Genomic DNA, 72,089 nt, shown 5'->3' on the forward strand with positions numbered 1-72,089 from the left:
GGCAAGCCTCTAGTAAGAGCAAAGTTGCAGTGGTGAGTCTACAGCAAGAACTCTGCTAGTCTACAGCATGGAAAGTCAGCCACAGTGACCCCTGTGGTGGGATGACTATTGTACAACATAACTGAACCAGAACTTGCAGCAGACTTGCAGAATGTTTGCAAAGAAAGTAGATCTGGAATCATGCAATGTGGACTTGCTGCAATTGTTCAACAAACCTGTGAAGCCTGGCAAGTCTGGCAAGCCATTTTCAAACTTGCAGCACACTTCCTTGCTATATGGGTTTAAAAGTCTTAAATGTTAAAATTAGATTTGGAGCAGAAGAAACTTTGACTAACGATTTTTGTTCAGCTTGAATATTTGGATGCAGGTTGTACTAAATAATGCAGGAATTTAATTAATCTTAGATCATGAATTGTATGACTCTCTGCTGACTGAAACATTCTGTTTGCATTATTTCAGGTAAATTCTACATTTGCAAATCACCCATTTAGCAAATCATTGTATGGATCATATTTTGCCCTATTCTTCTTTACCTTTGGAAATAATTATTTTCTATTTTCAGTGGTGTCATGTTTTCTGTTATACACATTGTTGCACACTTACATTTTATAAATATTGTTGTTTGCATTGTTTTTTCATTAAAAAACATTTAACCATTAAAAAAATATGAAACCTCCTACAAGTTTGACTTTACATATCAGTTTTAATGTAATCATACATTTTCTTGAGATTGTTACTACCAAAAGTAATTATTATGTTGTAAAATTATCTGATGGCGCAAACCTGGCATGGAGGAAACTCTTGAACTCATACTGTAGTGGTTTCAAGAACAAATATCAGCTTGCACTCTGCAGAAAACTATGATTTATGTATAAAATGGATGTTTGCCTCAGGACAAAAGACACAGTAACTATCTGATAAAAAGTCAGTGAGGTACAAAATCTTGTCATCTGAAATTATATGTTAGTGCTATGAAATGTCATACTACCTTCCCTATGTCCCTGCTTTCATATCTGACTTTATATTTCATTTACCAGTTGAAAGGCATATCTTCTTTAGTTCCTTGCAATCTAGATTAATTATTCAGATTAGAAGAAAAATTTAGATTTAAGGGGAACCTGTCAGGGTGTTTTTTTATCCTGAACAACCAAGGTTCTCATCATGTGCTGGACGCACTCTTTTTCATCTCTTAAAAGCAATGCTAATGGTTAGTACTGCAGTCATGTACTATTCTGCCTCAGAACTTAAAGTGTAACTCCACCTTTGTTAAGAAAAATATTTTCCTCTGATTGATCAATGTACATGCTGCAGAGTCCTACTTATTTCCTCTCTGAAGGAACAGCTCTTTGTTTTTATATGTCTTTTGGATACTGATTCTGAAGGGTATTGATTGTTTTATCAGCTGATTCACTTGCATGGTTCTAATGAGGAGAGTAGCAGGGTCTGCATTACTTTAAAAGTGATTAATCCTCTAGGAACATCTCACAAATACTGACATTTTTCTTGCAGAGGATGCCTAAAATCTGACATATACCTTAGTTCAGACCCGTGTTAATTGTGACATCAAATTTCAATTTAGTTTTAGTCATAGTCTTTTGACTAAAATGCCATTTTAGTTTTAGTCATATTTCAGTCATCTGAATTGTTTTAATTTTAGTTGTATTTTATTCTACTAAAATCTCCAGTGCATTTTAGTTGTCTAACATCTAATGGGTTTAGTTAAATTGTAATGCATTATTTAAGCATTTCTCTAGCATTGCCAATCTCATTATGTACTCCTGGAGTAAAAATCTAATAACATGTTATTATGTATGGTATTAAGGTTTGAACATGCACTACAGACACAGACTTAGCCATTGTGATATATAATGTCTTTGTTTATAAAACTTTGTTTTATTTATAAACAAAAATATTGCTTTTTGATTTTAAAATAATAAAAAAAAACTGTAAACTCTATTGGCTGTAATGCCACTGCACATATTACCGGAATATATTACCAGCATTTAATATTGAGAAAAAAAAATAAAAAAAGCCTTTTTCTTTTTTCTTTTTTTTTCTTTCGGCAGTTTAGTAGATGTCCCCTACTTATTCTTTTGTGGTAGCAGTGGCAGCTGGTGCTCAAAATTTTTAGGGGGGGCGCAAACAAACTGAAAAATTAAACTGTTAGTAATGCAGGGCTGTAAATAGCCATTTATCAAGTGATTATGTATCATTACTGCTGGATAAAAGTGAGGCTGCATATGATGTGCCCATCATATGAAGCCTCAGTGTTCCCATCATATGCAACATCACTGTGCCCGTCAATTGCAGCTTCACTGTGCCCGTCAATTGCAGCCTCACTGTGCCCATCAATTGCAGCCTCATTGTGCCCATCAATTGCAACCTCACTGTGCCCATCAATTGCAGCCTCACCATGCCCATCAATTGCAGCCTCACTGTGCTTGACAAATGCAGCCTCACTGTGCCCATCAATTGCAGCCTCACTGTGCCCATCAAATGCAGCCTCACTGTGCCTTTCAAATGCAGCCTCACTGTGCACATCAATTGCAGCCTCATTGTACAAGTCAATTGCAGCCTCACTGTGCCTGTCAAATGCAGTCTCACTGTACCCATCAATTGCAGCCTCACTGTGCCCATCAATTGCAGCCTCACTGTGCCCATCAATTGCAGCCTCACTGTGCCCATCAAATGCAGCCTCACTGTACCCATCAAATGCAATCTCACTGTGCACATCAATTGCAGCCTCACTGTGCAAGTCAATTTCAGCCTCACTGTGCCCGTCAAATTCAGCCTCACTGTGCCAATCAAATGCAGCCTCACTGTGCCAATCAAATGCAGCCTCACTGTGCCTGTCAATGGAAGCCTCACTGTGCCCGTCAAATGCAGCCTCACTGTGCCTATCATAAGCAGACCCACAATGCCCCAGCCATGTTCATTGCACAGACTTGCAGGGTAGTTGTCGTGCACCCTATTCATGGTGACATGCCATTTCATTTTTGCCATTGAACAGCACTGAGTGGCTGCATCTCTTTTCAGGTGGGGAGGTTGAGGGTGGTAAAACTTCAGCTCAACTGCCTGCTTGTACTGCCCCTCCCAGCTGTGCGAATGAGCCATTAAGGTCTTCTTTACAAGTATGGTCTCAGATCTGGGCATTCCTCTCTAGGGGTCCACATACTGACTGTCTGACTGACACCCTTTCCATCACTGATTACTTTATATCTCTTTTACCTGTTAAGCAGCTCCTCTGCAAATGCGGCCAGTGTAAATCCGCATAGGAGCCAAAATAGAAAAAATTGTCCCTCTAGTTACAGTCTCCTCGGCTCTCCCGATGAACTGATGCCCCCCCAGCCCAGGGCCCCCCCCTTATCAGCAGCCCTGGATAGAGCACTGGATGGATGGCCAGTTGGCCAACTACCTGTATGCAAGCTGGACAGTGATCACCCTGGGCACTCCACTGTCCAATCTGGGTGTTCTCTGGGCTAAGTAGCAGCAGGAGGGGAGGTGTACAGGATTGTCTGAAGGCCAGCCAGCTCACTCAGAGAGGCTCAGTCCTTGTGTTCCACCACCATGGGACCGGGAAAAGTTGACCAGCGAGACTGGAAGTGAAGCGGTTCAGCTAAAAGTACCGCCCAATGTTCTCCACGGCTCCGCCAATCACAAAGAATAATTGTATAGTGGGAGTGTTGGGGTGCACGGCTTTGCGCCCTGAGGAAATGCTAAAGGAAGCCAATCAAGCTTCCCAGCTGCAATCACATGATTGCAGAAACATCATGCTTCCCTTCTAGCTTTGAGGGGGCGGCACCCCTGCACCCCCTATTGACGGGCTGCCACTGTGTGGTAGTGCAATAGTGCAGTACATGTTTAAACTTTAATGTGCTATTATTATAGGCTGGGGGTGGAATTGTGTTGCCAATTTAGAAAAGGCCAGCAGAGGGTGCCAAAGAGATAGTGTGAATGGATGTAATGTGTGGAACTGAATAGGAAAGGGAAAGAATTGATGGGAGCCTGCATCTCTCAGCCAATAAAGCTTTTCAATAGAGTCAGGGGGCTGGGGTTTTTAACAGACAGGCGAAGCTCCAAGGAAAGCAGAAGTTCAGGTGGGTAAACCCTCACAATTTCAGTACATTTGTTGCCAAAAATTGGTACTAATTTTCATCATAGTTTTCATCATTTGACTTAATTCGAATTTGACTTTCCTTTAGTTTTTTCACTGAAATTATGCAGCTGATGAAAATGAAGAAAATATTTTCATCAATGAAATTAACACTGGTTCAGACTTCTGAGAAAAACAGTGAGCCAATCACACAAGCAGAAAACAAAATTTCTAGGGGCACTCCATTCACCATTTGTGTACAAAATGCCACCAAGTTGCCATATTGCATTGAATTTTACAGAAAATTACAGAGCCGCAGATTAAAAAGCAAAGGTAATGCTTATCGCAATTATATATTCTATATTCTTTTTTCCTTATTTGCCTTTTTTTTACCATGAATGTGGAGCTACCCTATAAAGCTGTACTTCGGGACCCAGGAAACGTTGAACTATCTGCCCCCATGCACATAAAAGAACCCAAAAAAACAATAGTTTTTTTTAATTTAACTTTTCTTTCTAAAGTTGTGCAATCTACCCTCTTTGTGATGTTATTCTAGTATGTCCAAGCACTTCTATAGAGGTATTGAAAATTAAATAGCGTTTACTCCTTTATCAAAGTTGAGAATGTTCACTCAAAGAGTGAAGATTCAATTCAATTATCCATGTAAAAAGCTAACCCTTGTTTATTTTTTTCATTTGGACATGATTGGATAATTGAAGTGAATCTTGTTTTTTTTTTATCTATATAACTTTCTTTATGAAAACTTACAATAAAAAATTACAAACAATATTAAATCATAAAGTATAACAAGGGGAGTATGAGAGAGACACCATGGGTTGATTTACTGAAACTGGGGAGTGTAAAATGTTAGTGCAGATGTTAATGATACTTCTAAATTCAGCTTGTTCAATTAAAGGGGTTGTAAAGGCGTGTGTTTTTTTCACTTTAATGCATCCTATGCATTAAGGTGAAAAAACACCTTGCAGTGTCCGGCCCCCCAGCCTCCCCGTTTTACTTACCTGAGCCCTGAATTTCCATGGGCGTGATCCTGCATCGCTCTCTCCACGACTTCTCGGCTCTTCATTGGATAGAATGATAGCAGCGCAGCCATTGGCTCCCGCCGCTGTCAATCACTCGGTGGCTATGGACGCCAAGTGTATGACACGGGAGGGTGCCCGCAAGATAACCTCCTCGGGAGAGAGCTCCGCAAAGGGGGTTATCTATTGCGGGGAGGAGCCATGTGAGCCGCTGTGGGACCCCAGAACAGGTGGATCGGGGCCACTCTGTGCAAAATGAACTGCACAGTGGAGGTAAGTATGACATGTTTATTATTTAAAAAAAAAAAACTGAACTTTTAGTGTCACTTTAAGCTCTGACAAAAAACTGGAAGCTGATTTGTTTCTATGCAGAGCTGCATATAATTTGACATACATTTTGACTCTCCAGTTAGTAAACTAACCCCAATATGTTCATAGATAAGCACATAACACAAAATAGATGAACACGTATAGTGTTCAAAGAAAACTTATATATATACTTATTAGCCAAATATAGCTCAATATTGAGTGTATGTCCTGAACATTTTTAGCAAGGTTGTGGTAGAACCCCAAATTAGAAATAAGTGATGGACTGATCTATTATGCGAAGGTTCTGATAGCCATACCCATCAGAAACAAATGTCATTGTGCTTATCCATGAAATTAGAAGAGGTAAGTGTTTTGTTAAAGAATTTCAATGGAAGTTACAGAGAGAAACAAGTAACTATTATTATTATTATTATTATTATTATTATAATACAGGATTTATATAGCGCCAACAGTTTACCCAGCACTTTACAACATTAGGGAGGACAGTACAAGTACAATACAATTAAATACAGGAGGAATCAGAGGGCCCTGCTCGTTAGAGCTTACAATCTAGGAGGGAGGGTCAAGTTATACAAAAGGGTAATAGCTGTGGGGGATGAGCTAATGGAGAAAATAGTGCAGTTGTTAGATGGAGGCAGGATAGGCTTCTCTGAAGAGGAAAGTTTTCAGGGATCGCCTAAAAGTAGATAAATTTGGAGACAGTCTGACAGATTGGGGTAGGGAATTCCAGAGGATGAGCGAGGCTCGGGAGAAGACCTGGAGGCGGATATGGGAGGAGGTGATGAGGGAGCTAGAGAGCAGGATGTCCTGGGAGGAACGGAGAGGGCAATTAGGTTGGTATTTTGAGACTAGGCTAGTGATGTAGCTGGGGGCAGAGTTGTGGATGGCTTTGTAACTTATTGTTAGTATTTTGAATTTAATTTGTTGGGCGAGTGGCAGCCAGTGGAGGGATTGGCAGAGAGGGGTAGCAGACACTGAGTGGTTTGTAAGGTGGATGAGTCTGGCAGCAGCATTCATGATGGACTGAAGGAGGGATAGTTTATTTAAAGGTAAGCCAATGAGGAGGGAGTTGCAGTAGTCGAGGCGAGAGATAACCAGGGAGTGAATCAGGAGCTTTGTGGTTTCATTGGTTAGAAAGGGACATAGTTTAGAGATGTTGCGGAGGTTGAGGCGGCAAGCTTTGGAAAGTGATTGGATGTGGGGCCGAAAGGAGAGTTCAGAATCCAGGATAACAGCTAGAACCCTGACATGTGGGGAGGGGTGGATGGTTGTGCCATTGCTCTTGACAGAGAAGTCAGGGGAAGAGGCACGTGGGAGAGGAAATATTATAAGCTCGATTTTGGCCAAGTTGAGTTTGCAGAAGTGGTGTGACATCCATACAGATATGTTGGTTAGTAAGTTAGTGATGCGTGAGGAGACTGATGGAGTGAGTTGAGGGGTGGAGAGATAGATTTGTGTGTCATCAGCGTAGAAATGATATTGAAAGCCGTGAGAGGCTATCAGCTGACCCAGGGAAGAGATGTAGATTGAAAATAAAAGAGGTCCAAGAACAGAACCTTGGGAGACCCCGACAGAGAAGGGAAGAGGAGTGGAGGAAGTAGAATTGTAAGTGACACTGAAGGTTCGTTGGGATAGGTAGGATGAGAGCCACTGAAGAGCACAGTCATGGAGACCGAGGGAGTAAAGTTTTTTGAGGAGGAGGGGGTGGTCAACCGTGTCAAAAGGCAGCTGAAAGATCCAGAAGTAGGAGTACAGAATAGTGTCCATTGGTTTTTGCAGTTAGTAGGTCATTTCTGAGTTTTTAAAGAGCAGTTTCTGTGGAGTGTTGAGGGCGAAATCCAGATTGAAGGGGATCAAGAAGGTTGGTTTTAATGAGGTGGTCTCACAGTTGGTTGTAAACCAGACATTCAAGGAGTTTAGAGGAAAAGGGAGCAAGGAGATAGGGCGTAGGTTGTTAAGATTGGTAGGGTCCAAGGACTGCTTTTTAAGTATTGGGGTGACCAGTGCATGTTTTAGAGCATTGGGGAAGATGCCAGAGGTGAGGGAGAGATTGAAGATGTGGGTTAGAGAGTGTAGGATGGAGTCAGAGGGCGACTGTAGCATATGAGAGGGAATAGGGTCCAGGGGACAGGTGGTTAGGTGGGCGATAGAAAGGAGTTTAGCAACTTCATCTGTAGTAGCAGATTTGAATAGGTGGAATGTCAGTTGTACCTGTTGACATGGGGTCTTTGCTGGGGGAGATACCTGTAGAGTGGAGATTTCATTGCGAATTGTATCAATCTTGTTTTTTAAGTGATTAGTGATCTCCTGGGCAGTGAGTGAGTCAGTGGGTGGAGGCAGTGGAGGAAAAAGTAGAGAGTTGAAGGTAGAGAAGAGTTTATGGGGACTAGATGAGAAGGTGTTAATAAGAGCTGTAAAATAGGTTTGTTTGGCAGTGTGGAGGAAAGAATAGTATTTTTGGAGGGCAGATTTGTATTGGTTGAAGTCTTTGAGAGACTTAGTCTTGTGCCACAGACGCTCAAGAGCGCGACTATGTTTTTTGAGAATTTTAGTGTCATCTGTTTGCCAGGGTTGTAGGGGTCAAGGCCTGATTCTGCGTGTAGTGAGGGAGCGAGCTTGTCCAGGGTGGAGGACAGGGATTTATTGTAGATAGACGTGGCTTGGTTGGGGCAGGACAGGGAAGAGATTTTGTCATAGAGGTGGTCAGTAGCAGAATAGAGGAGAGAGGAGTTGAAGTTGCGAAAATTTCTACGGGTGATGGTTAGGCAATTGGAGGGAAAGGTGGTGGAAGACAGGGGGAGAGAGAAACTAATAAGGTGGTGGTCGGAGAGAGGAAAAGGATTGTTTGAGAAGTTGCACGGAGTGCATAGGTAGGAGAATACAAGGTCATGGGAGTTGCCATCAGAGTGAGTAGAAGCCTGTACCCATTGTTTTAGGTCAAATGAAGAGGTTAGACTAAGAAGTTTAGAAGTAGCAGGAGTGTTTGTATTAGCAGGGATGTTGAAATCACCAAGAAGGATTGTGGGAATTTCTGAAGAGAGAAAGTAGGGTAGCCAGGCAGAAAACTCATCAAGGAAAGTCGATTATGGTCCAGGGGGCCGGAAGATCACAGCAATTCTTAGGGAAGTAGGAGAGAATAGACGTATACAGTGGGCTTCAAATGATGAGAGAGAAAAAGAGGGAGGAGAGTGAATAACCTGGAAGGTGCATTGGGGGGATAGGAGGAATCCCACTCCACCTCCCTTGCGTCCATTAAGCCTAGGGGAGTGAGTCCAGTGAAGGCCACCCTGGGATAGGGAAGCAGGAGAAGTAGTGTCATATTCGTGGAGCCAGGTTTCGGTGAGAGCAAGTAGATTGAAGGAATTAGTGACAAAGAGGTCATGAACAGCAGTGAGTTTGTTGCAGAAAGAGCGGGCGTTCCAGAAGGCGCAGGAGAGAGGGAGGCTGGCGATGGGAAAAAGAGGAATGGAGACTAAATTGCGTAGATTGCGACTACTGCCAGAGGGTGTAGGGTGATGGTGTTGGGTGTGTTGGGCAGAGTTAAATAAGGGAGGCCCAGGGTTTGGGGAAATATCTCCAGCGGTTAGGAGAAGCAGAAGAGTAAGGGAGGTAATATGAGAATATGATTTGTATGAGGGGACATGCTTCAGTATCCTGGGGGTTTTGTTAGCAAGTGGGTTTAGAGTTAGAAAGAGGTGATGTGTGCAGTAATAGGGGGTGGGGAGAAGTGAGGGTGATATGTACAGATTGTGGGGTGGAGCAGAGGGGTGAAGAAAAGAGAGTGTAAGGAGAGAGGCAGCAATTGTAAAAAGGAGGAGAGGTAAAGAGAGCATCTTTCAGAGAGGAAGGTGAGATCATTTAGAATTGAGGTCATCTGCAGTCTGTTGTAGTTTGCTTTGTGCAAATTGCTGAGGTGCAAGAGCAGAAGTGCCACTTATTTAAAGAACCCCACTTCTTTGGAAGAACCCCTGTATGTGCAGCCCCCTGTATGTGTTCCCCTATAAGGAAGACCTTGTTTACTGTGTGTTGGGTGTGGATAGAATCTGGCAATTAGTCAATTGAGAGGGGATATTAGGAACACAGCTAGCAGAGCATAACTTTCACACCACAATCAAACTGCAAGGGGACTAAAAGGACAAAATTGTAAAGATAAGGGAACCCATAATTTAGGTAAGACTTAATGGCTAAATAAACATTGAAATAATGTGAGCATGGCTACAGATGGAGTTGAAACAGCGGTGACAAACAGATCTACCAAATATGCATTTGAGCAGTCAGTCAATGTTCAGTTTAAAGGTATATGGAGGTATAAACGCAGGTTTACCAAATATGCATTTGAGCAGTAAGTCAATGTTCAGTTTAAAGGTATATGGAGGTATAAACGCAGATTTACCAAATATGCATTTGAGCAGTCAGTCAATGTTCAGTTTAAAGGTATATGGAGGTATAAACGCAGGTTTACCAAATATGCATTTTAGCAGTCAGTCAATGTTCAGTTTAAAGGTATATGGAGGTATAAACGCAGGTTTACCAAATATGCATTTGAGCAGCCAGTCAATGTTCAGTTTAAAGGTATATGGAGGTATAAACGCAGGTTTACCAAATATGCATTTGAGCAGTCAGTCAATGTTCAGTTTAAAGATATATGGAGGTATAAACACAGGTTTACCTGTGAAGAGAGAAGAAAATGTTCAGATGGATGGTGCAAGAGCAGAAGTGCCACTTATTTAGAGAACCCCACTTCTTTGGAAGAACCCCCTGTATGTGCAGCCCCCTGGGAGTGGAACTAGAGATAGGTGAAATAGAACCAGATATAAGAAGAACCAAAGAGGGAAAAAAAAGATAGGGGTAGAAGGTGGGGTGGGGAGGAGGAAGGTGTGTTGGGTAGGAGGAGAAAAGGGAATAGATGGGGGAGAGGAATGAACAGTGAAGGAAGGGGAAGATCGCAGGAATTGAATATGATACAATTTCACAAATGTGTATGGTATTGTAAAGCCATAGGAAAAAGATGAAGCAAGTTATGATAAATATTATCTATAGTGGGTTGAAAGTGTTCAGGTCTGCTTAGAATCATTTATGCTATGCAATCTACCATATTTTTCCATTCATTAACTGTTGGAAGTGTATGGGATTTATAGTGCACCGGAATGTGAAAATTCATTAAACAAGCATTTTTCTTGATCCTGGTAGACACTGATGTTGCATAAAAGAAGATTATTCCCCAGCTCTAAGGGATGAATGTCCCCTGTTATCTGTGTTTCACGCAGATTGATCTGACTCCAGAATGGTTGTATGGTCCACCAAATCTGAAAAACTGGTTGTATGGTCCACCAACTCTGAAAGACAATGTTAACTCTTCTTGGGAGGCTCCAAAAAATCTGATGGGGTCATTCCAATGTTTGATACCACCAGGACAGCAGCCTATAAGCTGATTCTTGCATCAATGAACTCACTATTCATTTATGCATCAATAGTTACATACAATAGTAACATAGTTAATCTGGTTGAAAAAAGTCCATCCAGTTCAACCAACAGAGAAAAAAAAAACCTCCATATACACAATCCTATACCCACAGTTGATCCAGAGGAAGACAAAAAAATATATAATATGATTCAATTTGCTCCAGTGGGGGGGGGATTCCTTCCTGATCTCCCAAGAGGCAATTGGATATTCCCTGGATCAACTTTAATATTAGCATACAGTTATAGAATGTGTATTTAGGAAAGAATTTAGGAGTTTAGGAGATATTCACCTTGCATGCAGCCGCTGATGTCAGCGGCGCATGCGCTTTGAAGGTTTGGCGGATGCTGCCGGAAAATCAGAGATCCTTGCCAGAAAGAGGACTCCCACGCGGATGTCATTGCGGCTTCGGCCACTCACAGCGCCAGAGCCACGAACCCGGAAGAAACACAGAGGTAACATGTCATCTCCCTTAGCGGTGACTGGGAGGTGATTCTTGCGCTTCGTTCTAAGGTAAGTATTTCATAATGAGCTAGGAGGCGGTGCATACTAACTGATTATGCCTTTGCCTTACAGATTTTTTTTTGCGGGTATACTGCTTTAAGCTTATGATCTACCAGAGCACCCAGATACTTCTCCATCATTAATTCCCCCAGTTGTACTCCCCCTAATATGTATGATTTTGTCAGGATCATTTAGTGCTCCTGTTCCTCATTCCAGCTTTCGGAGTTTTGGCTATGGCACTCTCCTTGTCTGTCTGTCCATCTGCAGGCTGATTGATGTGCTCAGTCTCTGGGTGGAAACTCAAACCTGTTATAAGCCAGCTAAACCCAAATTTGGATGCTTGTTATAGAGAGTAATACGTGTGTTGTTCCTGATCAAGCTCCCTGTCTGTCTGTCCTACTCTGCTTGTTTGGATTTCCCTGTGTATGACTTTGGACCGGTATTTTGACTATTCCCTGAACTCAGTCTGCCTTTTACCTAGACTGTCATAGATCCATGCTATCTATCTGCTAGCCGCAAGTATCTGTTTGCTTTGCTCAGTTCACATCTTCCCTTGCGTGGAGGCCAGGCACTATAGCATTGTGTATAAGTCCTGGGGGCAACCAAGTACCAGTTGCCTGCTTGCTTTATGAAAAGGTGCTGTTATAGGTGAAGAAACACAGTAGCCAGCTATAGTGTCTGACTACCTGCGTTGGAGGTAGACGTAATAGATTTGTACATACTTTTAACCCCCCAATAACTTTACCTTTATCAACATTAAACCTCATTTGACACATAGTTGCTAAATGAAACAGTGCATTGAGGTCGGATTGTAAGTTGGAGACATCCTGTAGTGATGTTATTCAATAGCACTACTATCAGCCCTTCCCTGCATGCCAAGGTTCCAGGTGTAACCCTGGACTCTGAACTATCCTTTCGGCCCCAGATCCAAACACTTTCCAAATCTTGACATCTCAACCTCTGCAACATCTCCAAAATATGCCCCTTCCTAATCAATGACACCACAAAACTCCTAGTTCACTCCCTGGTCATCTCCCGCCTCGACTACTGCAACTCCCTCCTCACAGGATTACCTTTACATAGGCTACCCCCCTTCAGTCCATCATGAATGCTGCTGTCAGACTCATCCAACTTACCAACTGTTCTGTGTCTGCTACCCCTCTCTGTCAATCCCTCCACTGGCTTCCACTCACCCAACAAATTAAATTCTAATAAAGACTTACAAAGCCCCCACCTACATCACGAACCTAGTCTCAAACACCAACCTACTCATTCCCTTTGTTGCTCTCTAATTTCCTCGTCACCTCCTCCCATGCTCGGCTCCAGGACTTTTCCCAAGCCTCTCCCATCCTCTGGAACACCCTACCCCAATTTGTCTGACTATCTCCTACTCTGCTTGCTTTTAGACAATCCCTGAAAACCCTTCTCTTCAAGGAAGTTTATCCGGCCCCCACCTAACAACTGTACTTTTACTTTCTCCATCAGATCATCTCCCACAGTTATTACCTTTTGTATCACTTGACCCTCCCTCCTAGATTATAAGTTCTAACGAGCAGGGCCCTCTGATTCCCCCTGTATTGAATTGTATTTTAACTGTACTGTCTGCCCTCATGTTGTAAAACGTTGCACAAACTGTATAAATCCTGTATAATAATAATAATAATAATAATAATAATAATAATAATGCATAGCTTGGTGTCATCTACACAGACAGAAATGTTACTTTTAATCCCAGACTCTAAATCATTTATAAATATATTAAAAAAGAAGGGCCCCAACATTGAACCTTGGGGTACACCACTGAAAACCATAGATCATTTAGACTATGAATCATTAACCACTAGTTTCTGAATATGGTCTTTTAGACAGTTTTCTATCCATTTACAAATTGATTTTTTTTAAGTCTGTAGACCTTACTTACACATTAGCCATATGTGGGGAACTATGTTAAATGCTTTTGCAAAATCCAAGTATACTGTATCCACAGCCACCTATTTTGTTGAAGGCTTTGCTTACCTCCTCATAAAAATAAATCAGCATTGCTTGACAATAGGGATGAGCCGAACACCCCCCGGTTCCATTCACACCAGAACCTGCGAACGGACCGAAAATTTGCACGAACATTAGAACCCCATTGACGTGTATGGGACTTGATCGTTGGAAATCAAAAGTGCTCATTTTAAAGGCTAATTTTCGTGGTATTGTCCTAAAAAGGGTTTGGGGACCCGTTTCCTGCCCAAGGGCCGTTATTTCGGGAGCAGTGATTTTAATGATGCTTAAAGTAAAAAAAAAGTGAAATATGCCTTTAAATATCGTACCTGGGGGGTGTCTATAGTATGCCTGTAAAGTGGCGCATGTTTCCCGTGCTTAGAACAGTCCCTGCACAAAATGACATTTTTAAAGGAAAAAAAGTCATTTAAAACTGTTTAGGCTTTAATGTAATGTCGGGGCCTGCCAATATGGATGAAAATCAGTAATACAAACGGCATGGGTACCCTCCAGTCCATTACCAGGCCCTTTGGGTCCTGTATGGCTATTAAGGGGAACCCCGCACCCAAATTAAAAAAAGGAAAGGCGTGGGGCCCCCAGGCCCTATATACTCTGAACAGCAGTATACAGGCGGTGCAAACAGGACAGGGACTATAGGTTTGTTGTTAAGTAGAATCTGTTTGTAATTTTGAACTGGTACATTTTTAAAGTGTAGCTCCAGCCAAAAAATCTGTTTTTAAGCTTTTTGGAAAACATAGGGAAGGGTTATCACCTCTGTGACATTTGTTTTGCTGTCTGTGTTCCTCATCAGAAAATGTCACCTCACTTTTTGTCCCAATGACAAATGTTTTTTGAAAATTTGAGGTTTTTAGTTAAACAAGGATTGGTGATAAAGCATCAGTGGAAAGGAGAAAAGTTTTTCCCATATTAACTCTTACAGGAGAGAATTTCCCTTCCTATGGGGTAGATTTCATCTCACTTCCTGTTGTCTCCTTGCGTTTGCAAGTAGGAGTCGTTTGTAAGTTGGATGTTTGAAAGTAGGGGCCTGCCCTATATACTCAGCAGAAATTTTGGACTTAGGTGTTGTTGTGGCCTCAACACTGTAAGCCCTCACAGGGCCCTGCTGTGAAATATTAGATCAAGAATTGTAATTACATGCCCCTGTTGAACAGGGGCAGAAAAATTGGGCCTTTGGTGATGGTGATGGTGGTGCTGGTGCCACAACACTGTAAGTCCTCACAGTTACTCTTGGTGGGCGTTGGAACGGGCCCTGCTGTGAAATATTAGATCAAGAATTGTAATTACATGCCCCTGTTGAACAGGGGCTGAAAAATTGGGCCTTTGGTGGTGGTGGTGGTGGTGCTGGTGCCACAACACTTTAAGTCCTCACAGTAATATTGGTGGGTGCAGAAACGTGCCCTGCTGTGAAATATTCAATCAAGAATTGTAATTACATGCCCCTGTTGAACAGGGCCAGAAAAATTGGACCTTTGGTGGTGGTGGTGGTGGTGTTGGTGCCACAACACTGTAAGTCCTCACAGTTAATCTTGGTGGGCGCAGAAACGGGCCCTGCTGTGAAATATTAGATCAAGAATTCTAATTACATGTCCCTGTTGAACAGGGGCTGAAAAATTGGGCCTTAGTCACTGGTGTTGGTGCCACAACACTGCAACCCCTCACAGATACTCTAGTTGGAGTGCAGGAACTAGCCCTGCTGCAAAGAATTGCATCAAAAATTGTAATTACATGCCCCTGTTAAACAGAGGCTTAAAAATTGGGCCTTAGGCACTGGTGGCCGGGGCCCAGAACCAAAAATGTTCTTACAAGCTATCAGCATGATCATTGAGGAGGAAGAGGATAATAACTCAGCATAACAGGATAGTCAATCAGCATCAGCATAGGCAGTCTTTGAAGGGATCTGACATTTTAAAAAAAATTATTCGGTTAAATCAGCATCAGGTGCTTGGTAGCTGGTGGTGATCCAAGACTGATTAATTTTTATGAAGGTCAGTCGATCGACCGAGTCGGTGGACAGACGCACCCTGTGATCGGTTACAAAGCCTCCAGCTGCACTGAATGTGCATTCCAAAAGAACGCTGGATGCAGGACAGGCCAGTAGCTCAATTGCATACTGTGTAAGCTCTGGCCAGTGATCCATCCTCAAGACCCAGTAACCCAGAGGATTTTCGGTGGGAAAGGTCTCCAAGTCAGATCTTGCCCCTAGGTATTCGTGCACCATGTAAAACAGATGCTGGCGATGGTTGCTGGAACCGATCATACCTTGGGGCTGCGGACTAAAAAATTGTCTGAACGCTGCCTGCGGTAGTGATAGGATCAGGAAAACACTACCAACCTTCTACAGGTAGCTTTAGCTGAACACTGTACAGAGGTCGCACTACACTAACTTGTAGTTTTAGCTGAACACTGTGAGGAGGACGCACTACACTAACTTGTAGCTTATTTAGCTGCCTGCGGGTAGTGATAGGATCAGGAAAACACCACCAACCTTCTACAGGTAGCTTTAGCTGAACACTGTGCAGAGGTCGCAAAAAACGAACTTGTAGCTTATTTAGCTGCCTGCAGTAGTGATAGGATCAGGAAAACACCACCAACCTTCTACAGGTAGCTTTAGCTGAACACTGTGCAGAGGTCGCACTACACTAACTTGTAGTTTTAGCTGAACACTGTGAGGAGGACGCACTACACTAACTTGTAGCTTTAGCTGAACACTGTTCAGAGGACACATTACACTAACTTGTAGCTTTAGCTGAACACTGTGCACTACACTAACTTGTAGCTTTAGCTGAACACTGTTCAGAGGATGCACTACACTAACTTGTAGCTTTAGCTGAACACTGTTCAGAGGACGCACTACACTAACTTGTAGTTTTAGCTGAACACTGTGAGGAGGACGCACTACACTAACTTGTAGCTTATTTACCTGCCTGCAGTAGTGATAGAATCAGGAAAACACCACCAACCTTCTACAGGTAGCTTTAGCTGAACACTGTGCAGAGGTCGCACTACACTAACTTGTAGTATTAGCTGAACACTGTGAGGAGGACACACTACACTAACTTGTAGCTTTAGCTCAACACTGTTCAGAGGACGCACTACACTAACATGTAGCTTTAGCTGAACACTGTGCACTACACTAACTTGTAGCTTTAGCTGAACCCTGTGAGAAGGATGCACTACACTAACGTGTAGCTTTAGCTGAACACTGTGCAGAGGTCGCACTACACTAACTTGTAGTTTTAGCGGAACACTGTGAGGAAGATGCACTACACTAACTTGTAGCTTATTTAGCTGCCTGCGGTAATGATAGGATCAGGAAAACACCACCAACCTTCTACAGGTAGCTTTAGCTGAACACTGTGCAGAGGTCGCAAAAAACTAACTTGTAGCTTATTTAGCTGCCTGCGGTAGTGATAGGATCAGGAAAACACCACCAACCTTCTACAGGTAGCTTTAGCTGAACACTGTGCATATCTCGCAAAAAACGAACTTGTAGCTTATTTAGCTGCCTGCGGTAGTGATAGGATCAGTAAAACACAACCAACCTTCTACAGGTAGCTTTAGCTGAACACTGTGCAGAGCTTGCAAAAAACTAACTTGTAGCTTATTGTCACGTACCTGGTAGGAGGAGCCCGGAATGCAGAGAACGGCCTCTCGTATGCCTCCGACTTAAGAACCCCTGAAGGTGTGAACAGGGACTCGAAAGTACAGAGGGGCACAAGTGCCTGACTGGAACACTGAAGTAGAAGGCAGGATCCTGTAGTCAGCAGGGAGGTGCACTGTAGTCCTGTAGCAGGTTGCAGACAGCAGGGAGGTGCACTGTAGTACTGTAGTAGGATCAGGAAAACACCACCAACCTTCTACAGGTAGCTTTAGCTGAACACTGTGCAGAGCTCGCAAAAAATGAACTTGTAGCTTATTTAGCTGCCTGCGGTAGTGATAAGATCAGGAAAACACTACCAACCTTCTACAGGTAGCTTTAGCTGAACACTGTACAGAGGTCGCACTACACTAACTTGTAGTTTTAGCTGAACACTGTGAGGAGGACGCACTACACTAACTTGTAGCTTATTTAGCTGCCTGCAGTAGTGATAGGATCAGGAAAACATCACCAACCTTCTACAGGTAGCTTTAGCTGAACACTGTGCAGAGGTCGCAAAAAACTAACTTGTAGCTTATTTAGCTGCCTGCGGTAGTGATAGGATCAGGAAAAAACCACCAACCTTCTACAGGTAGCTTTAGCTGAACACTGTGCAGAGGTCGCAAAAAACTAACTTGTAGCTTATTTAACTGCTGTCATGAGAGGATTTACCCATTGGTGGCGCTATCGGTCTCTTGGATCGCAGTACCAGTGTCCACCAGCGGGTGTCTTCCAACACCTGGGACCTGTAGTAAGAGGTCTCTCCTGCTGGTGGCACTGTTGCATCGTTGGGTCGTAGTACCGGTGTCCACCAGCGGGTGCACTCCAGCAGTGTGGAGCAAACAGCACACTCTGCGCTCAACTGTAACATGAGGTCAATTACCACAGACTTATAAATACCCGGCAAGCCCTCATAGGCTTGCCTTGGTATCTTTCTTCCTTGTGCCCTGACCTGTTATCCCATAAACCTGTATCTCCTGTATCTGAACCTGAGCCTGTATCCGATCCCATCCTGATCCTGTCCCTCCTGTGTTCTGATTCCCTTGTATCCATATCCCATCTATTATCTCCCTCTCCTATCCTGCCCTTGTTCAGTTGCTGATCCCCTGTGTATGACCCTGGCCTGGCTTACGTGTTTGATTTTGGTATTTCCCTTTGGCTGTATATATTATCTGTTGTCTGTGGGTTTCTGTTGGTTGGTTGAGCACTATTTGTATTTGGGGTGTTTGTTTATTTATATCACTTATCCTAAATAAACATTATTCTTATTTCACTTTACATGCGTTTTGGTTTCCTCTTTGCAGTCCACACAATCTGGTCACACCTGTTCATGACAGTATACCAAGGCCATCTCTGACCAGAAGTGGCTGCACAGGGGAACCATCTCGGTTCTGTTGCACATTGCTGGGATGAATTCAGATATAATTGTTTATTATGGTCTGCTGGCAACAGAGAGTTCTGAATATCTCCGCCAGACATTGGAAGGGTGGTCCAGTGATCAGCTGCTGGAGATTATCCGTTTAGCTCACTCTGTGGTCGATCAGGGCAGTATACAGTTTGAGGATGTTCAGCCTTTGATTGGAATGTGTACAGAGCTGGCTCTGCCTTGTATCCCAAAGGGCCATGATGACTTTTCTCCCCCCTTCAGCATTAACCAGGTTGCGTCCTTAGTATGGCTGTTGGAGGATGGCTCTGCATCCTTTTTTGAGCACTATTCGGTTTGTCCCAAACAGTTGTTGAAAGATTGTATAGATGAAATGCAGTCGCTGGTCAGACAGAGGAAATGTGAGCCCACATTTGTGCTACCTGTACTTCAGGCATGGTCAGACCTGTTATGCCCAGCTTCTGTCAGCTCTCCACAAACCAGACCTGCTACTAAACACCTGCCTGCTCAGATGTCCTTTCTCCCATCACCCCTGGCAACCTCAGCTGCAGTCCAATATACCCTGCTCCCCACCAAGTATCAATGCCCTGTTTCTACTTCCTGCACCTATCCTGCCTTTAACCCACCTGCCTCTTCTCTAATACCTGCAACTTCCCCATAAGAACTTCCTTTGGCCGCTGTTCCTCCTTCCTTGCCATATCTTAGCCCTTCCTTTCAGTATGGCTCACCTCCTGTCTACAGTCCTACAGCCACCTACAGATCTCCAGCAGTTAAGCCAAAGAAGAAACGGAAGTTCTTCCCCACTCACACAATCCTGCCAGTAACCCAACTTGCTTCCACACCAACCAACCTGTTCCAGCCTGCTTTCATGCCAGTTGAACTTGATGACCCACCTAAACCTGCCAACCCAGTGCCTGCTATCCAGCCCAAAGTCTCGTGCCTGCCTTCCAGCCTGATCTGCCTGCCTTCCAGTCTGATGTGCCTACCTTCCAGTCTGATGTGTCCACTTTCCAGTCTGATGTACCCGCTTTCCAGTCTGATGTCCCAATGCCTGCCTTCCAGCCCAAAGTCTCGGTGCCTGCCTTCCAGCCTGATGTGCCTATCTTCCAGTCTGATGTGCCTGCTTCCCAGTCTGATGTCTTGATGCCTGCCTTCCAGCCCAAAGTCTTGGTGCCTGCCTTCCAGTCTGATGTGCCTGCCTTCCAGTCTGATGTGCCTGCCTTCCAGTCTGATGTGCCTACCTTCCAGTCTGATGTGTCCACTTTCCAGTCTGATGTACCCTCTTTCCAGTCTGATGTCCCAATGCCTTCCTTCCAGCCCAAAGTCTCGGTGCCTGCCTTCCAGTCTGATGTGCCTGCTTCCCAGTCTGATGTCTTGATGCCTGTTTTCCAGCCCAAAGTCTCGGTGCCTGCCTTCCAGTCTGATGTGCCTGCCTTCCAGTCTGATGTGCCTACCTTCCAGTCTGATGTGCCTACCTTCCAGTCTGATGTGTCCACCCTTTCAGTCTGATGTACCCGCTTTCCAGTCTGATGTCTCGGTGCCTGCCTTCCAGCCCAAAGTCTCGGTGCCTGCCTTCCAGCCTGATGTGCCTACCTTCCAGCCTGATGTGTCTTCCTTCCAGTCTGATGTGCCCGCTTCCCAGTCTGATGTTTCGATGCCTGCCTTCCAGCCCAAAGTCTTGGTGCTTGCCTTCCAGTCTGATGTGCCTATCCTTCAGTCTGATGTGTCCACTTTCCAGTCTGATGTACCCGCTTTCCAGTCTGAAGTCGCGGTGCCTGCCTTCCAGCCTGATGTGCCTACCTTCCAATCAGATATGTCTGCTTTCCAGTCTGATGTCTTGATGCCTGCCTTCCAGCCTGAAGGCTCGGTGCCTGCCTTCCAGCCTGATATATCTACCTTCCAGTCTGATGTGCTCGCTTTCCAGCCTGAAGTCTCGATGCTTGCCTTTCAGTCTGATGTGCCCACTTGCCAGTCGGTGCCTGCTTTCCAGTCTGATGTGCCTGCCTTCCAGCCTGATGTCTCGGTGCCTGCCTTCCAGCCTGATGTCTTGGTGCCTGCCTTCCAGCCTGATGTCTCTGCCTTCCAGTCTGATATGCCCGCTTCTCAGTCTGATGTCTCAATGCCTGCCTTCCAGCTTGATGTCTCTGCCTTCCAGCTTGATGTCTCTGCCTTCCAGTCTGATGTGCCCACCTTCCAGTCTGATGTACCCACCCTCCAGTCTAATGTGCCTGCTTTCCAGTCTGATGTCCTGATGCCTGCCTTCCAGCCTGATGTCTCGGCGCCTGCCTCCCAGCTTGATGTCTTTGCCTCACAGTCTGATGTGCCCGCTGTCCAGTCTGTCCTGATGTCCGCCTTCCAGCCCGAAGTCTCGGTGCCCGCTTTCCAGTCTGATGCGCCTGCTATCCAGTCTGATGTGCCTGCCTTCCAGCCGGATGTCCCGATGCCTGCCTTCCAGCCGGATGTCCCGATGCCTGCCTTCCAGCCGGATGTCCCGATGCCTGCCTTCCAGCCAGATGTCTTGATGCCTGCCTTCCAGCCAGATGTCTCAGCCTTCCAGTCTGATGTACCCGTTCTCCAGTCTAATGTGCCTGCTTTCCAGTCTGATGCCTTGATGCCTGCCTTCCAGCCTGAAGTCTCAACTGATGTCTCGGTGTCTGCATTTCCACCTGATGTCTCGATGCCTGCCTTCCAGTCTGATGTGCCAGCTTCCCAGTCTGATGTGCCAGCTTCCCAGTTTGATGTGCCAGCTTTCTAGCCTGATGTCTTGAAGCTTGCCTTCCAGCCTGATGTGCCAGCTTCCCAGTTTGATGTGCCAGCTTCCCAGTTTGATGTGCCAGCTTCCCAGTCTGATGTGCCTGCTTTCCAGCCTATTGTCCCAGTGCCTGCCTTCCAGCTTGATGTCTCAGTGCCAGCTTCCCAGACTGATGTGCCAGCTTCCCAGACTGATGTTCCAGCTTCCCAGACTGATGTGCCCGTGCCCGCTGCCCAGCTCGAAGTGCCCGCTGCCCAGCTCGAAGTGCCCGCTGCCCAGCTTGGTATATTCCTGCCCGCTGTCTGCCCGGATGTGCCCGCTGTCTGCCCGGATGTGCCCGCTGTCTTCTCAGATGTAACCGCTGTCCAGTTTGATGTACCCGATGCCCAGCCTGATGTGCCCTCATCTGTTGTTCGGTTTGAGGCCATGAACTTTGGACAATTTCACCTTGTTGGAGCGTCCGGTGGTCTCTTGGATCGCAGTACCAGTGTCCACCAGCGGGTGTCTTCCAACACCTGGGACCTGTAGTAAGAGGTCTCTCCTGCTGGTGGCACTGTTGAGTCCTTGGGCCGTAGTACCGGTGTCCACCAGCGGGTGCACTCCGGCAGTGTGGAGCAAACAGCACACTCTGCACTCAGCTGTAACATGAGGTCAATTACCACAGCCTTATAAATACCCAGCAAGCCCTCATAGGCTTGCCTTGGTATCTTTCTTCCTTGTGCCCTGACCTGTTATCCCGTATCTTGTAAACCTGTATCTCCTGTATCTGAACCTGAGCCTGCTCCTGAGCCTATATCCGATCCCATCCTGATCCTGTCCCTCCTGTGTTCCGATTCCCTTGTATCCATATCCCATCTATTATCTCCCTCTCCTATCCTGCCCTTGTTCAGTTGCTGATCCCCTGTGTATGACCCTGGCCTGGCTTACGTGTTTGATTTTGGTATTTCCCTTTGGCTGTATATATTATCTGTTGTCTGTGGGTTTCTGTTGGTTGGTTGAGCACTATTTGTATTTGGGGTGTTTGTTTATTTATATCACTTATCCTAAATAAACATTATTCCTATTTCACTTTAAATGCGTTTTGGTTTCCTCTTTGCAGTCCACACAATCTGGTCACACCTGTTCATGACAGCTGCCTGCTGTAGTGATAGGATCAGGAAAACACCACCAACCTTCTACAGGTAGCTTTAGCTGAACACTGTGCAGAGGTCGCACTACACTAACTTGTAGTTTAGCGGAACACTGTGAGGAGGACGCACTACACTAACTTGTAGCTTATTTAGCTGCCTGTGGTAGTGATAGGATCAGGAAAACACCACCAACCTTCTACAGGTAGCTTTAGCTGAACACTGTACAGAGGTCGCAAAAAACTAACTTGTAGCTTATTTAGCTGCCTGCGCTAGTGATAGGATCAGGAAAACACCACCAACCTTCTACAGGTAGCTTCAGCTGAACACTGTGCAGAGGTCGCACTACACTAACTTGTGGCTTTAGCTGAACACTGTTCAGAGGATGCACTACACTAACTTGTAGCTTTAGCTGAACACTCTGTTCTACACTAACTTGTAGCTTTAGCTGAACACTGTGCAGAGGTCGCACTACACTAACTTGTAGTTTTAGCTGAACACTGTGAGGAGCACACACTACACTAACTTGTAGCTTATTTAGCTGAACACTGTGCAGAGGTCGCACTACACTAACTTTAGTTTTAGCTGAACACTGAGGAGGGCGCACTACACTAACTTGTAGCTTTAGATGAACACTGTGCAGAGGTCGCACTACACTAACTTGTAGTTTTAGCTGTACACTGTGAGGAGGACGCATTACACTAACTTGTAGCTTTAGCTGAACACTGTGCACTACACTAACTTGTAGCTTTAGCTGAACGCTGTTCAGAGGACGCACTAAACTAACTTGTAGCTTTAGCTGAACACTGTGCAGAGGTCTCACTAAACTAACTTGTAGCTTTAACTGAACACTGTGAGGAGGACGCACTACACTAACTGTAAATATGAAATGGAATTTAAATCTGTACTGAGTGGTAAACCACCACCCCCCGTGACAAAATTAAATTGTGGCGCTCTCTCCAATGGATTTAATCACCTCCTATAGTGAAAAATAAAAAATCTAAAATCTAAATCTAACCATCACCCTATTACTGGTGTGTATCTAAATAGCAAAAAACTGTACAATAGATATAGGGTAAATAACCTGTTGATACCCTCACAATGTGTTCATTGAAAAAAGTAAGTGAAAATAATAGTGACACCAAAATACCTAATACATAACGTGATTCAGTGTTAATATTAATCAGATGCTGCTATATCGACTCAATATCCATATAATAAACTATAAAAAATAAGTATACAATCTATAAATATAAGTGCATCATAATAGTGTCCGTGATGGTAATCAAAAACAACATATAATGTGCAACAACAAGTCCTTCTGTTGTAAGAATGTGAGTTCTTCTAATAGGATCTTCCACCACACCTCTGTGCTCAGTGACCACTCTCCCTATGGACAGCCACTCACCAGCTCCTCATGCCTCCACTTTCGTATGAGGCTAAAAAGGCATAGATGACTGCTGCTACTGGCAAGGGTTTAAACCATGTCCATCCAGGAGGCTCGTTCCATATAAAATTAAAAAAACTTCCAATAGTGTAATAACGTAAAACACTTTAATGATTCACACTGCAAATTACACTTCAACAATTCCACTCACATTGTGTATAAAACAAAACAGCACAGCAAACTCCACAGCAATCCGTCCGATATAATATCAACCAACAGCTGAGATAAACCTCCTAGGGGGTATGCGGTCACAGCGGACCCTCTAATCGCCAGCGCTCAGAGTGTCTCTCACCCTCTCGCCGCTTGCTTCGTAGATGGGTATAGCTGCCTTCCCCACTGGGTTAACCAAACAGCCAGCTTCTACCTGTCACTAGTACGTGGTGTTCCTCTTCTTACGGCCACGCCCCCGACATGTTTCGATACGCCTGTACCTTAATCATGGGATAGGCCGTTCTGGACATCCATCACCCCTTATATTCCCTCCTATCTCCAATCGAAATGAAAACGCCTAAGTGCGCATGCGCGCCTCCATATTCGACGGCCAATCGAATGTTCCCCGTCGGAAATAAGGGCACCCTAGTGCGCGTGCGCATCTCTCTATCCAGCGTCTGCGCTCTACGAGTGTCCCCGTGACCGCAAATCCCCGCTAATATATACAACACAGCTCATAATGTAGCTGCATACTCTGGCACTGTGAGATTAATCCCTCCCAGCCGTCATAGATGGTGGGCTGCCAGATAGCGCTGTTATACCCTGACATGTCAAAAAAAACATATCCTTTACCTTTCACATATTGCAGCGATTTACATATATAAAAACATGTGTCAACATTAACATCTCTATGCTTATCAACCCCACTTATCAACATATATGGGTTAAACAACCACATACTAAGATATATTAAAAGCATCATTAAAAAATCTTCTAACCATTGCTGTGGTGAGAAAATTGATCAATTTCAAATAGATTATATTGCGTATATAGAGAAAAGAAAAACAAGAATGGCTGAAACACATCATTTAAAACCCCAACCTTAACCATTAATAAAGGATGGGAAATATATTCTACTAAAATCTCTAAACTTAAAACTACACTGCCGATTGATCTGCCCCTAAGTTCAATAGTCAATAAATGCTCATATTAATTATTAATAAATATTCACGGAATAATAAAAATCCAAAAATTTAAAGATTTAAAAATTACTAAAATAATTCCACTCGTAGCAGCATGAGTGAATATATGAAATATAGGACCGTGTAGTCTACCTCCAGAGAATGTCTAAAAGTCATTTAAAAAACAGTTAAGGTCTAATTCAATATTGAGGCCTCTTGGAGTTAAACTCTTAAAAAGAAATATCCATTCCGTCTCTCTCCGTGATAGGTCCCTTACTCTGTTGGAACCCCTCCAGGACGAATGGACCACATCGATACCGCAAAATTGTAACAGCGAAGGGTCTTGTTGATGTTTGATCTTGAAGTGACTGTAACTGTAAATAGTCTAGCTGCCTGACTGTGATACTAATAGGATCAAAAGAACACCAGCAATTTTCTTCAGGTAGCTGTAAATACTGTAACAACACAAGCCCGCCTGTCAGTAGCAAGATAACAGGAACGGATCTAGCTGTATATATATATATATATATATATATATATATATATATATATATATATATACACACACACAACACCTGGGATGCATATATATATATATATACACAATACACTGTAAGTGCGGCTAACTCACTGACTGTCCTGCCTAATCTATCTAACTTAAATCAAATGACACTGTCTCTCTGTCTATCTATCTCTCTCTCAACGCACACTACACAGGGCCACCGTGCAAGCGGCCTTATATAGTGTGGTGTGTGTACTAAATCCCCTGAGCCATAATTGGCCAAAGCCTCCTTGGCTTTGGTCAATTACGGCTCTCTGTTCAGACGGCGCTGTGATTGGCCAAGCATGCGGGTCATAGTGCATGCTTGGCCAATCATCAGCCAGCATTGCACTGCGATGCCGCAGTGAATTATGGGCCGTGACGCTCCACACGAATTTGGTGCGAACGGCCCATATCGTTCACAATTTGGCGAACGGGAGAACAGACGATGTTCGAGTCGAACAGAAGCTCATCCCTACTTGACGACATCTGTCTTTAATGAATCCATGCTGTTTATTGCTTTAAATATTTCTTTCTAGAAAAAAATGAGTCTATTTGGTCTTTTGTTAAACTATCCAGTATCTTCCCAACTATAGAAGTTAAACTAACAGGCCTATAGGCACCACATTGGCCTTATGCCAATCCAGGGGTACAAAATTGGGGTACCACAATTATCAGAGATTAGATATGCCTGGAATATACTTTAGAGATCACATATGCAACAGAGTGAACTTTTACACATATGAGTAAGGTCACCAAGAAAAGTTTTTTTCTGCTTATGATTCATAATAAACTCCTGCAGTTGATGGCAGGACCAAGTGGGGATAGGGTGCATGTCGATAAACAGGTTCATAAGTAATATACTGTATCTTGCTGTCTGTGAAGTCTTTGACTCTCAGTGCACCACCTGCACTCTAAATCTTAAAAAAAATGGCAATTGGTCTTGTGGGAGATTATGGTTTCCATTACTCAGAGTCAGGTTACACAATGATTTCATTAGACCATACTTCACTGCAATTTTATAAAAATATTTAAAAAATAAAATGTTAAAAAGCAGATACTGCTGGAGCTGCACCTCAAGCTCTCCACAGCATCAGTAAAGTGTCTATGACAGACACCAGTTCTAGTGTTGTGTCACAGACCCCTCGCTTGTGCTTTGTTTTCAGAAAGCAAAACCTGTGATTAAGTTGTGATTGGTGGAGGAAGAGACATTTTTCCTCTTTTAACATACAGAAATATAGACATTAATGGAAGCTCTGATATCACACTCAAGGATATCGCTCTTGCAAAAAAGATATTTTCAGAGAACTGTGTTTATTTACAGTTTTAACTTCTTCTACAGTATAACTTGAATTTACACATTTTACTTTCAGATGGCACAAAAAACATAGGGGGTCATTTACTAAGGTGAATGCACTGCGCTGGTTCAGACCTTAATTGGTGCGCTGGATAAATCCTTAATCCAGCGTGTGAACCAGCGCAGACACAGGAGTACCTGCATGCGAGAATGGTTCTCGGCGAGGTACATCTCGCGCTTGCTGCAATAGGAAAAATACTCTTCCTATTAAAGCAGCGCGAGAAAAACTGGTGTAGGTTCCCCCCAGGGGCATACCAGGCCCTTTGGTCTGCTATGGATTTCAAGGGGAACCCCCTATGCCGAAAAAACGGCGTGGGGTCCCCCCAAAGTCCATACCATACCCCGATCCAAGCACGCAGCCCGGCCGGTCAGGAAAGGGGGTGGGGACAAGTGAGCACCCCCCCTAAACCGTACCAAGCCGCATGCCCTCAACATGGGGGATGGGTGCTTTGGGGAAGGGGGGCGCGCTGCGGCCCCCCCACCCCAAAGCACCTTGTTCCCATGTTGATGAGGACAAGGGCCTCTTCCCGACAACCCTGGCCATTGGTTGGTGGGGTCTGTGGGCAGGGGGCTTATTGGAATCCGGGAGCCCCCTTTAATAAGGGGCCCCCCAGATCCCAGCCCCCCACCCTATGTGAATGAATATGGGGTACATGGTACCCCTACCCATTCACCAAGGGAAAAAGTGTCAATAAAAAAACACACTGCAGGTTTTTAAAGTAATTTATTAGACAGCTCTGGGGGTCTTCTTCCAGCTTCAGGGGTCTTCTTCCAACTTCGGGGTCTTCTTCCGACTTCCGGGGGTCTCTCCGGTTCTTCTCCACTGTCTCCAGCCTTTTCTCCTGTTGTTCGACCTGTTCTCCGCGCTCTCCGGGTCTTCTGCCAGGCTCCTCCGCTATCTTCTGCCGCTCTTTTGCTATAGAGGAGGAGCCCGGTCTGCCAGGGTTGTCGGGAAGAGGCCCTTGTCCTCATCAACATGGGGACAAGGTGCTTTGGGGTGGGGGGCGCAGAGCCCCCCCTGCCCCAAAGCACCCTTTCCCCCAAAACAAAACAAACCCATCAGAGAGATAGCAAAAACATTAGGTGTGGCCAAATCAACTGTTTGGAACATCCTTAAAAAGAAAGAACGCACCGGTGAGCTCAGCAACACCAAAAGACCCGGAAGACCATGGAAAACAACTGTGGTGGATGACCAAAGAAGTCTTTCCCTGGTGAAGAAAATGACCAGTTACACTTACCGGTAGCGGTGTTTCTGGGAAGTCTTCCAGGACGGCACCCTGAGAGATGACTGGTCCTCCTGACAGGAAACACAATCAAGAAAGAGGTTAAAAACCCCGCCCCTCCCTGCACTCCTCAGTTGTGCAAAAGTATTGACCCACAACAGTGCATGAAAGTGAAACAAAAACAGCTCCAATATACCACTATATAATAATACAAACCGGGTGGGAAGTAGGCCTGCGGTCCTGGAAGACTTCCCAGAAACACCGTTACTGGTAAGTGTAACTGGTCATTTTCTCAAGTCGTCTTCCAGGACGGCACCCTGAGAGAAGAGCAAGTAGCTCAGGCCTACCTTAGGGGGGGACAACCACTTGTAGGACCTTTCTGCCGAAGGCCAGGTCCTGGGGTGACAGAAGTTTCACTCTGTAATGTTTCAGGAACGTGTTCTGGCTTGACCACGTTGCTGCTTGACAAATTTGATCTACCGATGCTTCGGCTCTTTCTGCCCAAGAGGTTGCCAGAGACCTTGTAGAGTGAGCCTTAAGATAAGTTGGAACATCTGCCCTGAATGCTCATAAGCTATGGCAATAGCCTGTCTAATCCATCTAGCAATGGTCGTTCTAGAGGCCTGTTCGCCTCTTCGAACTCCACAAAAACTAACCAACAGATGCTGAGATTTCCTGAACTCTTTAACCTTTTCTAGGTAAAGCAATAGACAGCTCCTGACATCTAACGTATGGAAGGCCCTTTCCTTCTCGTTCTGTGGATTGAGACAGAAGGAGGGTAAAATAATCTCTTGTGACCTATGGAAGCGTGAAGCCACCTTGGGAAGGTACAAAAGGTCCTGCCTGAGAATAATTCTGTCTTCCAACAGACGGAAAAAGGGCTCCTTCATAGAAAGAGCATGCAAATCGCCCACCCTTCTGGCTATGGTAACAACCAGAAGGAAGGAGGTTTTAAAAGAAATCAGTCTAACTGAAGATTGAGCCAAGGGCTCAAAAACGGCTCAAAAGGTGCCCTAGTCAGGGCTTCCAACACTAAAGATAAATCCCACGGTGGAAATTCCTTCATTTGCACCGGGGAAAGTCTCTCTAGCCGACAAGAATCTCTTGATTAAAGGATCTAGAGCTAATTTAATATCCAGAAAACTAGACAAAGCCGCCACCTGAACTTTCAGAGTCTTGGTAGCTAAACCTCGGTCTACTCCCTCCTGTAGGAAGTCTAAGATAACTGGAATATCTTTTTGGGGGACTCCTCTCGCTTCACACCAAGGGGAGAAAGCCCCCCAAACCCTAGCATAAATGCGCTTTGTTACAGGCTTTCTACTCAGCAACAGGGTGTCAATCACTCTCTCTGAACACCTCTTGTTGCACAGGTTCTCCCTTTCAACAGCCAAGCTGTCAACCTGAAGAAACCGGGGTTCGGATGGTAAAGAGGGCCTTGAAGCAGAAGATCCTGACGTTCTGGAAGCTGAACCAGAGGTAAAACCGCCCAGTTCCACAATGTGGGAAACCAGGACCTTTTGGGCCACCAGGGGGCAATCAAGATCAAATTGCCCTTGGCCTGACTTAGTCTTTGAAGAATTCTCGGAATCAGGGCTAAGGGAGGAAAAGCATAAGCTAGAGTGAAATCCCATTCCTGAGCTAATGTGTCCACCCCCTCGGACCTCCGTTCCCTGCAGAGGGAGAAGTATCTCTTGACTCTCCTGTTTTCCCTGCGGGCAAAGAGATCTATCTCCGGTGTGCCTAGCTGTTGACAGACCAGGGAGAAAATCTCGGGATTCAGCTCCCATTCTCCCTGTTGTACTGTCTGACGACTGAGGAAATCCGCCTTTATGTTGAAGACTCCCCTTATGTGCACCGCAGAGATGGATGGTATCCTTTGTTCCGCCCATTCTAGAATCTCCTGTGTCAATCTCATTAGGGAAAGCGACCGTGTACCCCCCTGACGGTTCAGAAAGGCCACTGTCGTGGAATTGTCGGAGAGGATCTGAACCTCTCTCCCCTTGATCCTGCTCTCGAAAGCTATTAGAGCCTCCCTGACAGCCAACAATTCTCTGAAATTGGAGGACGCAGTTCTCTGTCGTGTGTCCCACACACCCTGAGCTTGGAGTTCTTCTAGATGGGTCCCCCATCCCCACGAGCTTGCATCGGTCGTTATTCTAACGGGCTGGAGCTGGGACCAAAGATGACCTGCCCCCCAACCTTTGGGGGTTGAGCCACCAAAGTAAGGAATCTCTTATCCCTTAAAGGAATGGTAACCAGAATATCCAGAGATTCCTTCTTTCCATCCCATGAGGATAGCAGGAAGTTTTGTAGGGGTCTTGAGTGGAGCTGGGCCCAAGGCACTGCCGGAATACATGAAGTCATGAGACCTAGAATCCTCATGATCCCCCTTCTGGACACTACCTCTTGACGCAGGATTGAAGACACTGAAGCACACAGTGCTTCTATTTTCTCCTGCGGGAGGCTCAGCTTCTGCCCTACTGAGTCCACCCACAGGCCCAGGTAGAGCTTGGTCTGAGAAGGAATCAGGGAGGATTTCTCGTGACTTATCAACCATCCCAGGGACTCCAAGGTAGATATTACCCTGTCCAGATCCAGAAGAAGGGATTCCCTGGAAAGGTTGTAGACCAACAGGTCGTCTAAATATGGTATCAGAGAGATCGCCTGAAGGTGCAGGTAGGAGACGACTTCTGCAAGAATCTTTGTAAATACCCTTGGGCTGGCCCCCAGCCCAAAGGGTAGGGCCTGGAACTGCCAGTGCTGGGTACCCTGATCTGTGCGAATAGCAAAGTGAAGGAATACCTGGTGCTGCGGTAGGATGGGAATATGCAGATATGCATCCTTCAGGTCTATGGTAGCCATGAAAACTTCCTTTAACAGAAGTTTTCTGACTGTGTAGACCGATTCCATGCGAAATCTTTTGTATCGCAGGAAGGTGTTTAAATTCTTTAGATTCAGGATTAACCTGAATTTCCCAGATGGTTTGGGAACTACAAAGACGTGGGAATAAAAACCCTTTCCTTGCTGATCCGCTGGAACTGGGAGAATGACCCTCTGACTTGCCAATTGCTCGATATTTTCCATGAGTCCTATGGCCTTTGGTTTTTCTCTGGGTAGAAAAGTCAGTAGAAATGTCTGCGGAGGCCTGGAGGCAAACTCTAGCCTGTAGCCTTCTCTTATCCACTGAAGGACCAGAGGGCTCCGGGCTACCTGCTCCCACTGAGGGATAAATTGTGCCAGCCTCCCTCCCACCTTGGTGCTGGCGTCACTTAGGATCCTTGTCTGCGACCCTAAAAGGGTTTCTGACCTACAGGTCCATTTGGCCCCGAATGTTACCTGCGTCTTCAAAAGACAGGTCAGATTGTTTGGACACCTGGGCCAAAGATGCATCCAGTTTGGGAAGTTTAAAAACCTTCTCCTGCTCCTCTTCCTTAAACGGACACCTGCGTTTCCAGGTCTTAAACTTCTGAAGTTTATTTTCTGGCTCCTTCCATTCTCTTAAGACAATGTCTTTCAGAGACTGGTGGATAGGTAACACCTTGGACTGAGCTTTAGACAACCCCTGAAGCAACCTATCCTGTACAGAAGTCTGTGCCTCTGGCTCCTGGATCTCTTCAGAAGCATAAATAGCCCCTAGGAGGCCCTCCATATCATCTGTAGAGAAGATATGTCGGCCTGGTCTGGAGTGTCCTTCTCCCTCCTGGCTATCCTCTATGTCTTTCCCTTCTTCAAGGAGACTATGGCAGGGGTCTTCCACTTCCTCTGCCTCCTCCTCCGAATCCTGAGAAGATGGCGGTTTCTGCAGAACAGTGCTTACCTGTCTAACATTGGAAAAAGCACTTTCCTGGGAGGATGAGCCTTCTCTGCTATCCTGCCTAGCATTGAGGCTAGCCTGAAAGGCTTTAAGTGTGGACAGCATTTCAGATTGTACTGAGAGAAAATCCCTCATAACTTCTGAAGTCTCCTTCCCTGACAATTTGTGAATACACTTATAACAGAACAGCTTGGTGTGCTCTGCAGCCAGTTTATCATTGCAGTACCCACACCTTTTGGTTCGGGAAGGATTTTTGGGTCTCGGTCTACTAACACTCTGGGTTTCTGTGTCTGCAAAACAAGAAGTCCGTTTAGCTAGTAAAAATTAAACAGAGATCTCTTATGAGGGTAAGGCTAGAGGGCCACCCCCTCCCTTATCTCCTCCAGCCTGGTAGACTCACCCCCCCGGTGGCCTCCAAAATAGCTGTAGCCTCCTCCTGCTCCATTGCAGCAAGCGAGTAGTGGACACCTGCTCCTTGCCCAGGGATGCTGCCTCTGCTGGCCAGGACTACCCCCCTTTTATCAGCTGGTACCTGTAGTCCCTGTGCCGGCTGCTGGCTCCTCATGGCGTTCCGAACGCCGCTGCCATCTTGCCGAGGTCTGCAGGTCACGTGCTCTAGTGTCCGGGCCGCCGTGATGTCATTTCCTCCCAGAAAGATCCACCGCAAAATGGCGCCGAACACACACACAGCCGCCGGCGCTGAGGCGGCCAGGAGACCCAGCAGACCCCTGCATCTGCAGGGAAAAAGACAGATCTGGCAAATCATCTCCTAAGACCATCAGGTAAGGAGTGGGGGGAGCAGGAACATGGTCCCTGGAGTTCTGGAGACTCACAGTGCCCAGGGTCCTCCAGTCCTCATGGGGAGCTCTTCATTGCCCCCCTGAGAAATTGGGGAAATTAACCCCCCAGGAAGGGCAAGCCCTACCAGACCCAAAGGGTTTCCAAAAACCTGCAGTCTGGCACCCAGAGGGAGACTTCCAGCCCACGGCCTTAGGTCTATCAGAAAAAAAAACAAACTTTCACTGTGGGGAAACACAATCAAAAACTGAGGAGTGCAGGGAGGGGCGGGGTTTTTAACCTCTTTCTTGATTGCGTTTCCTGTCAGGAGGACCAGTCATCTCTCAGGGTGCCGTCCTGGAAGACGAATTGAGAAAACAACCTTCACAACAGTTGGCCAGATCAAGAACACTCTCCAGGAGGTAGGTGTGTGTGTGTCAAAGTCAACAATAAAGAGAAGACTTCACCAGAGTGAATACAGAGGGTTCACCACAAGATGTAAACCATTGGTGAGCCTCAAAAACAGGAAGGCCAGAATAGAGTTTGCCAAACAACATCTAAAAAAGCCTTCACAGTTCTGGAACAACATCCTATGGACAGATGAGACCAAGATCTACTTGTACCAGAGTGATGGAAGAGAAGAGTATGGAGAAGGAAAGGAATTGCTCATGATCCAAAGCATACCACCTCATCAGTGAAGCATGGTGGTGGTAGTGTCATGGCATGGGTATGTATGGCTGCCAATGGAACTGGTTCTCTTGTATTTATTGATGATGTGACTGCTGACAAAACAGCAGGATGAATTCTGAAGTGTTTCGGGCAATATTATCTGCTCATATTCAGCAAAATGCTTCAGAACTCACTGGACGGCGCTTCACAGTGCAGATGGACAATGACCCGAAGCTTACTGCAAAAGCAACCGAAGACTTTAAGGGAAAGTAGTGGAAAGTTATGCAATGGCATAATCAATCACCTGACCTGAATCCGATTGAGCATGCATTTCACTTGCTGAAGACAAAACTGAAGCAAAAATGCCCCAAGAACAAGCAGGAACTGAAGACAGTTGCAGTAGAGGCCTGGCAGAGCATCACCAGGGATGAAACCTAGCGTCTGGTAATGTCTATGCATTCCAGACTTCAGGCTGTAATTTACTGCAAAGGATTTGCAACCAAGTATTAAAAAGTGAAAGTTTGATGGATGATTGTTAATCTGTCCCATTACTTTTGGTCCCTTAAAAAGTGGGAGGCACATATACAAACTGTTGTAATTCCTACACCATTCACCTTATTTGGATGTAAATACCCTCAAATTAAAGCTGAAAGTCTGCAGTTAAAGCACATCTTTTTCGTTTCATTTCAAATCCATTGTGGTGGTGTATAGAGCGAAAAAGATTAGAATTGTGTCGATGTCCCAATATTTATGGGCCTGACTGTAGGTGGATTTGTTACTAGAATGAAATGCAAACTAGATTCTGTGTAAGGAGAGGACACTCAGCAGCTGTTTACACATCTGGACGCTGGAGCACTAGTGTTGGACACAAGAACACCTTTTTTATTAGGGGGCCCACACAAGTGCTCCAGTATATACTATAGGGGTGTCTCCATCTGTGAAGCTTGTACAAAACAGGTAAAGTATTGAAGCTTGACAAAGGACACTAAAAATTCTACATCTTGGAACTCTGCCAAAACAGACAATTGTACATCACTTCCAAGCAATGTTTCATAGTTATAGTTCTTCTCTCAAATATCTGTGTGCTAAGTATACCATTTTTTTTTTTACATAGGGGAGAAAAGACTCGGAGGACACCCCTCATCCAAGGAGACCAGAGACACCTCACCTCTGGAAGAAGGGGAAATCCACCCAAGAAAAACAGAGCAGGAGGAGGAAGACGTGGTGGAACTAGTCACCACAACAGGTGAGTGTCTGCGACCACAGGCTCAGGTAGGAGATGGATGCCGGCATATTTATAATACATGTTTTTTTTGGTTTCTATCTTTTTAGGTGATCGTGATGTTGTGGATCCAGATCCTTTCACCTCGGAAAGTGCACAGATCCTGATTGGGGAGATCATGGGATGCAATAGGGACTTGGAAAACATCAAGAAAAACATCAATGATGTTCTTCAAAAAAATAAGATCATCATTGATGTTTTGGGGAGAGTTTAAAACCCCTCCAAATCCCTTTGTTTTATGGTGTGCTACAATTTTTTTACATTTTTTGTCAAATTGGAGAAAAGCCAAATTTTGAAGATGCACACAGTATGTCAACATGTGCTATCTGCCATCACGGGAGATCAATGGACGCGTTTTGGGGGTGCAACCCCTTCCTCAATAATAAAGTAGCTGAGAGGAAGGGGTTGCTCCCCCAAAACACGTCCCTTGATCCCCCATGATGGCAGCTAGCACATGTTGACATTCGGCTATTTGTGTGCATCTTCAAAATTTGGCTTTTCCGGGGGTGACTTCACCCCATCTGAACGCAATATCAAACACAGTTTCTAAATACTCATGTCTGATATTGCCTTCAAGTTCTACCAAATGTGAACTTTATAAGTTCAAGATGTGTCTTTCTTCTTGGTTTTAAACATGCCTGTTTTATCTTAAATGGACATTTCTACTTTTTCTAATGTGACCCCAAAAATTGTTATACAACAAACATGTTGGTTTGTTTTAAAAACCTTTTCTAAATGCACATGTGATTGTGCAGGTATTAAAAAGATTGTTAATCAAGAATGTGTGGATGATTGTCTCAATGCTACAACACTTTTGGGGTGCTCTAATTGCTGCTTTCTGTGACAATGGGTGTTATTTCCTAAGGGCAAATCCACTTTGCACTACAAGTGCAGTTTCAAATGCACTTGTAGTGCAAAGTGTCTTTGCCTTTAGTAAATAACACCCAACAGTGCTTTGTAAGGTTACACAATCACGCCATTTTCAGGACTCACCACATTTCTGTCAGGGTCAGCTAAAACAAACACAAGCAGTAAATGTCACCAAAGATTTGCTTATTTTGTTTTTTTTTTTAATTTGAAAAAGGTTTTACACATTGTCTAGCATATTGATAGCCCCCCTACCCGCAAAGAATTCAAGGTATCTTAGCTGGACATCACGGGCACTCGGGGGGGGGGGCAAGCCAGGACGCCCACTTTCAAGCACCGTCAGGGTTGGTTCATTTTGAATTCCGGCCTCAGGCCCAACTGAGCCAGCATAGTTGGCAGAATGTTGCCGTAAAAAGTTGTGAAGAACACAGCACGCCAGGATAATGTGATTCAGTTTGTACTCCGCCATATGTATGGGTGTAAGAAATAGGCGGAACCGGCTGGCCATGATTCCAAACATGTTCTCCACCACTCTTCTGGCTCTGGCCAGCCGGTAATTAAAAACCCTCTGGTCCGGGGTGAGGGTCCTCATCGGGAATGGCCGCATAAGATGGTCCCCCAGCGCAAAAGCTTCATCTGCAATGAAGACGAATGGGAGTCCTTCCACATTGTCTTCTGGAGGTGCCAAGTCCAAGCTGCCATTCTGGAGACACCTGTAGAAATCTGTCTGGGTGAGGACTCCACCATCAGACATCTGGCCATTCTCCACGTCCACATACAGAAATTCATAAGTAGCCGACACCACCGCCAACATTACAATACTATTGAACCCCTTATAATTATAATAGTACGACCCCGAGTTGGGTGGTGGGATGATGTGGACGTGTTTCCCATCAATTGGCCCTCCGCAGTTAGGAAAATCCCACCGCTGGGCAAAGTGGGAGGCCACAGTCTGCCATTCCAGTGGCGTGGAAGGAAACTGTGGAGTAAAACAAAATAAAAAATTAGTCTTTTTGCACATAAACATGGAAAGCAGATTAGACACAAACATTCTTGGCCAACATCAAGATACCATTTATTTATGGGAATTTTTAAAGACCAAAGTATAAGGTACACCTATTATATTCCCCCTCCCCCCTCTCATGGGCCATTTCTAACATTATAGGGGGGGAGCTCTGGACAGGTAACCCTCTCCACTTCATTGAGAGATGAATGCCTAAATAATGGGTATTACTTGGAACAGCCCCTCCTTAGTTACACTATTGACAGCCCAGGTAAGAAGTGTCATAATACAAAGATATAAATACAGTACACACGGTACACATTTTAGAACATTTGGACATTCTGCTATTACCTATCAAGATAATAATAGGATACCAAAACTTTAAACAGTACCATTTGAAAGTATACAGGCAGGCCCTTGCACTACATGCTTTGGGGAATTCATCCATAAATCTGACCACAAAAGAGATGGGTATAGTGTGTATGGGTTTGGCAAAGTCAGCAGATAGATGATTGAGGATAGATAGAGAATTGTTATCAGCTGAGCAGTTGGGGGAGGGAGGGTTCCAAATAATTTGGGGACCCCCAAAAAAGCCTCTGGCACTCTGCCTGAATTTAAAGCACAAATCACATTTCAAAACATTTTAGGGGTGTTTGGGGTAAAGCACTATTATGGAGTTGATAAAATACATTGTTAAGTGACTACATGAGGTGAATATAGGGCCAGGAGAGCATGCTGGGGAGGTAAGTGAAGGCAAATATGTATGAAGGAGCAAAAAAATAATTACAAAAATATCAAGCATGCATGAGGACAAAGGGGACATTCACAGCATATTACAATCATGGTAATTAGGGAATGAGGAAAGAAATAATATATTAACAAACATTAAATACAAGAAAATGTGATGTTAAAGGATAAAAATCTGACCTTAATATACTCCTTCTGCAGGACCTGGATAATGGCAGAACAGGTCTCTGGGATAATGATCCCCAGAGCCTGGGGGAGATGCCTGTCGAGAACTTCAAGTCCTGCAGACTTCTCCCCGTCGCCAAGTATCGCAGGGTGGCGACTAGCCTCTGCTTCGGAGTGATGGCTTGCCTCATGCAGGTATCCTGCCTGCTGATATAGGGGTCAGCAAAGCCAACAAATGGTGAAATACGGGGTCCGTCATCCAGAGAAAGTTCCTGAAATCATCAGGATTATTCTCACGGATCTCATGGAGCAAAGGCATGTGACAGAACTGGTCACGCTGAAGCAACCAATTCTTGGTCCATGAACTCCTCCCCACCCTGTTCATGGACTGGACTTGTGTCAAGGTCAGGACCCCAACACCAAGCCCCAGCACGAACTCTACGAGGAGTACGTATATGCAACATGGCTAGAAAACGGTCGGCTCAGAATGAAGTAACAGAACGCACTGAAGAACAGCAAGGCCTGTGAAGAGCGACCTGAAAAACAGTAATGAACGAACAAGAACAGAATGACAAGAGTCACTCGTTACTTGCTGCACGCACTGAAGAGCAGATACAAACCCACAAGCACAAATTGAACAGCAGAAAACTATCTGAAAACCACGAGTCTGAAAAAGCGCGAATCGTCTCTCACCAAACTTTTACTAACACGAGATTAGCAAAAGGAGCCCAAAGGTTGCCGCGCTTTTTTCTGAACTGGCCTTTTCTAGTCTCGTCGTACGTGGTGTACGTCACTGCGTTCTTGGCAATCGGAAATTTCCGACAACTTTGTGCGACCGTGTGTACGCAAAACAAGTTTGAGCCAACATCCATCGGAAAAAATCCATGGATTATGTTGTCGGAATGTCCGATCATGTGTACGGGGCATTACAGTGCATCTTTCTATTACCGCTTTAGCCTAATGCTCTCTTTTCACTATTTCAACACCAAAGTTGCGTGATTTACAATGTGCTTTTTCGGCTTGTTTTCCACTATTGCAACTTGTCATGCCAACTTGTCATGCCACTAGGGACTGAATAGTTGCATCACAAGTTCTACCCCATGATTTACAATGAGTACCGTTCATATGTCTGCAACTTCAAATCGCAGCAACTTCAAAGTAGTCCCTGCACTACTTTGGTCCCACTTTGATGTGACTTGAGGTCCATAGACCTCAAAAATACACAGGCATTGCTTCAAGTTTTGGCAAAAAGTTGGGGGAAACTCGAGGCAAAAAGCATGCAACTTTGGGCTTGCAATAGTGGAAACCGAGCCTTAATGCCGTGTCATGCGACAAATTCAAAACATGAGAAAAAAGTCGCACTGAAGTTGGAACAAAGTAGGGCAAGAACTTTTTTTGGAGTTGCACCAATTAGAACGGGGGAACATTGAAATACATGTGTTTTGACTTGTCCTGCGACTTCAAATGTGTCAAGTCGCACAACAACTCGTAGTAGTGGAAAGAGAGCTTAAGGCCACTTGGGACTGAAACGTTGCATCACAAGTTGTACCCCATGATTTACAATGGGTACCGTTCATATGTGTGCGACTTGCTTATGCACATGCCATATACACAGCGGGCACACATCTTTATTACAGAAATCCATAGTTGGCATGGAAATTAACTACTTGCTTACTGGGCACTTAAACCCCCCTGCTGTCCTGACCAATTTTCAGCGCTGATTCATTTTGAATGACAATTGCGCGGTCATCTTAGCCAAATGTTTTTTGTTTTTTTGTTTTTTAGTTCCCACAAATAGAGCATTCTTTGGGTGGTATTTGATAACCTGTGTGGTTTGTTTCTTTTGTTCAAACAAAAGAAAAGACAGATTTTTATAAATAATTTTGTATATTTTTGGATATTTTGATATTAAATTTTGCAAATGGGTAATTTTTCTCCTTCATTGATGTACGCTGATGAGGCGGCACTGATTGGTTACACTGATAGTCAGCACTGCTTGGGATCACTGGTGGGCATTGATAGGTGGCACTGGAAGGGGGTACTGGTGGGCACAGATGAGGCAAGAATTGCCTCTTCGGGACCAATGTCCCTTGCACCTAAGCCGGTGATCAGCTTTTTTTTCTATCCTAATGCTGTCAGCGTGAGTAGAAAAAATAAACAGATCGGCCCTTACTTCGATCTGTGATCACCCGAGTCTCAGTGACTACGTCCTATGACAGCCTCCCAGAAATTCAGGTCCACGCTGTGGCCGTCGTTTGACTATAGCACAGACACCAAGTGGTTAATAGAAAAACAGATGCAGATTTCTAGGACTGGCCAAAAATAATAGTCAAAGGCAACTGATGACTTTCTATTAAAGGTCTAAATGGGCCATTAACAAGCATCACAATTGAACTTAGGAATGTGTCTTTGCAAAGTTAAACTCATTAAAATCCTTTATTTTTGCTTGGGGATAGACTGCAGAGGGATGATACCAAATTTTGCCAATTTTGCATTCAAAATTATTCACTTCCTGTCACATAGCCAAACAGGAAGTGAGGGTAAAAACCCTACCAATGTATGTCCTTGGGGACACAGGTCAATCTAAATAGTTTCCCCCTTTCGGGAAATTGCACTGTAGCATTTTGCCATGTACATCCCAAATTATGTATCTTGGGGTTTATTTACTAAAAGGTAAATCCACTTTGCACCACAAGTGCACTTAGAAGTTCAGTTGCTGGAGATCCGTGGGGGATATGCAAGGAAAAGAAAAAAACAGCATCTTTGCCTCTCCATGATTGGATGATAAAATTCTCAGAGATCATTCGACCCGGCACTGCACAGGCCTGCATCTCGCTAACCATCCTACTAATGACCTTAGATAATCTCCTCGCCACCAACTTTGCAAAGACCATGTAGTCTGAATTTCGAATATCCATCTTATCCCCCTTCTTATAAATTAATACCACTACCCCCTCTCTCATAGATTCTGATATAATGCCTTCCCTCATCATGTAAGTAAATATCTCAACCACATCCCGCTTAATAATATCCCGAAACAATTTAAAAAACTCACTTGGTAAGCCACCCCCTCCCGGGGTTTTATTCGCCCCCATGCATGCCACAGCTTCCCACACCTCCTCCTCATTCACTGCTTTCTGCAAAAAAACCTTATCATCCTCATCTAAATTATCCTCTACCATATCAAACATTCTAGTATCTGACTCATCAACACACACACACTCATACAATCGTTCATAAAATTTTGTCATGCATTCCAGCACATTCTCTCCCTTACATTCCCTACCTTCTTCATCATACACACCCTCAAACACTCCTTTTTTCCTTACAAACCTTCTTGAAAAAAAATCTAGAACATTTTTCATCCTGCTCCAGGTGTTTAACTCTCGCTTGAAAAATAATTTGTTTTCCTCTTTCAGTTAATACCTCTTTAATCCTCTTCCTAACATGGTCTATTTCATCAGCCATGTCATAGCCCATATTTCTAAATGAATATAATGTAGCCAACCTGACTTGTAACTGAGAATATCTCCTTTTCTCACTGCTGCTTTTATCCCTACTATTTTTTGGAAAAAAGAATTTAATTTTCCTTTTGACCCAATCTCACCACCCCAAAATATTACTAAAATCTTTTTTCCTATTAACCCATCTACTATATACCTTACTAAAAGCCCTTTGACATGCTCGTCCTGCAACAATAAACTATTTAACCTCCATACCCCTAAACCAAACTTAATACTATCTCCCATACTCAAATCAACATACACTGCCACATGGTCTGAAAAAATTACTGGCCTGTGTTTAACATTAGCACATTTGAACGCATCAGAAAACAAACATAAATCAATTCTGGATTTGGTGCGGTCACACTCCGAAAAAAAAGTGAAATATGGATCCACCAAACCCAGAACAGTATGAGCATCATTGAGATGCAAGTCCTGAATTACCCCATTCAGCATAGTGCTACCTACATCTAACTTAGTCTCTGCACTCCTATCCGATCTTTCACAAATCGGATCGAATTAAAATCCCCCATGATCACACTAGGTCTCCTTCCCACTGCATGTAACTTCAAAACTTCAAAACACTCAAGACGTTTCTGGCTATTCACAGGAGCATATAAATTAAAAAGCCTAAACTTCTGGTTAAACAAAATTAAATCTGCCATAATTAATCTTCCTGGCACTAACACAACATGAGACATAATGCGAATATTCGTATTTGTAATGATAATGCCTATCCCAGCATTCCTATTGTCCCCAACTGCCGACCATATATAATCCACCACCCACTCTGGAGGCTTGGGCGGTCGATTAAAAAAAAACACTCCTGTAGACAAATGATGTCTCCTCCATTGACCTTCACGTCCTCAAAAACAGCACATTGTCTAGCAGGAGACCCAAAACCCCTCACATTGAGGGACACCAGCTTGATGCTCATTCACATAAAGATGTGCATCATTCACCCCCCAGACCTATCACTTAAGCCAGAAAACTGACATACATTCCTCAGGGCCATAACGCTTTTATCATCCAAAAACTCTTGACTAGGCGACAATGTGGCCGGCTGAAAAATTTCTGGAGTCCCTGGACTTAGTGCTGGTGATTCTGCCTCCACTCCAACATCCCCTAGGACCTCAAAGGGGTTAGGTGTTTTAATCCCAGCTGTCTCTACTTTCAATTTCTTAGCCCTTCTCTTCTTAGGGCTCCCCAAAGCGTCCAGCTTGGTCTTGGCACCCAGTGTCTCCATCTTTTCCACCTACTCTTCTTGGGCTTCCTGCACTTGCGGCTCCCACTGTAAGGCTGCTGCCAACTCCTCCATAGCCTCCTCCACTGCCCTCTCCACCTCTGCTCCACTCCCCGCTGTTAATGGCTCCACACTAGTGGGTGGCACTTCTACTCTTTCCTCCACTCTCTCCTCCACACCCAGGTGCCCACTTTCTTCCTCTTCCACCACCACCTCCTCCTCCTCTTCCTGTCTTTCAGGAGAGTCAGACAGCACCTGTGTGGACACTGGTCGTCCACTCTCAGCGGTGTGCCTGACAGCTTCGGCATAAGAGACATAGGCCCTTCTTACTTTTGGACAATTCTTCACTGTATGATCACGCTGTCCACATATATCATAGGCCCGCTTAATCAAGGAAGCCCCAGCCTCATGTCCCTCCTCCCCACAGTTCCGGCAGTGCATCTCCGCATTACAGTCATCTCTGGTATGCCCAAACTTATGACATCTTCTGCAGTATGTCCGTTGACCAGGGTATTAGAGAAACCCTCTATTTCCTGCTATTGAAAAATTAGCTGGTGGATGCCGCACTCCACCAATCCCTTCAGAATCCACCTTCAGCTTGACAAAAAAAACTTTAATTTGCCATTAAAGATCCCCAGACGATTAGTCAGCCTGAACCCTCCCTTCACTGCAGAGCAGTATCTCTTCAAAAAGGCCACTACCAAGGCAATATCCGTGAAGGGGTTAAACAGGTGAACAACCAATGGTTTCTCCTCCATAGCATACAAGGGTTCCACTATGAAAGGCCTTATAGACTCATGGTTAGCTTTCTCCAATTCCTTACACTTCTCAATAACTCCCATGCAAAAATTGCTATGCACAAAAGAAACATCATAGTACCTTGGTGCTGCATGGTCCTGGATACAATAGATGTGACGTGGTTCCACTGCAACTGTTTTCTCCAGCAAATCCTGAACAAGGAACTCCAAACTCACTTTATGCAGATGACCAGGCATAACCTGAAACCGCAGGGTGTTCTGAATCCCCTTTCGCTCCATTGAGCTCAGAAAAGAAAAATTCAGGCCATCACACAATCTTGGCTCTTTTCAGGGCAAAGTAAAGATGGTTATCTGCAAGCTTTATATAACATAGGTTTGTGTGCTAATGAGGCAATTGCAAACACATGGACAGTCCATTAAACACACAAAATGCAAGTTCACCCAATGTAGAGACTGAACTTCAAAGTGGGCACACCTGTTAAGGATGTCCTTAAATTACTAACCCAAAAAACACACTCTGAGCATGCCCAGAAACATCCAAGTGCTGTTCACACACAAAAAGCACCACCAAAAAAACCCAAAGTCCCTGAGCATGCTCAGAACAACCCAAATGCAGCTAGCACAAAATAAACCACCCCACCATCCAAAATTAAGCACATCATCCAGCATGCACCAAAATTACAGATGGGACAAAACACCCCCAGTCCAGGGGGGCACCTATAGAGCCTAACGTGCAAAAGTTATACAACAAATACCATTGCTGTCTAAGGGAACTGACTTAGCAATTTTACTAGTCCCCACTTGGCTGGCTTATCTTCTAGTTATTGGCCTTAAAATGAGTATGGGGCCCAGGTCCCACCCTAAGGGACATGTATCAATGTCACCAATTGGACAACCCCAAAAATGAAACAAGGAGAAATGCCTTTAAATATGCCAAATTGCTTAAGGGCCAGTTCACACCAATGCAGTCCAGTGCATATTTTATGCATCAAAAATGCATGGAAATTTGGTTATATGGTGTGCAATGGCATAGTTCACACCAGTGTTTGCCGTTCCAGTGTGTTCCAGTTCCAGAAAAAAAAGTAGAACATGCTGCAATTTTTCTGCACTGGACTGTACTGAAAAGCTGTAAAATGCATCAAAAACGCAATGGAACGCACTTGTCCTTATTTAAGGTTAGGAAAAAAGAGGGGTGAAAAAAAGCACTGGACTGCATCAAAAACGCACCAAAAACGCACTGGAACACATCAAAAACGTGCATGCAGAAAAGCACCTGGAAAACGTCTGGACTGCATTTCTATGGTGTGAACTGGCCCTAAGGGCCCTAAGGGCAAGATCACATGATAGAAACGCAGTCCGGATGCGTTACAGGTGCTTTTCTGCATGCACGTTTTTTATGCGTTCCAGTGCGTTTTTGGTGCATTTTTGATGCAGTCCAGTGCTCCCCCCCTCGTTTTTCTTAACCTTAAGGCCTGATTCACACCTATGCATTTTTAGTGCTTTTTGCATTTTGCAGATCTGCACTACAGTCCATCTAACATGGTTTCCTATGGAACACGTTCTGTAGTGCAAATCTGCAAAATGAAAAAAGCACTAAAAATGCATAGGTGTGAATCAGGCCTAAATAAGGACAAGTGTGTTGCAGTGCATTTTTGGTGCATTTAGGTGCGTTCCAGTGCATTTTTGATGCAATTTACAGCGTTCCAGTACAGTCCAGTGCATAAAAAATGCAGCATGTTCGACTTTTTTTTTTGGGGAACTGGAAACGCACTGGAACTGCAAGCACTGGTGAGAACTATGCCATTGAAAACCATATAACCTACTTCCCGTGCATTTTTGATGCAGAAAAAAAACGCACTGGACTGCATGTGGTGTGAACTGGCCCTTAAGGAATAAAAGTTATTGAAAACTACTCGCAGCTATAATGAAATGTAGGTCCGGCAATTAGGGATTAGCCGAACACCCCCCTGTTTGGTTAGCACCAGAACTTGCGAACAGACAAAAAATGTGTTTGAACAAACGAACACTGTTAAAGTCTATGGGACAAGAACATGAATAATCAAAAGCGCTAATTTTAAAGGCTTATATGCAAGTTATTGTCATAAAAAGTGTTTGGGGACCCTGCCCCAGGGGACATGGAATAATGCAAAAAAAGTTTTAAAAACGTCCGTTTTTTCGGGAGCAGTGATTTTAATAATGCTTAAAGTGAAACAATAAAAGTGTAATATTCCTTTAAATTTCATACCTGGGGGATGTCTATAGTATGCCTGTAAAGGGGCACATGTTTCCCGTGTTTAGAACAGTCTGACAGCAAAATGTCATTTCAAAGGAAAAAATGTCATTTAAAAATAACATAATGAATTGCTGGTCTGACAATACACATAAAAGTTAATTGATAAAAATAGCATGGGATTTCCCCACAGGGGAACCCCGAACCAAAATGAAAATAAAAAATGACGTGGGGGCCCCACTAAATTCCATACCAGGCCCTTCAGGTCTGGTATGGATATTAAGGGGAACCCCGGCCAAAATTAAAAAAAAAAATGGCGTGGGGTCCCCCCAAAAATCCATACCAGACCCTTATCCGAGCACGCAACCTGGCAGGCCGCAGGAAAAGAGGGGGGACGAGAGAGCACCCCCCCTCCTGAACTGTACCAGGCCACATGCCCTCAACATTGGGAGGGTGCTTTGGGGTAGCCCCCCAAAACACCTTGTCCCCATGTTGATGAGGACAAGGGCCTCATCCCCACAACCCTGGCCAGTGGTTGTGGGGGTCTGCGGGCGGGGGGCTTATCGGAATCTGGAAGCCCCCTTTAACAAGGGGACCCCCAGATCCTGGCCCTCCCCCCTGTGTGAAATGGTAAGGGGGTACAAAAGTACCCCTACCATTTCACAAAAAACTGTCAAAAATGTTAAAAATGACAAGAGACAGTTTGCTGGATGTGGAGCGGCCCAAGGAGAAGAAGGGAAGAAGACGCCGCAGAGGAGATGCCAGACGAGAACACCGGAGGAAGAACCAGAAGAAGAAGATGGAGGAAGAAACCGAAGGAAGATAGAAGAAAGAATATAGAAAATAGAAGAAATAAAGGAATTGTCAAAAACTGTCTCTTGTCATTTTTAACATTTTTGACAGTTTTTTTGTGAAATGGTAGGGGTACTTTTGTACCCCCTTACCATTTCACACAGGGGGGAGGGCCGGGATCTGGGGGTCCCCTTGTTAAAGGGGGCTTCCAGATTCCGATAAGCCCCCCACCTGCAGACCCCCACAACCACCGGCCAGGGTTGTGGGGATGAGGCCCTTGTCCTCATCAACATGGGGACAAGGTGTTTTGGGGGGCTACCCCAAAGCACCCTCCCAAAGTTGAGGGCATGTGGCCTGGTATGGTTCAGGAGGGGGCACTCTCTCACCCCCCCCTCTTTTCCTGCGGCCTGCCAGGTTGCGTGCTCGGATAAGGGTCTGGTATGGATTTTTGGGGGGACCCCACGCCAATTTTTTTTTTAATTCTGGCGCGGGGTTCCCCTTAAAATCCATACCAGACCTGAAGGGCCTGGTATTGAATTTCGGGGGAACCCCACACATTTTTTTTCTGAATTGTGTTTGTTTTCTTAATGCTGTTTTTATCAATGAACTTGTTTGTGTTTTGCCGGACCGACATTAGACATTCATTAGAGCCGCACGAAGTGAACCAGCGTTAAAAAAAAAAAAAAAAAGTCTAGAGGTGCGCCCGTTCAACCTATGCAAATGCTTTTACGTTGCCTGACATTTACTAACTGAACTAAAGTATTTGAACAAGCGCAAATGCCGTTTGAGCATGCGCAGTGTATAAATTCACCTCCCGCAGTTTAAATGTATTTGCCAGCGCTGCCGGCTTGTTCCGAGAAAGTCACTTTCTCGTTCTATATTAGCCATATTTGTCACTTGGCCAGTTAGTACAACACTTCCCCACATCACCCCACATCACTCCCATATTATTGGCACTTCCAGCTTGTTTAAATTTGAAGTTAAACATGCCGTGCACCAGGTCTATAGTGGCGTACAGATCACCTCTTCCCATGCGCCGGGAAGAGAATAGTAAATGGGGGATCGCGCTGTGTTACCGGCGCAAATGCTTTGTAAATACGAAAATGTCATTTGCACATCGGCGTGCACCGCAAGTCATGGCGCAAATGCTTTGTAAATCAGCCCCATAGTATCTACAAATAAGCATTTGACTAAGTAATTATATGTTTTTTTTCTACACCAACTGATTGGCAGAGAATAGTAGGGTTCTGCTAATTTGGCATATAGATCTTTTATATTTTTTTTATGATCTTCAGATTTTATACGAACTTACAGGAAATGTGGGAAATAATTCCCAAGAAAGAGTAGGCATAAAGTGACCCCAGATGGTATGCAAACTTATGAAAATAGGATTCAAATTTTATTGGACTTATGAAATAATATATATCACTATATAAAAATATCAAACCCTCCACTTATCACCGCAATAGCAATGTTGTTTTCAGTTTAAGAACAATAAACACAAATAATGGGGGATTTTAATTATCCAGAAATAGACCATGTGGAAGGAACCGCATACTCATCTAAGGCTCGCCAGTTCCAAAATGTCTTCCAGGACAATTTCATGGGTCATATGGTAAACGCACCAACTAGAAACAAAGCGTTACTAGACCTACCGTTTACCAACAATACAGACTTGATCACGAACGTTGAAATACGCGGCAATTTAGGAAACAGTGATCACAGGTCAGTTTGTTTCAGTATAAATCACACTAACAGGAAACATAAGGGGAATACGAAGACACTGAATTTCAAAAGAGCCAACTTCCTTAAACTACTGTACAAGTCTTGCTAGAAGATACAAATTGGGATACAATCTTAGGAACAAAGAACACAGAGGAGAAATGGGTATGCTTTAAGAGCATATTAAATAAGGGCATTAGCCAGTGCATCCCAATGAGAAATAAATTTAAAAGAGCTAATAAAAGTCCTGGGTGGCTTAACTCCAAAGTAAAAATGCAAATAAAAGCAAAGGAGAAGGCCTTCAAAAAATACAAGGCTGAGGGATCATCATCAATATTCCAACTTTACAAAGAATGCAAAAAGAAATGTAAAGGTGCAATCAGGGCGGCTAAGATAGAACACGAAAGGCACATAGCGGAGGAGAGTAAGAAAAATCCCAAGATCATATTGGTCCAATAAAAAATGATGGGAAACTGGTTACTAAGAATGGAGAGATGGCGAAGGTATTGGATTTATTTTTCTCCTCAGTCTTCACAAGGGAATCAGGGGGCTTCAATAACCAAAACTGCAATGTTTTTCCTTATGATACGTCACAGGAAGCACACTCATAGTTAACAGAGGACAGAATTAGAAATAGACTTGAAAAAAATGTATCATTAATAAGTTATCGGACCAGATGGTTTGCACCCGAGGGTCCTTAAGGAACACAGTCAAGTATTTGCCAGACCATTGTTCCTAATTTTTACGAACAGTCTAATGACTAGAATGGTACCAGCTGATTGGAAAAAAAGCCAATGTAGCACCAATATTTAAAAAAGGGCCAAGATACATTCCTGGGAATTACAGACCAGTTAGCCTAACATCAATAGTATGCAAGCTCTTGGAGAGGATGATAAGGGATTATATACAAGATTTTAGCAATGACAACTGTATCATTAGCAGTAATCAGCATGGATTCATGAAGAATGGTTCTTGCCAAACCAATCTATTAACCATCTATGAGGAAGTGAGCTGCCATCTGAATAAAAGAAGGCCCGTAGACATGGTGTATCTAGATTTTGCAAAAGCATTTGATACAGTTCCCCATAAAAGTTTACTGTACAAACTAAGGTCTGTTGGCATGGACCATAGGGTGAGTACATGGATTAAAAACTGGCTACTTAATGCCATCCACAAATTGATTCCCAACGAATCTTGGAGGAAAACCCAATTGAAAATCGTACATTGGGCTCATATACAATTCCTCTCGACCAAACAAGGTCAAACCTCCTCTATTTGCCCTCTCTGTCAACACCCCAGGCCTTCCCTGACACATTGCTTCTGGTCATGCACATATATCTCCATCTTCTGGGATCAAGTCCTATCTTACATCTTTGAAATAACCTTGCTGAAACTGCCCAAAGACCCCCTGCTCCTTATCTTTGGCCACTGGGACCCCCAGCTGCTGCCCTGGTCACTCAATTCTACCCCTCCCGGCAAAGACTGGTCCCTGATATGCCTCCTACTAGCCAGAAGAGCCATCCTGAAAAACTGGATCTCCAGCTCACCGCCAAACACCTCACAAGTCAAAAGAGACCTCTTACAACTACTATTCAAAGACAAACTCAACACAGACCTATCGCATGGAAAAACCAAATCACGTTTCTACCACACATGGCAACCTTTTATGGTCTCAACGCTCACTCTTATGGATAAAACGAAACTTGAGAAACTCTCATTCTTATACCATGGGCCTCCCCCAACACCGTAAGTGAGGCTGCTTTCTTCAACTTAAAGACCCACTACAACATAAGGTACTCACCTTTAGCCGCGAGACAAACTCAAACCCACTAACTCCTTCACCTCTTTCAAGCGTCATAACGGAGAATGCTACCTTCGACTCTACAGCCACAACCTCGAAACCTACCCCCAAGATACCTCTTTAACATGAACATGGTGCTCATCCCCTTCCCTCCACCCCCCCTTTTTCTCTTCCCTCTCTCCCCCCACACCTCCTCTTGGATCATTCATTGGTATTCCCTTGGTTAATCTAGGAACCCTTCTCCTTAGATCCATCTAGTTACCCCCCTTTCTTTTTAGTCTGAAGGCTACAACTTTTGATCCCCTATAAGCCATATTGTTACTGTTATGTATCTTGATTCTTCCACCATAACTGTTTTTCTCTGTACAAAAAAAAAATAAAAATACTTTTAGGCTCGGTTCACACATGGGCGGCACGACTTGCAGGTCGCCTCAGCGAGGCGACCTGCAAACGACTGCCGGGGCGACTTGCGAGACGACTTCTGCATAGAAGTCTATGCAAGTCGCCCCAAGTCGCCCCCAAAGTAATACAGGAACCTTTTTCTAAGTCGGAGCGACTTGCGTCGCTCCGATTAGAACGGTTCCATAGCACAGAACGGGAGGCGACTTGTCAGGCGACTAGGTCGCCTGACAAGTCGCCCCAGTGTGAACCGAGCCTTACTGTTGAAATTATACTCTGTATGTAGCATCTTTCAATAAAATCTAAGGAAAAAATAAAAACTGGCTACAGTTTCAAGTTCAGAGGGTAGTTATAAATGGGGAGTACTCGGAATGGGCAGGGGTGGAAAGTGGGGTCCCCCAGGGTTCTGTCTTGGAACCAATCCTATTTAATTCATTCATAAATGACCTGGAGGATGGGATAAACAGCTCAATCTCAGTATTTGCACATGATACTAAGCTAAGCAGTGCAATAACTTCTCCGCAGGATGTTGAAACCTTGCAAGAAGATCTGAACAAATTAATGGGGCGGGCAACTACATGGCAAATGAGGTTTAATGTGGAAAAATGTAAATGCATTTGGGTGGCAAAAATATTAATGCAATCTACTCCCCGGAGGGAGAACCTCTGGGGGAATCTAGGATGAAAAAGGACCTGGGGGTCCTAGTAGATGACAGCCTCAGCAATGGCATGCAATGCCAAGCAGCTGCAAGCAAAGCAAACACAATATTGGCATGCATTAAAAAGGGGATTAACTCCAGAGATAAAACAATAATTCTCTAACTCTACAAGACTCTGGTCCAGCCGCACCTGGAATATGCTGTCCAGTTCTGGGCACCAATCCTCAGGAAGGATGTGCTAGAACTGGAAAGAGTCCAGAGAAGGGTAACAAAACTAATAAAGGGTCTGGAGGACCTTAGTTATGAGGAAAGTTTACTAGCACTGAACTTGTTCTCACCGTAGGAGAGACGCTTGAGTGGGGATATGATTTCAATTTACAAATACCATACTGGTGACCCCACGATAGGGATAAAACATTTGCACGTAAGGGAATTTAATAAGACTTGCGGCCATTCACTAAAATGAGAAGAAAAGCGGTTTAACCTTAAACTGCGTAAAGGGTTCTTTACTGTAAGAGCGGTTAGGACAGCATAGATAATGTCAAAACAATATTAGATAAGCACCAGAATGACCACAACATACAGGGGTATACAATGTAATACTAACATAAAATAACACACATAGGTTGAACTTGATGACCTTGTGTCTCTTTTTCAACCTTGCCTACTATGTAACTATGTAAACACACATCAAATCCGTACAAATAAGGGCATGTGGTTGTCTACCCAGAATCAGGCAACTATCATGTCAAGAGCTTAGCTAAGCATAATGATAAAATAAATGAAGAACTACTGTATATGGCATGCTAGTGCCTATTAGGGTGGCAACATAAACCACACTCTGTAGATAGGGGGTTGCTACATTGATCACTCCAAAGGTGAATGTGTGTATTTCTACTAAGTAGAGCTAAGGTATTACCCTCATGATAATAAGGAACATAGATGTATTCTAAATCCACTGAACAGTTATCAGTTCCTAAGGATTCCTTATTAAAGCACTCCATAGGAGTTTGTAAATGAGTGTAACATAGTATACTTATAGTCAGCCGTGGATGTTCATCACTGAGCTTCATATATAAATGAGCAGATATGCCAGAAACATTTATCCAGTTCATGGGTAGATAAGGTGCTTGGTAATCTAATGTACGATATGCAGTCACTGGAAGTCTGCGGTAGGTCACTGAAAGTGACTATGATACAGTCTCAGAGGAACTCACGGTTAGTTGGTTCTTGGCACATGCAGGATCAAATCCATCCATGTGCCCTTGTGTGCATCGATAGCCGATTTACCGACTCTGGCCTCCTCTGTCTCAGCACTCAGTGTGGACTTCCGCATATATGCAGTGGATGATGCACTCAGAGGCTCAGTCAGGAAGACCCCTGGATCCCTGGATCTCGTAACACACAAACTACTCATCATATATTTTGATGCATGGTCTTGTAAACCAATATGCACGCGTAATTATTCCTGGACTCCTAAATCAACCTATTCAAAGTTGAAAAATTACATTGAATATCTCAATATTGTTGTGTGCCAAATGGTTCCCTTACCATCTTGTGGCCTTCAGTCAGCTCTGCATGCCTCTCATTTCTCACTAATAAATCCTTTACTATAATAAATAGCCTCAGTAATTAATACTATGATCAGGAAGACCAGATAACATATCTGTGGGTAACTGCTGACACACTTTGCTTACTAAAACAGTTACATTTTTATATTGCCAAACGGTTAACTTTCCTCTTGCAGTGTGCAGCAGACCCCAACAATCTTGCTCTCTACTAGATTGACACTATTAAGCAAACAGGTAAAGAGGTTATTTATACCCATTGCCAATTAACTTATGCCTCCTGATTTACTTTCACAAAACAGGTGACTCCTTACACATTTGCTCTGGACAAGTGCAGGTACTATATCCAGTATAACTGACCTTTGGTCATTTTTATTCTTAATTTAAGTCCAAATTAGGTATCACCTTGTTTGATATAAGCAAACACATATAGTAACAATTCAATGCAAATGGAAATGTTTCATTTTTTTCTTGTTATAGAACTAGTAATAAAATAATCAGTCAGTCTGATCTACAGATTATTTTATGCAAATTTGCATTAAAAAAGTTTTTATGCATCTGTTTATCATTTGTGTATTTACTAATTAATAATGGATTAATCATTTTTTTTAGTATAAACAATGGTGAAATGCACACACTCTTTCCTTTGGGGCTGTAAACATATCAGAAAAAAAGGACAGCTCTGTATAGGCTCTCCATACACCATACACAGCATAATATGTGTTTTAGCTGTTGCCATCTTCATTTCACAAATGTACTTTTTTTGCTTCAAAACATTTTAGTGAATTGCAATTTGTGAGATAATGTGTGTATTTTTTCTGTCTGAGAAGATTATGTCAAAACATCCTCTGTTTGCCTGTATTTAAAATCACAGTTGCCTTGACTACATTTTTCTCTACATTTTTCTTGAATGGATGCTTCTTTTCTTATAGTGACAAGCTACCTCTCCGTTTCATCTATGTGCTCACTAATCACTTTTCAGAAGTCACACAGATGACTGCTTAGCAGTGGCCCCTACTGGTCAACTGTAGTTTTATTTGTCTTTTAACACAATATACTTTATACTAGGCTATATTTTCAGTCGTTAAAGTGTACGTTCAACTTACAACAACATGACCAAACATTGTTAAGCAGACGCAATTGGCTGTATTTAAAAAAAATAGCTTTAAGAATGTCTCAACCTTTCTGCAAGCCTAATGAATAATACCTGCGATATATGAAATATTTGTGTAATAGTTTGTGTGTTGCCTTTCACTTGGTGTTTATAATATTTAATGCTAAGAAAAAAATAAATAAGCAATAAAAAATAAGCAATAAAAACAATCGACCATGAGAGTGAACATTCACCAATAGAGATTATAGTTAGAATTATTACCACTGCTAAATATGACAGCTTCCTCTTGGTTTTCAGGGAGCCGGTATCCTCTGTAGTCCTAACAAGCAGTGACTCTTCCCCACCTGGCACATTCAGCTGTCAGCTGAGGATTTTAAACTGACAGGAACATGTAAATAAAAAAAAATCTGTGGTGGTAACAAAAAACAAAACGGCAAGGATCGGCGAACTTCTAAGAAGTTTGGATGCCAAACCTGAACCCCATCAAAATCAATGGGTGCCAAATCTATTAAATTAAAATGTAAATTTCTGGGATAATATTCAAGGGGGTGTCAAAAATATAGCATTGTGAATATCTATCTCCCTTTGCCCATAGTAACTAGATTACAGGAAGCATTTCCTTTTACTTGGAGGACTTTGTTCTGTATTTGGGAATCCATCTTACACTCTCATTATCTTCCTTATACTATCCTCCATTATATAAGAAATCAGAAGAGGACCTTCAGGGGTGGGTGACTCATGATTTTTCCTTTGTCAAAATCTATTTGATTAAAATTACATTGCTACCATGTCTCTTTTAGTATTTCCACTCCCTTCCTATAACGAATGTCCATCCAGATCTCTCTAAATTTCAGTCTAAGATTATCCATTATGTGTGGGGCAGAATGGACCATAGACTTTCAAAGCAAGTTCTCTTCACTCACAAAACTACTGGAGGGCTAGGCCTCCTTCATTTGGCACAATACTATCAGGCTGCTCAGGTTGCCCAGCTGTCAGCAGCCTATGCCTGCTCAGAGAAACCAGAATGGATAGCGATGGAAAGGAGGGCAACATGGTCCCACTAGACTCCATCAAATGGCAACTTGCAAGGTGAAGGGTGCCTATTTTGGTCCTAACTTTAGCCAACTCTTTAGCTATTTGGAATCAGGTGCGAAATAACCGAAAGCTCATTTTCATTCTTTTATCCATTATCTTACCTCTTTAACAATCCCACGTTCACCCTGGATCAGGACCCGGAGGCCTTTCGCTAGTGACTGAATAAAGGTCTTTACTAGATTGGCCACTTTTTAACCCCTCTGGGCCCTTTCACCTTGGTGCACTGTTGGTCAAAATTTAAAATGCCCCTCTCTGAAACCTTCCCGATATTATCAAATTTCCCATTTCATACATTCCTTGGACACCTCAATTACCAAGGATACCAAAGTCACCCCTTTCGAAAAAATGGTGTACCCAGGACGTGGGGCGCAAAGGGGATCTCTGTTATTTACAGGCTGCTGCTTGACACCACCAACAAATTACCTTATGTGCAGATGTGGGACTCAGATTTAGCCTCTGAGAAAGACATGGATCATTGGCATTCTTGTTTTCATTCAGCATATAAAGGCTTTTTTTTTATTTCCCTGGTGGAAGTCAATGTAAAGGTAATGACCAGATGGTATATGGTCCCATTTCATTTCTCAAGTCTATACCAGACTTCCTCATCCCTTTGTTTTCATGGTTGTCATTCAATTGGTACCATGTATCACATTTGATGGGAGTACCCTAAGTTATGAGGCTTTGGGAATAAGGTCTTTGCTTTGATATGAAAAGTCTCAGAAAAAACAGTTCCCCAACAACCTCATATTGCTTTACATTGCCTTGAAAAAGTATTCAAATCTCTTGATATTGTCCACATTTTGTCATGTTACAAACAAAAACGTAAATGTATTTTATTGGTATTTTATGTGATAGACCAACAAAAAATGGCACATAACTGTGAAGTGGAAGGAAAATAATAGGGGGTGGAGCCGGCAGCCAGAGCAGATGGTGGTGTGAGAAAGGAGCTCTGCCACAATGGGTGACATACCGTGGCTCACAGCACGCTGACACAGGCGAAAAATGCATCCTCAGCAAGGGGAGACCAAGGGGCACACAGCAATCACCATGAATAAAAGAAAGGAGAGAGGGGCCGAAGAAATTTACCAATTTCTCCCCCCCATGGCGGGCCAAGAAATCCAAGATGGTGGCGGGAGCCCTTCCTCATCATCCTCTGCAGACAAGCTCAGCCATCCATAGTCATCCATGGGTGTGTCACACTTTACAGACCATCCACTGCCATCCACCCCTTTTAACAGCCCTGTCAAGCAGAAGAGGAGGATTGGGGAGGAGGGAGAGGCCCAGGATGATGCAGGGGCAGTTGGGGATGAAATGGAGGAATCCTCCTCATATGGACAGCATCTAGATGTGTTCTCCACCTCAGGGCAACCCATCATAGATACCACTATGAAGGAGATGCTGCAAACTCTGCGGGGGGGCCTACAGCAAGATATGGCAACATTTATGCGCTCCACAAAAACAGAAATGAAAGCGTTCAGCAACAGAGTAGAATATGTTGAACAGAAAATGGAATAATTTACTATGGCACACAATGAACTAGTGGATGCCCATTTTGTTGTTAAGGACGAGCTCAAAGCTATGCATCTTAAAATGGTGGATATTGAAGAGAGGGCCCGCAGGAATACCATCAAATTTAGAGGGGTCCCTGAATCAATTAAACCATCAGATCTTACTGCATACCTTCAAGAGCTAATGACAACAGCTCTCCCATCCCTGGGGCCTGCTGATTTAACAATAGACAGAGTCCACAGACTGCCAAAACCATCATTCCTGCCTGACCAGATCCCCAGAGATGTCATAGCAAGGATCCACTTTTACTATGTTAAAGACCAACTGATGCAATACGCCAGACAGCATCCTGCACTCCCAGACCCTTTCTCTGGAATTGCACTCTATGCTGATTTGTCGCAAGCTACATTGATTGCAAGGCATAATTTAGTTCCTATTACCAAAATCCTGTGTAACCACAAAATTCTCTACAAGTGGGGTTTTCCAGCCAAACTGCTAGTGGGAATGCATAATGAATCGCATTCAATCACTTCACTGGAGAGAGGAAAGGAGCTCCTCTGAAAGTGGTACCTGCTCCCTGTGAACGGGGAATCTGCAGACCCTGATCCACTCCAGGACAGATGCAACAATAACCGCCAAAACAGGACGGGTAGGTAGATAACCTACTTATGTCTGAGCTTTTTGTAGTTCATCTACCTGCATAGTACTTTTCTCAGGCTCATTGAACCCCCAGTGCCTTCCAACTTACCACATGTTTCTGTGTTAGCGCAAATACCACCCGTTTTTCGGCTGATTCAAGACCTATTCTTTCCCCTTACTTCAGTTGCGTAATGTTTCCCGTAACCTGTTTTTCTCAGCAAATACTGCTTGACTGTTTCCAGTTATTGAACAACTCAGTTTGGTTTATTTTTCTTGTTTTTTGTTTTTTGATAAAAATTACCTCGGGACCTACACATATCAAGCAAGAAGTTTGTAACACTTCTCCCTCCGAGTTCTACCACTAGATAGCAGAAAAGCGCTTTCTACCATTTGAATGAACCTTAAGATGATGTCATACAATATGAGAGGCTTGAACAGTCCCTACAAACGTAGAGTTCTTTGGAAAACAGCCATGGACTTAAAATTCGATATCCTGTCTGCACAAGAGAAACATTTCTCCAGCATTAAACCCCCGAAATGCACACACGTCAAATTCCCCACACATATTTACAGCTAATGACACTTCCAAGAAAAATTGTGCATTGATTGCTATCAGGGACACTGTAACCTTTTCTTTGTTGCAGGACCATATTAGCCCCCAAGGACGTTTCATCATCTTGGTCACAGAAATGGACCATGTCACTTATGCACTGGTGAACTTGTCTGCACCTAACGTTAAATTGATTAAATTTATCCGTAAGGTCATTAAGCTTGCTAAAACAATGCAAAAGGGTAACTTAATAATATATGGGGATTTCAATATGATTTTGAATGAAAAGCTTGACTCCTCATCGGTAGCCCTCAGGCAGAGGCCCTCTTTAGGATCACTGTGCCATGAAGAGAGACTCTTTGATCCTTGACGCTGCCTTAGAACCACCGAAAAGGACTTCATGTACTATTCTATGGTGCACAATAGCTATTCTAGAATAGATTTTTTTCTTACAGATATGTATACTTTGCAGAATGTACACAATGCTGATATCCACCACATCACATGGTCGGACCATGCGCTTGTGACTATCGAGGTTGTGGATACTAGCAAAACTTCCCACAAACCACTGTGGCGCAACAACACTTTCCTCCTATTGCACCCCAAGATGAAGGATGAGTTGTAAGGGAAACTCAGAGATAGGGATGAGCCAAACACCGCCCGGTTCGGTTCACGGCAGATCATGCAAACAGACCAAAAATTTGTGCGAACATGTGAACCCTGTTAAAGTCTATGGGACTCGAACGTGAAAAATCAAAAGTGCGAATTTTAAAGGCTAATATGCAAGTTATTGTTCTAAAAAGTGTTTGGGGACACGGGTCCTGCCCCAGAGGACATGTATCAATGCAAAAAAAGTTTTAAAATTAAAGTTTTTTCGGGAGCAGTGATTTTAACCACTTCAGCCCCAGAAGGATTTACCCCCTTCCTGACCAGAGCACTTTTTGCGATTCAGCACTGCGTTGCTTTTACTGACAATTGCGCGGTCATGCGACGTGGCTCCAAAACAAAATTGACGTCCTTTTTTTCCCACAAATAGAGCTTTCTTTTGGTGGTATTTGATCATCTCTGCGATTTTTATTTTTTGCGCTATAAACAAAAAAAGCGACAATTTTGAAAAAAATCACATTATTTTTTACATTTTGCAATAATAAATATCCCAAAAAAATATAATTTTTTTTTTCCTCAGTTTAGGCCGATACATATTCTTCTACATATTTTTGGTAAAAAAAAAAATCGCAATAAGTGTTTATTGATTTGTTTGTGCAAAAGTTATAGCGTTTACAAAATAGGGGATAGTTTTATGGCATTTTTATTAATAATTTTTTTTTTACTAGTAATGGAGGCGATCAGCGATTTTTATTGTGACTGCAATGTTATGGCGGACATGTCAGACATTTTTTACACATTTTTGGAACCATTGTCATTTATACAGCAATCAGTGCTATAAAAATACATTGATTCCTGTATAAATGACACTGGCAGTGAAGGGGTTAACCACTAGGGGGTGGGGAGGGGTTAAATCAGTACTGGGAGTGATTACTAACTGTGGGGGCGGTGGGCTGTGTATTTGACATCACTGATCTCTGCTCCGATGACAGGGAGCAGAGATCCAGTGACACTGTCACTAGGCAGAACGGGGAGATGCTGTTTACATCAGCATCTCCCCGTTCGTCCTCTTCGTGAGGCGATTGCGGGTATCCCCGCAGTGATCGAGTCCGCGGGACCCGTGACCCAACTCACGGAGCTCGCGGCAGGAGCGCGCGCGCACACGGCGGCAAATTCAAAGTAAAGTACAGGTACGTTACTTTGCGTAGCCGTGCCATCCTGACGACGTAGATGTACAGGAGCCGGTCGGGAACCGGTTAATAATGCTTAAAGTGAAAAAATAAAAGTGAAATATTCCTTTAAATATCATGCCTGGGGGGTGTCTATAGTATGCCTTAAAGTGGCGCGTTTCCCCTGTTTAGAACAGTCCCTGCACAAAATGACATTTCTAAAGGAAAAACAGTCATTTAAAACTGCTTGCAGCTGTAATGTAATGTTGCCCCCCCCCCCCAGACCATTAATGGGCCCTTTGGGTCTGGTATGGATATTAAGGAGAACCCTGCACTCAGATAAAAAAAAAAAAGGCTTGGGGCCACCAGGCTCTATATGCTCTGAATAGCAGTATACAGGCGGTCCCTGGGTTACAAACAAGATGGGGACTGTAGGTTTGTTGTTAAGTTGAATCTGTTTGTAATTTGGAACAGGTACATTTTTTAAGTGTAGCTCCAGCCCCAAAATCTATGGGATAATATAGGGCAGGGTTATCACCCCTGTAACATTTTTTTTGCTGTCTGTGCCCTTGTTTAGAAGATTTCACCTCACTTTCTGTCCCAATGCCAATTGGATTTTGAAAATTTGGGGTTATTAGGAAAAGAAGAATTGGTGATAAAGCATCAGTGGAGACACCTTTTTCCCATATTAACTTGTAATTACATGCCCCTGTTAAACAGGGGCAGAAAAAATGGCTCTTAGGCAGTGGTGGTGGTGGCACAACACTGTAACCCCTCACAGATACTCTTGTTGGGCGCAGGAATGGGCCCTGCTGTGAAATATTGGATCAAAAATTGTAATTACATGCCCCTGTTAAACAGGGGCAGAAAAATTGGGTCTTAGGCAGTGGTGGTGGTGGTGGCAGAACACTGTAACCCCTCACAGATACTCTTGTTGGGCGCAGGAATGGGCCCTGCTGTGAAATATTAGATCAAAAATTGTAATTACACGCCCCTGTTAAACAGGGGCAGAAAAATTGGGTCTTAGGCAGTGGTGGTGGTGGTGGCACAACACTGTAACCCCTCACAGATACTCTTGTTGGGTGCAGGAATGGGCCCTGCTGTGAAATATTGGATCAAAAATTGTAATTACAATACAGTGCAGCCATAGTGCAGTTGCTACTACTTTTCTGGTGGTGTACAGAGTACTCAATACAGTGTAGTGCGGTGTTGCAAAACAAAATATACATCATGTCCAGGAGGCCACCAAGGAGAGGCAGACGCTCACAGCAGGCCACTAAATGAGGGCAAGCAGGCTCTGTGTCTACAGTTAACAGTTCTGGTCATGGACATGGTGCATCCTCTGCCAGTGGCCATGGGACACGCTTGTCCTTTTTTTCTGCTGCTGGCCATGTTATTGAGCCAGAACGTGCAGAAGAGTTGGTGGAGTGGATAACAAAGCCGTCCTCAACCCCCTCATCCTCTGTCACCCAGGCTCAGAGTAGCTTTCCTTCCTATGCAGCTGCCAAAGTGGCCTACTCCACCAGCTCCTTGTCCACAGTCACTCCTTCTGTAGCCCAACCATCATGCACAGAGGAGTCCCCCAAACTATTTGACCACAGTGTCAGGTACATGCTGCTGGAGGATGCTCAGCAATTTGAAGTCTGCAATGTTGGTTCCCAGGTTGAGGAAAGGAGTAACGTGAGCCTAGAGAGAGGGGGAGAGGGGGTGCCCAAGAAGGCCAAGAAACTGGCAGTCATGCTCACCCAGCTGCAGCATAGTGCCAAGTTTGCTCCAGTGATGAGGAGGGAGGGGATGATGAGGTCACTGACTCTACTTGGGTGCCTAATAGAATAGAAGAGGAGGAGGAGGCACAACTCCAACAAGGTAGGATGTCCTCTAGGGGGCAGCTTAAGGGCAGCCACCCTACTGCATCACACCGCAGAGCTCCGCAGGTGCAGGGTGCTGCTGAATCCCCACTGATTTTGAAAAGTTCCTTGGTGTGGGCCATTTTGGACACATGTGCAGCAGATCACACCGTTGCTGTTTGCAACCTATGTCTGAAGCGGATCAAGCGTGGCCACAACAGCAGCCACTTGGGCACCACATGCTTGACCAGAGATATAACGACCTTCCGTGCAGTCTTTTTCCCATATACTATATTTGAGTTTTAATATCTCTCAGAAATGATTTGGGTTAAATGGGAGTTCTTTGACCATGAGTGAAAGCTTTAACATAATAACAAAATTTATTGGTGAGTAGTTGAAAGTCTATCTAATACACAACCATCTATCTATAGTCTACAGCAAGGAAGAAAATATTAGGTTAAAATAAGAGAATTACATGAAGGAATACAGAGTATATCCCTGAAAACATTAATCTGCAAACATATCTAGTTACTTACAAGCAAAATGCAGACCTTTCCCATAATTACCCTTTGCACCAAGGTTCCATCCATTCTGATGGTTGCTCTCCCATAAAAGTGTGTGTTTCCCTCCCATCTAGTCTGTGTATATCATTACATGCTGATGCCTCGTTGGTTGGCATAGCGTGGCTCTGATTGGTGAGCTTCCCTATTCCTGGTTAAGGACTGGCTACATCTCTAATTTCTATACTTTGCCCCCTTTTAATTTTTAAGTCAGCCCCCTTTAATTCAAATCCTTGTGACTATTCTGAGCAGGAGCTTAACTTGAATTTTCCTGGGAAATTAAGTATTGATTACGAGTTGGTCTCCCTTCATTGCATATCTCAGCATGGGATCCTTTGAAGTGCGTATGTGTAAAACAATGAGGTTTGGATCCCATTGTTTGTATACACAAGCCTAGGCACCGACTTGTATGGTCTACCAGAGATTTCAGTGAGGATAATATGTTCCGCCCTGCATAGCTACAAGCTAAATTTAATATATTAATTAAATATAAATAAATAAAATATAAATTAAATATATTAATTAAATATAAATAAATTAAATATAAATTAAAGATAAATTAAATATATTCATAATTACAATATCCTACGGCAACAGCGCTTCAAAAGACACACATCAAAGAAAAATGCAAACTTCTCCTTGCTCCTCATCTGGGATCTCCAACCCTACTCCAGTCCTCTGGAAAACCTGCACTGAGAGGAATGAAGGTCTAGCAAAGGTGTCCCAAATACTTGCAGCCAATCTGCTAGCAGTACAACACCATCTGATTTTAGCAGGGAAATTTCCCTACCACAGTTGCTAAACAATAAAAAGAAACTCGGTCCCAGCCGTCCACATGCTTCTGAATGCTAGCTTGAATGCCAGCTTGGCCAAATTGCTAGCACTGCAACTACTGCCTTTTTAGCTGGTAGACTCTGCCCCCTTTTGTGAATTTGTGGAATGTGCTGTACCTCAGTTGCAGGTACCAAAATGCACTTTCTTTTCACGGAAGGTCATTCCAGCTCTCTACCGGCATGTGAAAGGCAATGTTTTTGTCTTGTTGGACAGGGCGGTCATCAGTAAGGTGTATATTACCACAGACTCATAGTCTAGCAGGCATGAGCAGGATGTTACCTTTCCTTCATGGCACACTGGGTAACTCTGGTTCAGTATTGTTGGAGCTTGTTACGCCACCACGCCTCTAAAATGCTAGCGGTGATTCGGCCACAGCTCTCTCCTCCACCCCCACCTTTTCTTCTTCCTCTATGGCCTCTTCTGCAGATTTGTTCTCTGAACCAGCGGTGCTCTGTAAGCGTTCAAGGGGCTACGCAAACACTCAGGCAAAAAGATGCCATGCGGTGCATGAGTTAGGTGAGGTTGAAAAAAGACACAAGTCCATCAAGTCCAACCTATGTGTGTGATTATATGTCAGTATTACATTGTATACATGTTGCGATCTTTCAGGTGCTTATCTAATATTTTCTTGAAACTATCGATGCCCCCCGCTGAGAGTGACCACCGTCTGTGGAAGGGAATTCCACATCCTTGCTGCTCTTACAGTAAAGAACCCTCTACTTAGTTTAAGTTTAAACCACTGCTTAGGGGACAGGAGCCACACTGGGGCAGAGATTCTGTCAGCTCTGCAGGGGCAGGCTCAGAGGTGGTTGATGCCACGCCAGCTTCAGCCAGGAATGGTTTTATGCGACAATGGCACCAACCTTCTCTCTGCCCTCTGACAGGAACACTTGACCCATGTTGCATGTTTGGCACATGTCCTGAATTTGGTGGTGCAGTGGTTCTTGAGCAGGTACCCAGGCTTTCAAGATCTCCTGAAGCAGGCCAGAAAAGTCTGTGGTCATTTCCAACGGTCATACAATGCCAGTGCTTGGCTGGCTGACATTGAAAGGGAATGCAAACTGCCCACTAATCGCCTCATTTGTGACATGTCTACCATGTGGAAGTCAATGTTGGCAATGTTGCAGCGGCTGTAGACGCAGCAGAGGGCTATCAATGAGTACCTATAGGAGTATGGCACCAGGACAGGGTCAGGGGAGCTTGACTTTTTTTCGCCATGCCCGTGGCTACTGATCAAGGATGCATGCACTGTCCTGTCACCATTCGATGACCCCAGGACGATGGTGAGCACACTGAGCAGTGACAATGCATGCATCAGTGATACTGTCCCTCTTGTCTTCCTGTTGGAGCACACACTTTATGGAATAATGGACAGGGCACTTGAGGCAGAACAGTGTGAGGAAGAGGAATACTTCCTTACCTTTCAAGACCCCCTTTATCCAGATATTATTCCTGCAGGCCCACCAAACACACAGGAAGAAGAGGAGGAGGAGGATTGTGTCAGCATGGATGTGGAGGATAACACTCAGCAGCAGACTTCAAGGGATGGTTTTCAGTCCCAAGAGACCCAAGGAGTTGTATGTGGCTGGGAGGAGGTTGTTAAGGATAATGTGATCCTTAGTGACCCAGAGGACTCAGAATCAAATGCCTCTGGAAACTTTTGCAGGCTTTGCAGAATCAAGGAGGCCATGCAGTGTAAGGACCCTAGGATTTGTGGTATCAAAGAGAAGGAATCATTACTGGCTGGCAACCCTTCTTGATCCACGTTACAAGGGTAAGGTTGCAGAACTCATCCTGTCTTCGCAGTGGGAGCAGAGGATGAAACATCTTCAGGAGGCCTTGAAGAAAGGTTTGTGCAATGCATTTCCAGACCCTGTGAGGTTACAATTTCCTGGTGCTGGACAACGTGTTGCTGAGGCTTCTGTCAGGTCACCTGAGGCCAGGTGACAGATGCACACCATTGGGGTCAGGAGTGCACCGCAAAGGTAGTGGACCCTACGTCTGACTGCTGCAGATGGGAGTCTAGGTGGTTAAGGAAGGCAGGTTCACTGGTACACCAACACAGATCCCACAGGGGCTAGAGCGTAAGATTCCCCAGGTCGCAGAGTCTAAGGGCCAGCAGGTGTTCACCAGAACCTCTAGTGGTGAGGATGGACTGGGCTGCAACTGGCTCCAGGTCACGACCCCCAGGGTCTCCCAGCTCACGCCCACTGTAGGCTACAGGAGGACAGAGATAGTAAGGGAATAAGCCAAAGGTTGGGCGACTAGCAGTAGCAGACAAGGATAAACATAGAACACGCCAAAGATCAGGGTCACAAGCAGGCAGGGATAGTCGAGAACAAGCCAAGATCGGTAACTGGAATCAGATGTAGAAGACACAGCAAGATGCACACGGAAGCTAAACACGCAAAGGTTGATCAGCAAGGCAGGCTTGCAGTGCACAGGTTAATATAGAGTTCCCTGATAGGGGCTGGGGTGGAGCCATGCTGTGAGGAGAGATTATTTAAGTAGCCAGGTGAGAGTGGCTGGCCTCTAAGCCTCGGTTCACACCAGAGGCGGCACGACTTGCAGGTCGCCTCACCGAGGCGACCTGCACACGACTGCCGGGGTGACTTGCAAAACGACTTCTGTATAGAAGTCTATGCAAGTCGCCCCAAGTCGCCCCCAAAGTCGAACAGGAACCTTTTTCTAAGTCGGAGCGACTTGCGTCGCTCCGATTAGAACGGTTCCATTGTACTGAACAGGACGCTACTTGTCAGGCGACCTAGGTCGCCTGACAAGTCGTCCCAGGGTGAACCGAGGCTTAAGGTGAACACATAGAGGAGAGGTAAGCTGACAGACAACGATTACTGCATAACCATGACAGCTTTGTTCAGTCAGACGAAGAGCAGTGGAGAAGGTGGCCGGCTGACCGAAGCCTTTAGACAATTTTGTAGTCTTCTGCGCCAAGGTCTGATCGGTTCAAGCAAACATTGCCAGCATCTGCATTACATGGTTCAGGAATATTTAGGGGTAAGAGCAGACTTGGAGACCTTTCCAACAGAGCATCCACTGGGTTACTGGGTCTTGAGGATGGACCACTGGCCAGAACTAGCTCAATATGCAATTGATCTACTGGCCTGTCCTGCATCCAGCGTTCTTTCTGAATGCACATTCAATGCTGCTGGAGGGTTTGTAATGGATCACAGAGTGCGCCTGTCCACAGACTCCCTTGATAGGCTCACATTCATAAAAATGAATCAGTCTTGGATCAGCAGCTATCAAGCACCTGATGCTGATGTAACTGCTTTATTTTTCTATGGATGTGGGATCCCTTGAAGACTGCCTATGCTGAGTGACTATCCTATTCCTCCTCAATCTTGATGATGCTAGCTTGCAACAATTTTTTTAGTTTAGGGCACCACCACCACTGCCTAAGGCCCAATTTTTCTGTCCCTGTTTAACAGGGGCATGTAATTACAATTTCTGATCTAACATTTCACAGCAGGGCCTGTTCCTGTGCCCAACAAGAGTATCCGTGAGGGATTACAGTGTTGTGGCACCACCACCACCAAAGGCCCAATTTTTCTGCCCTGTCCCAGCAGCAGAAAAAAAGGACAAGCGTGCCCCACGGCCACCTGCAGAAGATGCACAATGTCCAGGACCAGCACTGTGGACTGTAGACACAGAGCCTGCTTGCCCTCTTTTAGTGGCCTGTGAGCATCTGCCTCTCCTTGGTGGCCTTCCGGACATGATGGGAATTTTGTTTTGCAACACCACACTACACTGTATTGTGTACTGTGTACACCACCAGAAAAGTAGTAGCAACTGCACTAGGGGTATACGATATTGTGTACACCACCAGAAGTCTAATAGCAACTATGGGTTCACTGTATGTATTGTGTAGTGTGTACACCACCAGAAAAGTAGTAGCAACTGCACTAGGGGTGCACAGTACTGTGTACTGTGTACAACGCCTGAAGTATATTAGAAACAGTATAGCTAAACTGTATGCAGTGGATATATATATATATATATATATATATATATATATATATATATATATATACTAGATTGACTGTATATATATATATATATATATATATATATATATATATATATATATGAAATACACTGCAGCTAACTGAATCACCTGCCTGCCAGAAGTATAGTAGAAACAGTAAGTACACAGGAACGAACTGCAGTGAGATCTAGCTAAACTGGGCGGCACAGTGGTGTAGTGGGTAGCACTTTTACCTAGCAGTAAGAGGGGTTTGAATCCCAACCACGACACTACCTGCCTGGAGTTTGCATGTTCTCCCTGTGTCTGCATGGGTTTCCTCCGGGTACTCCGGTTTCCTCTCACACTTCAAAGACATGCTGGTAGGCTAATTAGATCCTGTCTAAATTGTCCCTAGTATGTATGAATGTGAGTTAGGGGACTTAGATTGTAAGCTCCTTGAGGGTAGGGACTGATGTGAATGTACAATGTATATGTAAAGCGCTGCGTAAATTGACAGCGCTATATTAGTACCTGAAATAAATGAATAAAAATAAATAAATAAACTGTATGCAGTGGATATATATATATATATATATATATACTAGACTGACTGTATATATATATATATGAAATACACTAGCTAACTGAATCACCGGCCTGCCTGAAAGTATATTTGAAAACGTACACCAGGAATGGCCTGCAATCAGATATAGGCTTGGCTAGACTAGAATGTAGTGGATATATAGTTAGGAGACTGTATATATATTTTATGCACTGCAGATCACTGAATCACCTGCCTGCCTGAAAATATATTTGAAAACGTACACCAGGAATGGCCTACAGTAAAATATAGGCTTGGCTAGACTGGGATGCAGTGGATATATGTATATGTAGGAGACTGTAAATATATTTTATGCACTAGAGCTTACTGAATCACCTGCCTGCCAGAAGTATAGTAGAAACAGTGAGTACACCAGGAACGGATTGCAGTGAGATCTAGCTAAACTGTATGCAGTGGATATACAGTATCTCACAAAAGTGTGTGCACCCCTCACATTTTTGTAAATATTTTATTATATCTTTTCATGTGACAACACTGAAGAAATTACACTTTGCTATGATGTAAAGTAGTGAGTGTACAGATTGTATAACACAGGCATTAATGTCTAAACTGTTGTCAACAAAAGTGAGTACACCCCTAAGTGAAAATGTCCAAATTGGGTCCAATAAGCCATTTTCCCTCCCCGGTGTCATGTGACTCGTTAGTGTTACAAGGTCTCAGGTGTGAATGGGGAGCAGGTGTTTTATATTTGCTGTTATCACTCTCACTCTCTCATACTGGAAGTTTAACATGGCACCTCATGGCAAAGAACTCTCTGAGGATCTGTAAAAAAGAATTGTTGCTCTACATAAAGATGGCCCAAGCTATAAGAAGATTGCCAAGACCCTTAAACTGAGCTGCAGCACTGTGGCCAGGACCATACAGCGGTTTAACAGGACAGGTTCCACTCAGAACAGGCCTCGCCATGGCCGACCAAAGACGTTGAGTGCACATGCTCAGCATCATATCCAGAGGTTGTCCTTGGGAAATAGACATATAAGTACTGTCAGCATTGCTGCAGAGGTTGAAGAGGTGGGGGTTCAGCCTGCCAGTGCTCAGACCATACGCTGCACACTGCATCAAATTGGTCTGCATGGCTGTCATCCCAGAAGGAAGCCTCTTCTAAAGATGATGCACAAGATGATGCAAAAGAAAGCCTACAAACAGTTTGCTGAAGACAAGCAGACTAAGGACATTGATTACTGGAACCATGTCCTGGAACCATGTCCTGGTGAGGAGTACAAAGACAAATGTGTCTTGCCTACAGTCAAGCATGGTGGTGGGAGTATTATGGTCTGGGGCTGCATGAGTGCTGCTGGCACTGGGGAGCTACAGTTCATTGAGGAAACCATGAATGCCAACATGTACTTTGACATAATCAAGCAGAGCATGATTCCCTCCCTTCAGAGACTGGGCTGCAGGGCAGTATTCCAACATGATAACGACCGCAAACACTCCTCGAAAAATGACCACTGCCTTGCTAAAGAAGCTGAGGGTAAAGGTGATGGACTGGCCAAGCATGTCTCCAGACCTATACCATATTGAGCATCTATGGGGCATCCTCAAAAAATATAATAAAATATTTACAAAAATGTGATGGGTTTACTCACTTTTGAGATACTATATATATATATATATATATATATATATATATATATATATATTAGACTGATTGTGTATATATATATATATGAAATACACTGCAGCTAACTGAATCATCTGTCTGCCAGAAGTATAGTAGAAACAGTACACTACCAGGAACGGACCGCAGTGAGATCTAGCTAAACTGTATGCAGTGGATATATATATATATATATATATATATATATATATATATATATATATATATATATATATATATATATATATATACATATATATATATATATATATATATATGAAATACACTGCAGCTAACTGAATCACCTGCCTGCCTGAAAGTTTATTTGAAAACGTACACCAGGAATGGCCTGCAGTCAGATATAGGCTTGGCTAGACTAGAATGCAGTGGATATATATGTAGGAAACTGTATATATATTTTATGCACTGCACATCACTGAATCACCCACCTGCCTGAAAGTATATTTGAAAACGTAAACCAGGAATGGCCTGCAGTCAGATATAGGCTTGGCTAGACTGAAATGCAGTGGATATATATATATACCGTATTTATCGGCATATAACACGCACAGGCGTATAACACGCATATTCATTTTCAGAGGGAAGTGGCAGGAAAAAAAATTTTAAATTAGGAACTTTGAAGCAAAATAAGGGTCAGTGCCCATCTGCAGCCTCGCCATTGCCATCAATGCAGCCTGATCAATGCCTATTTGCAGCCTCACAAGTGCCTCAATGCAATCTCATCAGTCCACATCAATGCAGCCTCACCATTACCATCAAAGAAATAGCCTCACCATTGCCATCAGTGCAGCAGCCTCACCATTGCCATCAGAGCAGCCTGATTGATGCCCATCTGCAGCCTAGAGGGGACAGGGAGGGGGCGGGACAAGTGCCGACAGATTACATACAGTGAGAATCTGCTATCATAGACAGAACAGTGGTCCAATGGCAGCCAAGGAGACGGGACTTCCTATTACAGAGGCCGCCAAGTAAACAGGAGATTCTCACTGTATGTAATCTGATGGCACTCGTCTTGCCCCCCTCCCTGTCAACTCTGAGGCAGCTAACATTGAAGTACCGGCATATAACACGCATGCGCTATTTGCACTCGATTTTCATGGTGAAAAAGTGAGTGTTATACGCCAATAAATACAGTATATATATATATATATATATATATATATATATATATATATATGAGACTGTGAAAGAAGAAATATGCACTATAAGTGCATTAGGGTTGCCGTTAAAGGATATTTGTACTGGCCAAAAATGAGTATTAAATCTCATAAATAGTTTTATATAAAAGTGCACTCCAGTGCCATCTTTATTAAACATATAGAAAATATCTGTATATAAAAAGTAACAATAGAAAATATAAATATACAAAGTGCAAATACAAACACTGTACATCCAATTGCATATAGAGGATATGACACCCGTGTGCCTACAACCCGCAGCCTGTATGTAGAGGATCAAGCGGATGAGGTGTATAGCACGTAACCCGACATGTTTCGGAAATAGGTATGTATTACTCCTTCATCAAGGGATTTACAATTGGGTGTTCAAGTCTATCTGTGATATAAATTTCAAAAAATAGAAAAATAGTAAAGAATATCTATATCGTCATAAATTATATGCGACTGCAATTTTGCGATATATGCGATTTTGTGATTATATAGGGAAAATTTTTCCAATTCCAAAAAATTTTTCCAATTTACCATCTATATCAACTATACGTTTGGTATATTCGTCGATAAGCAGCAGCATCATCTTTTTTGAACACTCCTTTAAATTCTCCTCCCACACAACCTTAAAACTGGGGTCTATATGTTCAAACGTGGGGAAAATTTGTACCCTAAGTCCAAAGGGGTTTAAATTGGCCGCAATATAATCCTTAAAGGATTTAATGTGCCAATGCAAGAGAGATTTTTTCTCCAACAGTTGGCTCAAGTTGGAAAAAGTTGAAGACAGTTCAAAATCAAGGGATTCTCTCTTTTCAAATTCATCATGTACTTTGGATATGAAGTCCGTCTAGTGACTTCCCTGGTATAATGCCATGTTTGAAAAAAGTAGAAAGTGCGGGGAGAAGAAAAAAAAAAAAAAGGGAAAGCCAAAATCAAATAATGCAGTCAAGACTAGTATATTATATACATACGTTGCTTCTCATAAAAGAGGGACTTACACCGGTATTTGCTACCTATCATGAAAGATAAAAAAGGTGGTGAGAGCAAGGTATGTACAGAGGGGCCAATATCCTATGGAGTTTTAATGAAAGAAGAAATATGCACTATAAGTGCATTAGGGTCGCCCTTAAAGGATATTTGTACTGGCCAAAAATGAGTATTAAATCTCATAAATAGTTTTATATAAAAGTGCACTCCAGTGCCATCTTTATTAAACATATAGAAAATATCTGTATATAAAAAGTAACAATAGAAAATATAAATATACAAAGTGCAAATACAAACACTGTACATCCAATTGCATATAGAGGATATGACACCCGTGTGCCTACAACCCGCAGCCTGTATGTAGAGGATCAAGCAGATGAGGTGTATAGCACGTAACCCGACATGTTTCGGAAATAGGTATGTATTACTCCTTCATCAAGGGATTTACAATTGGGTGTTCAAGTCTATCTGTGATATAAATTTCAAAAAATAGAAAAATAGTAAAGAATATCTATATCGTCATAAATTATATGCGACTGCAATTTTGCGATATATGCGATTTTGTGATTATATAGGGAAAGAGTACAAAAAAGTCTAATAAAAACTAATCGTACTTACATCATCTGATTCATAAAAACAAACAGAAAATAACGAGGAACAGCAATTGAGCAGCAGAACTGGGAGCAGGCTGGTCTTTGTAGTTCACAAAACACAAGATGGGCAGCCAGGGATGCACATGCAAGGCGCTGCAACACTTTCACAAGGGATGGCTGATGGAGATCTGTGTGTTTAAAGTATGGTGTCATGAGTGTACAAGGCATATACTTAAGCCAATACTTCGCTGAAAGGCCAGACAGTCATTCAGCTGTAGTAGAGGAACATGTGAAGTAAAGTTTAGTATTCCAGTATATGGGAAACAGAGTATTATTAAAGTTACCTTGTGGTTTTGTTGAGTAATCTCCTGAGACACAGATCTCCAGGCAGCAGTTCAGAAACTGACAGGTGCCCAGGGAGTGTCTGTGTCTCAAATAGGACAGCTGATTGGACATCAGCCAATCAGTGTCCACTCCACATAATCAGCTGCATAGCAAGCAGCTATGTGTGGAGATCAGGCATCCCCCAGACGTCGAGGCGCGCGGCGTAACCACGCCCCTAGGGGCGCGATGACGTCACGCGTCTCAGCGTCACCGGCGGGTATGCGGTCCCGATGCGAGCAACGAAGCCCACACGGGGGAGCCGTACAGGAGCTCATCCACACGCACAAGGCCCAGGGGACACACAGAAGAGTGCTACCCCATGGCCACGCATGTGTAGATCTTACCCGCCGGGTGTCCGTGTGCGCGCACACATTCCGCATCCAGGCAAGTGCGCCATCTTGTGGATGGAACAAGTAGTGAACATGGAATAAACAGAGGACAAATAAAGAACCAGCCTGCTGTACATGAATGAGAAAGCAAAGAAGAAAGGCATAATATACAGTTAGTCTCTGGTTACATGTAGACGACATGTAGACGACATGTAGACGACTATAAAATGGAAATCAATTCTATACAGTATTAATAAGAGACAGAATATTAAAGTGCTAATCAGTTTGAAACAAATAATAGTCCAAAGACATAATGAGCCCAGGTACATACAATATACAGACACATGATAGTATAGTGATAATTTTTTGAAAGATGTACAGTAGGTGACCGCGATATTGTGTCAATCTCGCCGCACTTCTCGGCGAGATTTGACACCTACGAGCCCCGTCGCAGGGGCCAGCGCCGAGA

The sequence above is a fragment of the Aquarana catesbeiana genome, linkage group LG02 (assembly GCF_042186555.1).
Source record: "Aquarana catesbeiana isolate 2022-GZ linkage group LG02, ASM4218655v1, whole genome shotgun sequence".
Taxonomy (NCBI): domain Eukaryota; kingdom Metazoa; phylum Chordata; class Amphibia; order Anura; family Ranidae; genus Aquarana; species Aquarana catesbeiana.